The following is a 72,089-nucleotide window of genomic DNA, read 5'->3' as shown; positions in this document are numbered from 1 at the left end:
GCTTGTGTGTTATGGTCCTGCAAAAAGGGGTCTCCCTGTGACTAAGCAGACTCTTAGCTGGTGAATAGTTGAGGCTATTAACCTGGCCTTTGAGTCCTCTGACCTCCCATTGCCGATGGGAGTAAAGGCTCATTCCACACGGGGAACACCTGCCTTTTTAGCAGGTGTTTCGATGCAGGACATCTGCAATGCTGTGGGATGGTCCACGCCCTCCACTTTTGTGAGGTTCTATGGCCTTGATATGCAAGCTACTCAGGGCTCTTCTGTTCTCTCGCCTTAGCTGTGCTCTTTAAATACACACTAGGCAGGGACATGGAAGTCTGGCGGCGTGGGCACCTTGTTCCCCATATTGTTTGATGCAGCTCAAGTGCCTGAAGAGGAACATCTCAGGTTACATATGTAACCATGGTTTCTCGAGTGAACGAGACACTGAGTCTCGAAGCCATACTCCTGGCACCCCTGCCAGTGCTTGCTTCATTCCCAGAGGTGTCAGGAAAAGGAACAGGATCCAACTGCGGTTGAATGAATGACACGTTTATTGATAAAGCTCAGATAACTTAATCAGCTGGAGCACGAGACAGTCAGCACTCTGCAAGAAAGACCAGCTCGGTGATCTCTTCAGCGATGTGGTGTCGTCTGCCAGTTCTCTGAAGAATCACACTCAGTCAGGGATTTTTCTCTCAGAAGAAAATACTTTATTTCACAGAAAATAAAGCCGAGAGTCCTTGCAAGGAGATCTCCCGAATGTTATTTGGTATCACCCTTATATACACTAAATGGGGCGGCACTAAATGGGCACTATGTGGCGGTTCCACATAGTCAAACTTTTCCTTATGATTACAATTTTAATACCTCCCTAGAGAGGAGAGGCCCCCTGCTTGATTTATTCTAAACAAAGGCCCTGTATGTATGTCTGACCATATGTTTCTCCTCAGTTTTGTTCATTCCAGCACGTAGCTTTCTATTACCTATAAGATTATAATGGAGTAATAACTATCAACAAAAATGGCTAGATTCACATTGATTATATACTTGTTTACTTTAAAATTTTACTAATAAAAATCTTCCACATATTCTCCCCTTTGAGACTTAATAAGTCTCACATTTTTCTTATCCAGAGTGCTACTCCATAATCCAGTCATATTAGTTACACTACCTAGTGACTAAATAAGTCACATTGTATTATCACCAGTGACTAGATTATGAAATTCCACTCTGAGGGATTACTGGACCAAACCTCTCTCTTCTTTTTTGACGAGGAGGGAGTAAAAGATCCAGTCTCCCTATTTCCTTCTGTAATAGTACACAATGTTATAAGCGTGAGCGTGCAATTGGTTCAGCATTTGCCTGTGGTTATCACAGTTATGTATAAAAAGCATAAAATACATACATTACATCAATAATTGAATATCACAAGATTATAAAAGTTGATCTTCAGCTCAGATACCTTATGTATCGTAGAGAGCCTCCCTGGGCCGAAGTTAAACTGGCACTTATATCCAGGGTTTGGTTCACCTTTAGACATCTTCATCATTCTCGTTAGAGTCAATAGAACTATCGTCAAAGGTTTGCCCATTTAAGTTAAGTTTGTTTAGCCATCCTTCATAATATTCCTCCAGACTCCTTTCAGTGATCCTTTGTTGATTATTCGGGACTTTTATCACTTCCATTTGCTTAACAGTAGCATTGACGATTAATGATCTTAATAAAGGTAATACACAGCAAAATAATAATCCTCCTATTAATATCGCAACTCCTACAAACATCCCTAGTTTAATAAACCACGCTCCCCATGCTCCAAATTTCACATCAATCCAATCCCAAATGTGTTGGTCGCCTCCTGGCATTTGCTGTAACTTCATTTCTTAATTTTTTAATTTTTGTCATAACTTCACTGAAAGCTCCTCCAGGGGCAGTGTTATTTGGGATAAATGTACAACATTGATCTCCAAACATAACACAAACTCCTCCCTTGTCTGCCAAGAGCCAATTAAGAGCCTGTCTGTTTTGCCATGTCATTCTACTTGTTGCATGCACTTGGTCGCCTAATAAGGTTAACGCCTCATCAGTATAATTAATGAATCTTTGTTGATTATAATAAATATAATTAATCCACTCTGTATTTTTGTTTGGTGTGATCCACACCAGGATTGACTCAAAACCTCCTTTTATTTCATTTCTTGCCTTAAATTTATTAGGAATTCCTCTTGGCTGTCCAATTGAGTCTAAATATACATTGGGATCTGCCTCATATCCTCTTTTAGTTCTATTGTCTTCCTTGTTCGTGCTCTGTTCTGTTCCCCATTGTGCCATGCTAACTTCTTGAAGTAATCGTACTCTTACACATATACCTTTCCATCCAACTGGTAAAGAAGGCAATAATATTTCACTTCCGCAGATCCAAAAGAAATCTGCTATTACTAATGGTTGGTCTTCATAAATCTCTATTGGGGGTAAGGCTATAGTTTGATTTTTACATTTTTCAGGTGCTATCTTACTTCCTTTTGTTGTTCCGAATGCTAAAAGTTCTGGAGCTCTAGCAGGAACTAGAGCTCCTATTATCTATATACCAAATAATAGCACATCTTCCTTTGAATTTACCCACATCTTGGGTTCCTTTTGGTTTATGGAAACACTCATATTCTTGTTTATAATCTATGCTATACCATTTTGGAATCTCTACCTTTTGTTTTTCAATTTTTATATTTTGACCGATATCTGAATACTGACACCAGGATCCCCAGAGTGGTCTGAAGAAATAATCTGTTAATTTAGGATTTCCTAAAAATCCTAGGCATTCAGCAATACAATATGGCCTGGTAAAATCTGTTAAATGACAAAAGTTTCTCCCAAACTGGGCACAGTTTCGGTAGTCATATGGATTTGGTATGGCTATTACTTTGTTTAACGGAGATTTGGAGCACAGCAAGCAATTTTCTTTTCCTGTTTCTTTAGCTGTAAAGGCTGCCCATTTATACCATTCATTATTTTGGGCTGTATCCCATAATGCATCAATTTGACTAATGTCTTCATCACCTTGAACATCATATTCAATGTCTCCAAGAATTTTGACTATCATTGGTTCTGTTGAGTTGATTACATTGTCACTTTTGTTCAAAGGTTGAAAAGTCAATGGAAAGGAAGTCAGGTTGCTTTCTATCGGTAGAGTTTGGGTCTGCATTATGAGATGCATTAGGCATAGGATGGTCTTCAGACATGTTGTCAGACTTATTCTCTGTCCTCTCCAGTTTGTCTGACAGGAGGAAAGAAGCTCCTTGTGTATCTTTTGGTGAGCTCTCGTCAGTTTGCACTTCATCATGTGTCTCTGATTTTTCCTCATTGCTCTCTCCTGCATTGTCTGGTTGACTGTTTTCCTTTCTTTCTGCCTTTCCTGTGGGAACTCTAGTACAGTGGTTTAGATGATACCAGGTTGTGCTTCCTTCCACTTGGACTGCTGTTGGAGTAGCTTTCACCACTGTGTAGGGTCATTCTCTCCTGGGCTCATTCCATTTTCTCCGGAATACCCTCAGATAAACTTGGTCCCCTGGAACAACTGGACAGGCAGTTTCCGATTCCTCTCTGGGCTCTTTTCTTTTTTCCTGTAAATAGATAGCTTTATGTATGGCAGTTAATTTCTTCATTTAAGAACGAAGTTCCATTTGTAATTGTTCTAGAGGCGGTCCTTTATAGGGACCTCTACAATATGGCACAGGCATGGGTCGACCCGTAAGCATTTCATGCGGTGTTAAATGCGTGTTCCTGTTAGTTTGCATGCGATAACTCATTAGTGCGAGCGGTAATGCATCAATCCAATTAAGTTTAGTACTTTCACAGATTTTGTTTATTTTGGCCTTGATAACTCCATTAACCCTCTCCACTGACCCTTGTGATTGAGGTCTATAAACGCATCCTAGTCTCTGTTTTATTCTTAATTGTTGCAATACTTGTTTCACAGTTTTTTGTATGAATGCCGACCCATTATCTGAACTTATTTCTGATGGAATCCCAAATCTAGGAATTACCTCTCTTGTTAGAAATTTAATTACCGTTCCTGCTCCCAGATCTGCAGATGGTACCGCTTCCACCCATCTGCTAAACCTGTCTATGATAACCAGCATGTATCTTTTGCCTTGTACACGCTTTATCATATCCACATAATCGCATACAAGATGTTTAAAGGGGCCTTCAGGTGTTGGAATATGACCTATTGGTGTCACTATGCCTTTTCTTACATTGTATTTAGCACATACTTCACATGTGGACAAAAATTCATCCACCATTGCATATAAATAAGGAGACCAATATCCTTGCTGTTTAATTTTTCTTACTACTTCTCCCCTTGCACAATGGTCAAAACCATGTGCATCTGTAATAAGAATATTCAACAATGAAGTAGGTGCAACAATGCGTCCTTCATGTGTACGCCAGATGTCCTGTGAGTCTTTTTTAGCTCCCCTTTGATGCCACATTGATTGTTCATAGGGGCCTGCTTGTTGTTGAATTCGAATAATGTCATCCAGTTGAGGATGAGGTTCGATAAGTACAACAGGTGCTAATACTGCTACCTGACACCCTGAAGCTTTTTTAGCTTCTACATCTGCTGCATTGTTTCCTTTAATGACATAGTCATTTCCCTTTTTGTGTGCTTGACATTTGATTATTGCTAGTCGTTTTGATAGCATTATAGCAGAAATCAATTGCCCTATTTGTTCACTATGTTGGATGGGAGTCCCATCACTCTTTTTGAACCTCTTTGTTTCCACACTGCTCCGAATAGATGACATACACCATGAGCATATGCTGAATCTGTAAAAATGTTAGCAGTTTGTCCTTTTGCTAACTGACATGCAGTTGTGAGAGCTTTTAATTCTGCTAATTGAGCAGAGCAAGGCTGTACACAATGTTGTGATATTACAGATTAATATTCTTTTTTGTTTTTCTTCACTACTGAATATCCTGTATGATTTCCTTCGTGATCCCTAAAGCTAGAACCATCTACGAAGTAAGTAACTTCTGCTTCAGAAATAGGTGTTGATTCAAGATCTGGTCGTAATCTAGTAAATGCCAAGGACTCATTCACACACTCATGAGGTTCTCCTTCAAAAGCCAAAGGAATTAATTCAGCTGGATTAACTGTTTGGCATCTTTTAATGGTAACATCTGGATATGTGAGTAATGAGGAGTAGGCTAGAATTCGAGCTTGTGTCAGAACAAATTTCCCTTGTTCTATTAATTCCACAACTTTGTGATGGGTATATATAGTCACTGGGTACCCCATAGTTATTGTGGATGCTTTTTCATAAGCATAATACACTGCAGCTAAACCTTGTTGGTAACATGGTGGATATCCCTGGGCTACATTGTCTAACTTTGTGCTGTAGTATGCTATAGGCTGTTTTTTCTTGCATCAATACAGCTGATGCATAACCATCAACTCTATTTGCCACATATAGATGAAACATTTTATCATATTCTGCCATTCCCAGGGCAGGGGCCTGCTGGGGGTTCAATGCCTTGCTCAAGGGCACCTTCAATACCACGACTTAGGTGCCCTTGAGCAAGGCATTGAACCCCCAACTGCTCCCCGGGCGCCGCAGCATAAATGGCTGCCCACTGCTCCTGGTGTGTGCTCACAGTGTGTGTGTGTTCACTGCTCTGTGTGTGTGCATTTCGGATGGGTTAAATGCAGAGCACAAATTCTGAGTATGGGTCACCATACTTGGCTGAATGTCACGTCACTTTTTGTTGTAATTCTTTTTTTATTGCTTCAAATGCTAGCAAGGCATCTGTGTTCCATTTTAATGGATTGCTTAAATGTTGTAATCTGCTTGTTTCATCATTTCTCTCAAAGGCCCTGTCTTTACTGCATAGTCTTCTATCCAGTCTGCACTAAAGCCAGTCATTCCTAAAAAAAGTCATCATTTGTCCTACTGTCTAAGGTAACGGTGTTTTACTTATACCTTCTAACTGAGCTGGAGCTATACCTCGTGTGCCAAATGCAATTAATCTTCCCAAGTATTCCACTTGAGGCTGGCAATACTGCAATTTGTTTTTAGACACCTTGTGTCCTCCTTGTGCTAATTTTGTCAACACCTTAATTGAATCTTTGTGACATTGTTCTAGTGTGGTAGAACAGATAATTAAATCATCCATGTATTGTAATAGTGTACCGTCTATTACGAGGTCTTCTAAATCAGCCTTAAGAATCTTGTTGAATATATGTGGTGAGTGTTTATATCCCTGAGGAATTCTAGAATATGTATATTGTTTTTTTGCAAATGAAAATGCAGATAGATATCTACTCTCTTCTGCAAGTGGTACACTGAAGTAGGCAGAGCAAAGATCAATTACAGTAAAGTATTTGGCATCAGGAGGGACATTTGTCAGTAAAGTGTGCGGGTTTGGTACCTCAGCTGGCATATCTTCCGTTATTTCATTTATTGTTCGTAAATCATGAACAAGTCGCCATCTGTTTTTGTCTGATTTGATTACAGGCACAATTGGAGTGTTACAGTAACTAGTAGTTTCTATCAATACTTCTGCCTTCACTAAGCCTTCAATTGTGTCTTTTATTCCTGCTTCAGCATCTGCCCGTAAAGGATATTGTGCTTTTCTAGGTAGACGTGCATTTGGCTTAAGTTGAACTCTTACTGGATTTACTGATTTTATTAATCCAATATCTGTGTCATGCTGAGACCATAGTTCAGTTGGTACCTGACACTCCATTTCCTTAAATAATTCAGTCTCAGTTGTGTTTATTAACTCAGATGCTGTAGTCATCTGTGTCTCTTTCTTTTGGCTGATAACTACTTGCTGTGGAATTCCCAGCAAACTGGTTGCACACAAAATTTTGATGTAATTTTTGTCAGCTGAATGAAAAATTAATGGGTTTCTGTTGATTCCCATTTGCTTTGTTCTGCCCTTTTCATCATTGGTCCTAAATCTTTTGCTTCCCAACTTTTTCCTACATATACTGCAATATGCAGGACAGAGTTATTTACATTGAACCATTTTTTGACAAATTCACCTTCTGGTATGTTTAAAGCTGCTCCCTGTTTACCTATGATGATGTACTGGGAGACTATCTCAATCCGCTGTCCTTTTGTTTCTTTTTGCCATTTCTGTTCTATTTTTTCATCCCTTTCTTGATCATACATCATTGTGCAATGAAATTCAGACTTTGATAGCTGTGCTTCAGGTATCTGTGCTTCAATAAACTTTCCCCATTTATTGACTGTCTGTCTCACATCTTGTTCTATCTGTCCTATCCAATAAACATTTGCTTTTGGCTCTGCAACCATCATTTGTGTTTCTGTTCCTATTGCATCAATATATATTCCTTTTGGAGAACACCAAATTTGTAGTCCTAATCTACATAATGCATCTCTTCCTAACAAATTAATAGGAGTTTGATTTGATACCAGATTGGGCATTGTTATACTTTGATCTTTTGTTTGTAGACACACTGGAGCTGTTATGGGAATCAATTGCATTTTTCCCGAGAATCCTATCGCCTTTGCAAATTTTCCAGACAAGGGGAGATGTGAAGCATATTTCAAATTAATGCAAGTTAGATTTGCGCCCGTATCAATCATCATCGGAGTATCTTTTCCCTCTATTTTAATCTGCATAATAGGCTCTTGATCAGCTTTTGTTGATAAAATTGGAAGCTGACTCTCCCCTTTAGGATTCTCTGGGCACCCCTAATAGCCTGGATTGGGACCTCCCCAATGTTTTACTGGACCCTGCACTGGATCCCGACTAGGCTGTTGCCAGCTCACTTCCCTTCCACCTTGAGGTTGCTGTGACCATTGACGAGTTGGACAGTCAGCTTTATTGTGCCCGGGCTGTCCACAGCCCCAGCACAGACTTGGAGGCATGCTTCTGCCTCTGCCTCTTTGGCCTTGCTGTATGGGGTTTTTTCTCCATCCCATCTGTCCTGGCTGTTGAGTATAAACATTTATTATGGGCACAGAGTTCAAGTGTTCATTTGGAGGGACTGCTGTAAGTGGGCTTGACTGAAAAGTTGGTTGCGGAGCAATTACTGGAGGCATTATAGTCATTTGTTCGGCTGCTGCATTGGTTACTGAAGCTTGAATATTTTTCTTATTTTTCTTTGTGAATTCTTCAAGCTGTAATTGAGTTAGTTTACGTTGTAACTCTTTCTCTTGACTTTTGAGTTTTTGTTCATTTTTTCTGTGTTGTTCCACTGCATGAGACACATGGTCGCAAAACTCTTTGTGTGTTTTAGAAGTTAAACCGACCACATCCTCCAGCTTGCTTTTTACTGCTGGCGGCATAGCATCAATCACAGCTTGCCTAAACAATGTTGCCATTAATGGGTCTCCCTCGGGATCCCCCTCAGTTTCTCTTTACACAGTGGATATTTTAATCCAATTATTTCCACTGGTGTGGCTGCCATATATTTATTTATATTATTACCCTCAAAAATCAACTTTTTAGTTTTATATAGTAACTTGGTTACAATCTCTTCTTTTCCCTTTCACTTAATTGACCAATTTCACCCTACTTTTTATTCTTTATTGTGTGTCATACCTCTTTGAATTTAGTTTTTTTATTTTGTCTCATGCATTTACACTTTTTATATTATTTGACTGTCTATTTTATTTGCTCTATTTTATTATCACTTTTTAGATAACAATTTCTAACCATAATTCTTTATTTTTTACTTCTCTTTCCTTTTTTGTCCACCCCTGTAATACAACTTTAATGTAGACACTTCATCCCTTGCTCCCACTCCCACTGCACTGGGCTCAAAAAATTTTCTCCCCTTTCACACAAGCATCCAAATGCAAAAACCTATTATATATCTTGATTCAAACTTTATTGATACTATTTTCCTAAATTCATTCACACTTTCTACACTCTTTATTGAGCCAGAGTGCTCATTCTTGCATACTTTCTCCCTTTATCTAAGGGATAATCAGTCATTAATTGTCCTTTTATTATCAGGGCTCATCATACATTCATCCCTCTCAAGTGGATCTGGGTTGAATCCAATTCTGCCAGGTCACACCGAAGTGACGGTCCAGGAACGGTGCTCAACCCTTACCCACCCAATACGGAATTTATTTGTTCATACATTCATCATCGTTCACACATTCATTCGTCCGGACACAGATACATTCACACAACAAACACCGCTCTTCCTAGAGCATCCTTAAGGGCCCACCCGTTCAGACCTTTGAGACTTTTCACTTTATACTTTCTCAAAGCGGTATCCGTGGGGCTTTTCCTCGCGATTCCTTAACTAATCTGCTTCTCCGTTTATTACTGTTCTTCCTAGGCCCAGTTCTCCAATAAACACAGACCATTGCATACAATGTCTTTCTGCCTACACCATCTTTGTTTTAAATCAAGGTGACCTTCCAAGGCTTTCCTATTAATAAACCAAATATGTGCATGCAGTTATTTCTTCTGGAGTAAAACCCCTTTTTTCAATTTAGAAATCCTAATATTTTTCTAAATTTGGAAGAGCAGATTTTAAGTGTCCTTACCACTCAGAACTGACCTCAACCAACACAAACGAATTTTATAAGCAAAAATGCTTACCTTATTTTATGGTGGCCCTCCGGTTGTGTTGATCATCGGTCAGCTCAAAAGCGGTTGTCCACTCTGCTGCTCTTTTCCAGTCCCATCTGGGGTGCCAAATATGTGGTGTCGTCTGCCAGTTCTCTGAAGAATCACACTCAGTCAGGGATTTTTCTCTCAGAAGAAAAGACTTTATTTCACAGAAAATAAAGCCGAGAGTCCTTGCAAGGAGATCTCCCGAATGCTATTTGGTATCACCCTTATATACACTAAATGGGGCGGTTCCACATAGTCAAACTTTTCCTTATGATTACAATTTTAATACCTCCCTAGAGAGGAGAGGCCCCCTGCTTGATTTATTCTAAACAAAGTCCCTGTATGTATGTCTGACCATATGTTTCTCCTCAGTTTTGTACATTCCAGCACGTAGCTTTCTATTACCTATAAGATTATAATGGAGTAATAACTATCAACAAAAATGGCTAGATTCACATTGATTATATACTTGTTTACTTAAAATTTGACTAATAAAAATCTTCCACAGCGACAGCCGCACAGCAGTGGGGGACAGGTGCCGGATCAGCACTGGAAAGCCGTAGCCAGAGTCCGAAGGCAATGCAGAGGTAAGTAGAGTCAGCCGCCTGGTAGATGCGGGCTACTGAGTAATGAGAGGCAAGGCAGAAAAACAAAACAAAAAAAAAACAGGAACAGCAGATCGACTTGACAGAGGGAAAATACAAAAAGCGGAGTGAGCAAACTATGGCTAGCAAGGAGAAAGCTTTACTTTAACAATGCTTACGGACTGACACAAGACAGCAAACACAGGGGCATGATAAAGGGAAGATAATCAGCGTAAGACAGGGTGCAGGTGAGGGAGAATACGTTAACAGGGATAACAAGAGGGGCAGATAAAACATAGCGGGAATAGTGAAACACCTGGCGAGCCAGCGAAACCTAAATCATGTGCTCCAGGACAGTGAAAATGCCTCAGACCCCACTGAGATCATGACAGTACCCTCTCCCCCAAGGGCGCCACCAGGCGACTTAAGGGAGGGGCTTACCATGTTTACGGTGGAAGTCATCGATCAGCGACCGATCCAGAATATCCCGAGCCAGAACCCAACTCCTCTCCTCCGGACCGTAACCCTCCCAGTCCACCAGGTATTGAAAACCCCTGCCACGACGACAAACATCTAGTAATCTCCTCACAGAATAGACAGGAGAGCCATCCACTAGACGAGGGGGAGGGGAGGCAGGGGATGAAATGTTGGTATTAAGGGGGACCTTAAAACCGGTTTAACCCTGGATACATGGAAAACAGGCTGAACCCGACCAAGAGAGGAGGGCACCTTGAGCCGTATCGCAGCCGGATTAAGGACCTTGTTGATCTGGTATGGGCCAGTGTAGGGACGGTTAGAGACCTTATTCTGGGCACAAACAGAACAAGCCAATACAAACTTCCTGACATCCTGGCCCATTGAGGGCCACCAAAATCGCTGACGGATGGCAGCCAGAGATCTCCTGACTCCTGGATGGCAGGTGACCTTAGATTCATGAGCCCACTGAAGGACCTCAGGGCGTAACACTGCTGGCACGAACAACCGACCCGCCGGACACCCAACTGGTACTTCCACCCCTCGTCCGGCCTCCTCCACCCGCTGCTCGACGTCCCAGGAGAGAACCCCCACCACTACTCCCTCCGGGAGTATAGTCGTGGTAGGCACCTCCTCTATCAGGTTTGACGTTCTTTGCCCCAGGCCGGTACGAAAGGGTGAAGTTAAAACAGTCAAAGAAGAGTGCCCAGCGGGCCTGGCGCGGACTCAGCCTCTTGGCCGAACGGATATATTCCAAGTTCTTATGATCCGTCCAGATCAAGAAGGGCAGTGCCGACCCCTCCAACCAGTGGCGCCACTCACCCAAGGCCAACCTCACTGCCAGCAGCTCACGATTGCCTATGTCGTAATTTCGTTCTGCAGGGTTAAGGCGATGGGAAAAATATGCACAGGGGTGCATCTTCCCATCCTTACAGGAGTGCTGGGACAAGACTGCGCCTACCCCAACTTCCGATGCATCCACCTCAACAATGAATTGCCATTCAGGATCTGGTACAGAGAGAACAGGAGCAGAGATAAACCGGGACTTTAAAATATCAAAGGCCTCCTGAGCCTGAGTACTCCAGGTGAACGGTACCTTAATGGAGGTGAGCGCCATTAAGGGTGCAGCTACCTGGCCAAAACTCCTAATGAATTGCCGATAAAAATTGGCAAAGCCCAAGAAACGCTGCAGAGCCCTCCTGGAGTTGGGGACTGGCCACTTGGCGACAGCCTTGACCTTGGCCTGATCTGGCTTGATCTCCCCTGCTGAGACTATATATCCCAGGAACTCGCACTTCTCCGCTTTGACATAAAGCTGGTTCTCCAGAAGCCGTTGGAGGACCTGGCACACATGCTGAGTGTGTACCTGAGGGGATGGAGAAAAGATGAGAATGTCATCAAGGTACACCAAGACAAATCTGTTAATCATGTCTCCCAACACGCTATTGACCATGCCCTGGAAGACAGCCAGAGCATTAGTAAGCCCAAACGGAAGGACCAGGTATTCATAGTGTCCTGTGGGGGTATTGAAGGCTGTCTTCCCCTCATCGCCCTCACGAATACGGATGAGATGATAGGCATTGCGGAGGTCTAATTTAGTGAAGACCTTGGCTCCCTGCAAAGGTTCAAAGGCAGATGACATTAACCCTCTGGAGTCTAAGGGTATTTTTGGGGCCTGGAGAAGTTTTGTCATGCCCTGACATTTGTGCTTTTTTCAGTTTCTTATAAATATCTAAATGGGTAAAGTCTAATCTCACTGTAATCAGCACAAACTGGACTGTAATAATATGTGAAATGCATGTATGTACATGATTGTGTTTTTGAGAAAAAAAAATACTATGCGTGGTTAGTGAAAAACTAAAAATGTTAAAACACTTGAATAGGGCAAAAAAAACAAATAAAGAACAATGGTTCCCGGGATTTTTGAGAACTGGAGCTTGTAGCCTAGAATTTTTATTTCTAAATTATGTGAAAATCATCTTGTTTACTCACTCACAAAAAACAATATATTGATTGAAATTTTCTAAGACACTTTTGTTGGTAAAAGTCATATGCGAGTAGGCGTCAACTACCATGAATATCATTGTGATTTACACCTGAGATGACAAAGGCCCGCATAATGAGCCATTCAGTCATCTGTGCCACTGAGAGGAAGGAGTTACAAGAAAGAATGTGAGGACAAAATAAAAGGATATAATTATATGTTTGTAGTTTATTAAGAATATATTTAATTATCCCACAACATAATTTAATATCCACTTGGGGGAGCAGTTAAACAGTTTATTAGAAACAATCAAAGCTGACTTTCAAACAAATTGTTTGGCATCCTTACTCCAGTCACACAATCCTTCAGAAATCCTTTTAACAAACTTATTTTATACAAAAAAAACATTTATTGTTATTATTATTATCATTATTATTAATGTTGAAAAGAGCTGAGAATATTTTTCTGGGTTTTTAGGGGGAATAAATTGAAAGAAAAGCATTGTTTTTACATTTGTTACAGTTATCTATTTGTTACATTTATATTATTTACATCAAGCTTTAGAATGGTATAGTATTGTATATTGTTATTGAAACTTCATAATGTTTCACTTGATTACACATTTAGTCAGGAATTATAGTTTGGAAAAAGTATTAGGAAAAAGTCTAACTAGTAAAATGTTTACACTTTATATGAAAACTAGTACAAGTATATAAATAAATAAAAAGAGACTTACTCATGTTTATGATCTCTGCTGAATAAAGTGCTTAATTCTTTTTTTTCTGAGGAAATCCATTTCTCAAATCCTCAACCACATGACATCTTTTTGGGGTGAATTATGTCTTATTCCTCTCATCGCGAAGCAAACAGTAAAATAAAAACTTGAAGAACAGTCTCGCTGCTTTTTCTTCTGTGTGGGCATATTCAAGCCCCGCGCTTCAGTTTGAATCTGAATAGCCCGTTCAGCGCGGGGGCGTGGTCACATTAGATATAATGAAGGGAGACATGAAAAACAGACATCGCGTTGTTTTCATATGGATTACTTTATCACAGAATATCTGTTTTCGGCGGCACTTGTTTAGTTTAAAAATAGACATGTCAAGCTTTCTATAGATATCTCTCTCATGTATTTTCGTTGAGTATTCACGGAGTTACAGTTCATTTAAATGACGTGTTTGTAAAAGGAGATCAGCGCAGACAAAGGCTGCAGACAGCGCACCTTGTTTTTTTATCTTTATTTTATAAGTGCACAAAGTTTTGTTGTTATTATGTCTGTATCCAAAAAAAGTAGACCCTTTACAGATTCGATTGATGTATTGCTGTTATCTGTACGATTAAAACTGAAAGTGTAATTTAAGTTCTTTTCGGGGTTATCAGGAGAAAATGACTCAAAACTCGTATCCGCGTTAATCGACTCGAGAGGGTTAATGGCAAGGGGTACCTGTTCTTTATAGTTATGTCATTTAACCCTCGATAATCAATGCAAGGACGCAGAGACCCATCCTTCTTCTTAACGAAGAAGAACCCAGCGACAGCAGGGGAAGATGAGTTGTGGATGAGTCCGGCCTTTAAGGATTCCTGAATGTATGCGTCCATAGCCTTTCGTTCAGGACCTGGCAGGGAAAAAAGGCGACCCCGAGGCGGAGAAGTGCCTGGGAGGAGATCGATGGCACAATCAAACGGCCGGTGGGGAGACAGCGAGGTGGCCCGGGACTTGCTGAAAACAAGCCGGAGACAGGAGACACAGACACAGGAGGAGAGGCAGGACCAAGGCAACATGCATGACACAACTGACTCCATGACACAGTCTGACTGCGGGACCAATCCACATGAGGGCTGTGCTGAGCCAACCAAGGATGCCCCAGAACAAGTCTGGCGTGAGGGGACTCCAGAAGGTACAGCACAACTGACTCATGGTGATTGCCGGAAACAACAAGACTTACACGTGGAGTGGTGTGGGTGATGGTGGCTACCGGCTGACCAGAAAGACCCCAGACCGTGACAGGAGAAGGAAGAGAAATAGCTGCAATGCCCCAATTCTTAGCCGTGCAGTAGTCCAGGAAACTGGCTTCAGCGCCAGAATCAATAAGTGCCTTGCAGGAGTGAACTGAGCCCTGGTACTTGATGGTGGCAGAGAGCTGGGTACGTGACTGAGGGGAGATAAGATGAGAAACGCCCAACAGGACTCCACAGTTGACTAGTGGGCTCTGGCTTTTAATGGGCACGATTGAGCAAAATGACCTGATCCTACACAATACAGACAGAGGCCCTTAACCAGCCTATGTTGTCTCTCCTGGGCAGACAAACGAAGTCGTCCCAACTGCATGGGTTCAGAATCCATCTGGGATGATTAAGGCTGTTGTTGAGTCTTGAATGGTTGGGTATCTTGTAGCCCCTAAGATGGACGGGAAGTCAAGCGTCGGTGACGCAAATGAAGACGGCTCTCAACACGAATGGCCAGATCAATAAAGCCCTCCAGGGTTTTAGGTAGCTTGTGTGTCGCAATCTCATCCTGTATGTCAAAGTTCAGCCCCTCCCGAAACATAGCCCGCAGCGCCCCCTCATTCCAATCGCAAGAGGCTGCTAGAGTCTTAAACTGAATGGCATACTCAGTCACAGAGCGTCCACCTTGATGGAATTCCTCAAAGTCTGAGCAAAAATGGGCCCTCGCATGCCAAACGGCCATTCCCCACTCGCAAGCTTTACATGTCAGCAGTGTGATGACATAAGCAAGCTTCAAACTCTTCGCCCGCTGGATCCATTTCTGGTCAGTCCATACTGTCAGGAAAAGGAACAGGATCCAACTGCGGTTGAATGAATGACACGTTTCTTGATAAAACTCAGAGGAATCAGTTGGAGCACGAGACAGTCAGCTGTCCGCAAGAAAGACCAGCTTGGTGATCTCTTCGGCGACAGCCGCACAGCAGCGGGGAACAGGTGTCGGATCAGCACTGGAAAGCCGTAGCCGGAGTCTGAAGGCAATGCAGACGTGAGCTACTGAGTAACGAGAGGCAAGGCAGAAAAAAAAAAAAAACAGGAACAGAAGATCGACTAGACAGAGGGAAAAATACAAAAAGCAGAGTCAGCAAACTATGGCTAGCAAGGAGAAAGCTTAACTTTAAAAATGCTTACGGACTGACACAAGACAGCAAACACAAGGGCATGATAAAGGGAAGATAATCAGCATAAGACAGGGTGCAGGTGAGGGAGAATATGTTAACAGGGATAACAAGAGGGGCGGAGAAAACATAACGGGAATAGTGAAACACCTGGCGAGCCAGCAAAACCTAAATCATGTGCTCCATGACAGAAAAAGCCTCAGACCCCACTGAGATCATGACAAGATGCTAACGCCAGCTCCGCTGCACGTGCTTTTAAGCTTCCTGGTTGATGACGTCACCCGCCTATGACATCTTGCCTTTCCATTGGGCTAATTATAACATGTGATTCAGAGCGTGGTCACGCAAAGGGCGTTCCGCATAGCGTTTGAAGCAGCATCTTGTTCCCTCGAGGAACCATGGTTACATACGTAACCTAAGACATTTTTCTGTTATTGATATTCTTACACCAGTGATCACAAATGGTCCTTTGGTTCCACTTCAGTGTGTTGTGAATGGGGCAGAGGCTCCTCTGGTCCATATGTCCTGGATTGTGGTGGGGAGAAAAGAGAGTGTTATGCTGTAAAATACATATATCTGTCTGCTTAATTTTTGGTCTCCTGCTTCTGATAACAGTGATTTTTTTATAGGCTGGGACAGAAAACTGTTGTGATGACGTTTCTATGCAAAAACATATAATTTCAAAGAGTTTTAAGTTTTTATCTATTATTTTGGTTTGTGATTATTATTTCTCAAAATTATTTTGGCATTGCTGTCCATCAGGTGAAAGATGGCAACAGTTACAAATATTTTGATATCTCTTCCCAGGAAGCATGCGTAATTGTGATGTTTTTGTTCAGATTTTTGTTGATTGTTATGGATCTTTGATGCTTTGAATAGTCTTCTAGTGAAATGTTAAAGTGAATCAAAAGGGTGAATTTAGACTTTCACCCAATATGTTCTGAACTTTGTTTATTCCAAAAGAGTAAATGAAATACCTTAATAAAATAAATGCATTATTTGACCCACTTTTTCTTGAAATCATATGAATTTACATCAATAATCTAAAGCCAGATAAACAAAAATAACTATATAACAATTATATTTTCATATATTATGGTATTTGTTATTACTTATAGCCTGTAAAAGTGTCAGTGTACTAATTTTAAGGAGGAAGAAAAAAAAAAAAAAGAAAATACTGTTATGTGTGGTAGGGCCTGATAGTGTTTTTTTTTTTTTTTCAGTGTTGTGGTTGCATGCTTCACCCAAGCAAAAGGGTGATGTAGACCTAACCTCATATTGGTTAATGTCCACCCTTTGCTTTGTCACCAGAAAAAAAATAAAATAAAATCAGTCTAAAAAGTACCGCAGTGAAACCTCAAAGATGCATAATTCCAACCTCAAAGTCTTTGGGGGAACAACAGAATTGCTGAGTTCACTAAAATTAACTAGGATACAACCATGTGCCACATTGCTTTAGACTTAGATCATATTCATCTGTTTAGTAATTGTTTTGTTGTTGTTGTTGCTTTATGATGTTAAACGGATAACAGTTTTTGTGTTATAACTTCAAGAGTGTGACAGAGATGATACGATTTTGCTGCTATACTCATCTCTACTCTTGAGAGAGAACTGGCTTGGTTTTTGAGAGACTGACACGCAGCGCGGCTGTTTGGTGAGTGCGCTGTGCTTATTCCATTCTTTTGTATCATAAGTAGCCTAAGGTTTAAATCATTGCCTTTTAATTATATACAAATAATATAACATGTATGATGTATTATTATAGGTAAAATTACTCTTGCAAAGCTCTGATTTCTGAGGGATGCACGGAGAGACAACAGCAATGCAGTGTTTGATTTGCGCTCTTTTCATTCATAAAGTTTACATTCATTCACTTCACACTCATGACTTTAGGGGTCTGTGTATAATATTGCGCTGATCCCCGGACTCATCTGTTATCTAGCAAACTCCGGACTGTGTCAGCTTCAGCTGAGTATCCAGGCAGAATTATTCCTTGTCCGTTATTCATTTTTGAAGCCAGTCACAACCCTAATTATTACATTAAGTATTTTATTTTTACATGCAGCATAGATAAGGTCATAGAAAGTAACAGCTCCACGCAATATTGTAATCCTAAAATTCACATCGTACTTGCAAACACTATGTATGCATTATTTGTTAATGCATGCTGGAGTAGTCGATTGTTTCCGACAGCGCCGACTAGTCTATGCAAGCTCTAGTACAGTATGACACAAATTTTGCTGTATTTATGTGCGTATACCCAGTAGAGCCAAACGTTTCCCTTCTAGCCTTAACCGCGCATGCGTCATATCCCGAGCTTTGCGTGTGTGTGCGCTGCACCTAGGCATCAGTCATTTTAATTTTAGACCACAGGCATAATGTCAGCAACAGCAGCATTATAAAATAAATGAAATGAAAATAAAGTACATATTTATAGTACATATATAATTATAAGTACATATATAATTTGACCCTACAGCTCCAAGCTCTGCCCTAGAGGGCCAGTGTTCTTTAGAGTTTAGCTCCAACCCTAATTATACACACTTGAACCAGCTAATCAAGCTCTTTCTAGACACACTAGAAACTTCCAGATAGGTGTGTTAAGGCCAGCTGGATCTAAACTTTTCAGGGCATTGGCCCTCCAGGATGTAGTTTGGAGACCCTTGTCCTACAGAGTTGTTACTTGCACATGCTTTTTGTAATAATGCAAAATTATTTTCTTAGAATAGGAGATATGCTGTCTCTCGCATCACATACATTATCAGTAGTTAAGTATGTGGTCTTGAAGAGGATCCTTTTTTCTCTTATTTGGACTCTTGTCTTGACTTGGACTCGAAACTTTTGGACTTGGACTTAACTTGGACTCGAACCTCTTTGGACTCGGTCTTGACTCGGTCACGACTAGTCCTGGACTTGGACTTGACTTTGACTCGAAAAAGCTGAACTTGACTACAGATCTATTAAAAGCTAATGACCAGTAGTTGTGTAAGCAAGTTGCAGTAAAGTGTTTCATTCATAGATTAATCTGTTTTTGAACTAATGATCAGTGACTCACACATAAAGTCTTTCACTTGTTTATTTTATGAATGAATCAGTGTTTAAAGGAATGGAAATTAACTGGTTTGAATGAATAATTCAATAACTCACTTATAGGACAGTCACTAGTCGCCACCTACTAGCTAAACAATGTAACCTTCAGAAAGAGTCACAGAGACAATTCCACCGCTAATACACAAACTGTCTGCATGCACAAACACAGACAAGTGGAGTGATACAAACAGCAAAAAGTCCCAGTGCTGCTCGTCTGTATATCAGCACTCTTGTAAATAAGATTACATTTGTGAATTTGCGAATACACACGTATTACAGGATTTTTACAAAAATTAATACAAGACGTAGTCAGCCAGAGCTGAGGTGCAAGGCGAAGCTCTCGATTTAACGGTCAATCTACGTTCCTACTCTCACCTATGGTCATGAGCTGTGGGTCATGACCGAAAGGACAAGATCTTGGATACAAGCGGCCGAAATGAGCTTTCTCTGCAGGGGGGCTGGGCACTCCCTTAGAGATAGGGTGAGGAGCTCTGCCACTCGGGAGGAGCTCAGAGTAGAGCTCGCTTTTACTGAGGGTGTTGACAGAGCTCCGGCGGGCTGGCCTGACTGCCATCCCCAAGAAGTGTCACTTCGGCCTCACTGGAGCAAAGTACCTGGGCTACAAAATTGGAAGAGGGCTCATCATGCCCCAGGAGAAGAAGGTTGAGTCGGTAAAGCGGTTACCCACATACCGCTAACAATACACAGGTATGAGAATTCTTGGGATTGGTGGGCTACTATCGATGGTTTATTCCTTACTTCTCCTCTATAGACTGCCCCCTATCAGACCTGACCAGGAAAAAGCAGTCGAAGGCGATAGTCTGTACCCCGGAAGCAGAAAACGCCTTCCAGACCCTGAAGACGACCCTGACATCCTCCCCCGTCCTACACGCCTCAGACTGCCTCTTCTCCCTGTATACCGACGCCTCCGGCACCAGCTTAGGACCAGTTCTCTCCCAGCTCTGGGATGGAGAAGAGCACCCCGTGGTCTATATCAGCAGGAAACTCTACCCAGCGGAAACCAGGTAGGCGGCGCTGGAGAAAGAGGCCCTGGCTATAAAGTGGGCAGTCCTGGAGTTCAAGTACTACCTCTGGGGCTGCCGGTTCACCCTCATTACAGACCATACCCCACTCCAGTGGATATCCCAGGCGAAAGACATGAACGCCCGGGTGTCCTGGTGATTCTTTGCACTCCAGGACTTCTGTATCCAGGTGCAACATCCGGCCGGGGCAAACCACAGGAATGCGGATGGACTCTCCCGGGGCTGGTCTGAATGGGCAGGTCTGGCAGGTAACATCAATTTCCTCTCCCATAATGCCCACAGAACCAGGGCGACGCCTTGGGGGTGGTGGGGTGGTGGCAAGTACCCCGGTTCCAGATCAGCGCTACCCTGGAAACCCCCCCCCCCCAATCACACAATCAAACACCTGTGCGTGATGAGTGGCACACCTGAAGCTCGTTACCGCTGACTTCAAAAGCCAGAGAAAGAGGCTTCCTAGGGAAGTTGCACAGAAGCTCCAGGAGACACTAACAAATTTCTTTCTGCTCATTCACAGACTCTGACAGCACCCCAAGAGAGTGAACTTCACCACAGCACTGCACCCATGAGCACAGAGTGGATGCTTGCACCAGTCACCCGAGCACGTGTGATCAGTTGTGTGTAAATAAATCACCCTCCGGGGCACTTACCAACTGTTGTAATGCTTAGCTGACATTTTCATACATTACATTTGATGTTTTTCATTTAAATAACTGTTTTTTTTCTTATCAATTATTATATTAGTTCTTTATGTTAATTTTATTTTGTCAAATTAGTGTTTATTGCATTATTTTACATTATTTGCATTATTTTGTGTGTATGTGAATGGCACCATGCATCTTCTATATATTAGTGTTAAGCTTACCGTGTGGAAATGCTAAGTCATCACGTGAGTTTCTCTTTACCAGCAGTGTTTTTAAGGTAAGTATATTATAAAGGTAAAAACAGATTTTAGTTAATTGGTATATTAATATTATTTCAGTTAATAATGACTGTAAAGATAATTCTTTAAAACCTAAAATGTTGCCTGAAAGTTTTTTCTTTTTTTTTTCAAAGACTTTGGGTAGTGTTATATACGTCAGAAATAAAGCTAAACACAAGAAATTCTGAATCTAACTGAGACTAACAGTTTTAAACGACTGTGGACTGGCAGGAAAAGGTGTGTGATTTGTCCCACTCAACACATTTCTCACAGTTTCTTTCACCTGCAAAGTCTTTAGACAGCATGCATGACCTCCTTTTTCTTGTCTTGTTCTGTTTGATTCCACCAAAAGGTAGGCTACCAATATTTTTATTCATTTATGCATATCAGTAAGTAAGTATGTAGTGTAATTGGCTAGACTAACAATATAGCATTTAGGCGATTGTTTAATTATTGAAATTTTGAGGTCTGAAACCATTAAGCCATGGTCGGTACAGTTGATCAGTTTCCCCCGTCAGTGAAGGTGAGATCGGGTGAAAGAGTGAGCATGCACTGCTGAATGAGGTATAGAAATCATGACAGCAGAATGTCAGGGGGCCAGTTTAGTACCTCATCTATAGGATGCTCCTTTTCACAATCTAAAGTCTGTGTCATTACACTAGGACTTTTGCACCCATTCAAGCCAGGGAATGATCACCTCCTACTGGTTGGACTAAAACTAGCTGCAGCAGCCAGCTACGTTTTCACAAATGGTCTTCCACTGTTGTACTGACCAGGCTCTGGTCTGCTTAGCTTTAGTGAGGAACCAGACATGCCTAATGCATGCCACATCTGCATTCGTAGCCTGTGTCTTAATAAAGCTGCTCTAATAGAAGGGTAGTGCACCCCGACAAGCTTATTGCAGCCATCAGGATGCATTACCAGCTTAAACAATGAGGTCAAATTCATGATTAAGGTGGGGAATTAAAGGGTTAGTTCACCCAATAATCAAAATTATGTAATTAATAACTCTCATGTCGTTTCAAAACTGTAAGACCTCCGTTTATCTTCGGAACACAGTTTAAGATATTTTATATTTAGTCCGAGAGCTCTCAGTCCCTCCATTGAAACTGTATGTACGGTCTACTGTCCATGTCCAGAAAGGTAAGAAAAAATTCATCAAAATAGTCCATGTGACATCAGAGGGTCAGTTAGAATTTTTTGTGAATCGAAAATACATTTTGGTCCAAAAATAGCAAAAACTATGACTTTATTCAGCATTGTCTTCTCTTCTGTGTCTGATGTGAGAGAGTTCAAAACAAAGCAGTTTGTGATATCCGGTTCGCAAACAAATCATTCAATGTAACCGGAACTTTTTGAACCAGTTCACCAGATTGAACTGAATCGTTTTAAACGATTCGCGTCTCAAATAAACATTAATCCTCAAATAACTTAAGCAGTTAACTTTTTTAATGTGGCTGACACTGCCTCCGAGTTAAAACAAACCAAAATCCCGGAGTAATTCATTTACTCAAACAGTACACTGACTGAACTGCTGTGAAGAGAGAACTGAAGATGAACCAGATAATGAACAAAACATTGACTCATTCACGAGTCAAAAAATAATAATTGTTGCCTTCCAACCTGTTTCTTTTCAAATAAAGAAGTATCTAAAGAAGCAGGAAACATGAGCGCATACAGATTAGTTCCCTGACATCTCACCAAGGGTTTAAATATGACTGATTGAATATGTATTTACTCTGCCTATTCTGATGCTGATGTTGCAACACCCTATCCTGTTCAAACCTGTGGGAAACTAAATCTACGTCTACTCTGCCTTTATTTCTCATACTGACATCACAGAGTCATGACTCTCCTTGTATCCATTTCTATCCTTTTATCAGTACTTGAGCACAGGCTCCATATTTCTCCATATTTCAGTTCCCAATCAATGGCCTGGGGACCACTAGGGTCCTCAGCAAACTTCTAGCGGGACCTCAATAGGACTTAAAATTAGACAGAACAAGCATAAAAATGAGCCAAAACAACTAAAAAAAAAATTTTTTTACTACCTTATCAACAATTTTTTTTCTGTTGAAGAAACAAGATTCCTAGAAAAATCTAGGGCTTGTGGCCCAGTGAAATAACGATATACAGTTATTCTTTGATTTCAACATAATGAAATGGCATTTATATCATTGACTTGATTGCAAATAAATGCACAGACACTATTTAACTGAACAGAGATGACATAACTGAATCCAATGATGAACTGCCTTTAACTATCATTTTTGCATTATTGACACTGTTTTCCTAATGAATGTTGTTCAGTTGCTTTGACGCAATGTATTTTGTTTAAAGCGCTATATAAATAAAGGTGACATTAGAAATCAAAATGCACATAAATTATGTTTTATTCATATTATTAACTAATCCAATGTTCACTAAAGTAAAGTAAGGAAAGTAATTTGTTACACCGATTTTATCTGCTAAAGTAGCATAACTCAAGGAATGTTGATGTTTTAGTGTTGATTAAAGGCAGAGACAATTTATAAGAGACATGCCACTTCCACAATCCTCAATAAAACTATATAAGGAAAACCCGTAACGGCAAAGATGGCGGTTGTATGCACATGTCCCACCCCTCCCGCTGGAAAGCCAATCATCTGCTTTTAACAGTCAAGCCGGGAAACATTTAAGCCTATCGTCTGGCTCTACTGACGTATGCGCACAGTTGAGGAATCCTTGCGCATACGTAGTAAAAGTATAACCTGTGGGGAAAAAGGCGTTCTAAACCGATTTTTATCATATTTTACTGCTGTTTAAATACATGCAGTTTTTATGTCACGGTGACCAGTGAAAGTGCAGTTCTGACTCTCTGCCCATTCCTTTAGATAGGAGCCTGGTCTTGTTAGTCTGAAATAGCTGCCCGGAGGCATTGTCAAGATGGCGGCCGAGTGGCACGACTTGCCTAAAAGGACTTTGTTAAATGCTATATTCGAGCTTTGTATGAATTACTTATTTACTTTTTTTTAATCAAGATGTATAAATCTTATATATATATATATATATATATATATATATATATATATATATATATATATATATATATATATATATATATATATATATGTATGTATATTGAGCCTATTTGTGAGCTTTACCAGTAAAGTTGTTTGGATTATTTTAGTTAAGAGCCATAAAATATGAAAGTTTTCTCTTTCCTGTGAGTATCCTGTGTTGTCTGTAGTCACTGACTACTGCAGAAAGACAATATCAGACGACTAAAAGGAAGACTGGGTTTTTGCTGAACTAGTCAACTGAAGGTTAGATTCTGTTGTGATCATCAGACTTTAAAGATGAGTATCTGGCTGATGATGATCTGGGTGTCTCACACCATGGGGACAGGTAAACCATTTTTTATCATTTCCTAATAAAGCCATGTGCTAATTTAAAGTTTTAAAGTTTAATTATATTTAATTTAATATTCCACTAAATTGCTTGAAAAATCTAATGTATTTAAAGGTACTAATGTGTTTTAATCTGTGGGATATATTTATTTGTTTGTATATTTATGTTTTTTAAGATACTTATATTTTTCTTTTCACTTTAGCAAACATTTAATATGCAAATGACAATGGATGGCCTAAATTCAATGATGGTCTTGAATTTCGTAATTACAAAAATGAAATTCTTCTTTGTTGTTGTTGTATGAGAGCTACAATAGAAAAGAGCTAAAAAAATACAAACAAACATTACAATTATTTTCATCTAGCGACAAAGCCGTTTATTGTAACACAGTGACTGACAGTGGCTGAAGTGATGCCTGGAGAGGACGCCATTTTAAAGTGCAACATTGTAGAATTGTACTTCCCGTGTTCGACAGTGACTTGGCTGAATGTCAATCCTGAGAATGTGACAATCAGCCTCACCGATAGACCTCATCACTCGTGCAAACAGTGTACTGGTATTTGCACTGCTGTATCACCAATTTAACCGTGTATGACTCCAGTATGTACTACTGTACTGCGACGACGCTTTGTTCACATTGGTAATGGATCCAGAGTCATTGTGAAAGGTGAGCTCTGGTCTTATAAAAATTATAATTTCTTTATTGTGAATTGATGCATTATTTTGTTAATAGTAATATATGTACACAGAAGACAAAACAAGATAAAAGATGTAATTAGTGGCACTATGGCTGGTTAATCTTAAGACTTTTCAAAGTGTGAGACAAAGGGTTGCCAAAAAATGAAGTGCAAAACATCCAACAATAACATTTTGAAGTGTTTTGAGCAAGAACATTTGGAATTGTGTGTGTGTATTGCATATTTCTATTCATTTTTTCATAGACAGCATTTTCTTTTAGCTTCCAAAAGAGGGTTTTCATAGTGATGCCACTGAAGAACCATTTTTGGTTCCCCAAACAATCTTCCAGTGAACAGTTCTTGAAAGTACCAGTTTTTCCACTACAAATAATGTTTTGTTTCCATGGATGTTAAAGGTTCTTCATGAAACCAAAAATTCCAATAAAACAACTTTATGTTTAAGAGTGTATGTGCCTACACCTTTAACATGATAGGTTTTTGAGTAAACCCACTGAACAGCAACGTAATGACAGCCACAAACAGTTCAAAAGCATTATGATGTTTTGTATTTCCTATCAAAGTAACCAATTATTTTTCCCTAATCTCTTTCCAGAACACCCTGCTTTTCCTGTTGATAATCTTACACCGCTGATCACAAACGGTTCACAGTGTTGTGAATGGGACCGAGGCTCCTCTGGTTCATATGTCCTGGATTGTGGAGGGGATACAACAGAAAGGACAGCCAGTTTTGACACATGGAAACGATGGTGCCATCAAGATCACTAAGAACCAGATCCTGATTACTGCTGAGGAGTGGGAAAGGAAAGTGCAGTGTGTGTGTGTGTAGTGGAGTTTGGAGGACAGCTCTATACCAAGACCCTTTAGCCACATGGTATACAATATTACAGTATCTCTTAAATATGCATTACTGATCAAAAGTTTGTGGTCAGTGAGATTTTTTTCAAGTTTACATAAGTATATGAAGCAGTGAATATGAAACTGTTTTCAACACTGATAAATTCTATTTCACAATATTACTGTTTTCTTTATTTTTGAACATATAAAAGCATCTTGCATTGGTGAGCATAAGAGACTTGAAAATTCTAACTGACCCTAACTTTTAGTGAATATTTAATTTATTAAATTTAATTTAAGTTTCTTTAATCATTTATTTAATCATTTATTTTTTCTTATAAACATCTTTGTCTTGAATATTCTTTTTTATTTTCCTAAATGCACGTTTTCATATTTTCTCTTTCCACAGATGCACCAGATGTGTGTTAAATACATATATCTGTCTGTCTGCTTAATTTTTGGTCTCCTGCTTCTGATAACAGTGATTGTTTATAGGCTGGGACAGAAAACTGTCGTGATGACGTTTATATGCAAAAACATATAATTTCAAAGAGTTTTGATCTATTATTTTGCTTTGACATTATTATTTGTCAAACTTATTTTGGCATTTGGCATTGCTGCCCATCAGGTGAAAAATGGCAAGAATTACTAATATTTTGATATCTCTTCTCAGGAAGCATGAGTAATTGTGATGTTTTTGTTCAGATTTTTGTTGATTGTTTTGAATCTTTGATGTTTTGAATAGTCTTCTAGTGAAATGCAGTTCTAGTGAATCGAAAGGGTAAATTTAGACTTTCACCCAATATATTCTGAACTTTGTTTATTCCAGTAAAGTGAATAAAATACCTGAATAAAGTTTGAGCCACGTTTTTCTTGAAATCATATGAATTTACATCAATAATCTAAAACCAGATAAACTAAAATAACTATATAACAATTATATTTTCATGTATTACAGTATTTGTTATTACTTATAGCCTATAAAAGTGTCAGTGTACTAATTGTAAGGAGGAAGAAAATACTGTTATGTGTGGTAGGGCCTGAAAGTGTTTTTTTTTTTTTTCAGTGTTGTTTCTCTGTGTTCACTTTAAAATGTGGTTGCATGCTTCACCCAAGCAAAATGGTGATGTAGACCTCACCTCATATTGGTTAATGTCCACCCTTTTCTTTGGAAAAAGAAAAAAGAAAAGAAAAAGCACTGCAGTAAAACCTCAAAGATGCATAATTCCAACCTCAAAGTCTTTGGTGGAACAACAGAATTGCTGATTTTACTCAAATTAACTAGGACACAACCAGAGGTGTCAAGTAGCGAAGTACAAATACTTTGTTACCTTACTTAAGTAGAAATTTGGGGTATCTATACTTTACTTGAGTAATTATTTTTCAGCCGACTTTTTACTTCTACTCCTTACATTTTCACGCAAGTATCTGTACTTTCTACTCCTTACATTTTTAAAATAGCTTCGTTATTGCTATTTCATTTCGGCTTGTTTTTATTCAGGCTTGTCATTATAAAAAAGAAAAAAACTATCCAGATTATTCGCGCCATCCGGATGCAGTGAATTGGATTGTGGTTGGATGAGAAGTATAAACATATACCATTCCGACTCCCTATTGGTTTGTACGCGATCCATCGCACCTGCACATGAAACAAATCACAGCACATCACAGCAAGGACATAGCCAGCGTTGGGTTCGTTTAAAAAAAAAACATATTTCTTCCGCTTAAGTCAGTCCGCTTAAATTTCATATGAAACTGGCATCAGATCCGTCTTTCAGCACGTTCTTCAATCCGCAGACCGCGAGCGGAGCAGCGCAAGCGCACTTAAACACAAACGGAGGACACAACGTATGTGTTTATCGATAGATTGTTAGAATATCTGCATCTGTGCAATTCTTTGTCATAAATATAGTTTACAAAAGCCCTTGAGGGAGCAGTCAGTTTCTCATCTACTGTAAAGTTTGCGCTTGTCACCGCTCATGACACACAGTTGTTTCCTCCAGCGAAAATCTAGCCCAACACATATGAGTGAACACATACTTTAATTACACTTATTTAAATATACTTAATTTAATCATACGTACTTTATACATACACTACTGTGCAAAAGTCTTAGGCACGTTAGTATTTTCACTTAAAAGAATGGTGTTCGGCCAGTTATTTATGTATTTTGCTGTAGTGTGTCAGTAGAAAATATCAGTTTACATTTCCAAATATTCATTTTGCCGTTGTCAGACTGCTTGTGCATTCAAAATCGCACTAGATTATTATTAAAATGAATGGCAAACTGATATTTCCTACTGACACACTACAGCAAAAGATATGAATAACTGGTTTAAAACCCTTTTTTGGGGTGCAAATACTAATGTGTCAAAGACTTTTGCACAGTACTGCATTTTAAAAATGACACTGTTGCTAATGAGCATACAGTAATTCACAGAACTGATTAAAGACAGTGACAGACCGCATCATCTTAACTAAATATCAGAGTGATTGACAGAGATACAGTAGAAACATTATGTGTGGTTTTGTATTAAATAATGACCCAGATTGTGAAATACATAGCTTTCACCTATGGATTTATTTTAAATATTTGTAATGTTCTTTAATGTTATCCATAGTTTTTTTGTGGTTCTTTTTTTTTAAAGTATCGGTTCAGGCAACGATTAGGCGCCGGTACCGTTTTAAAAGTATCTAAATGGCACTGGACCCTACTTAAAAGTTATTATTTCTCACTGGCTCGTTTACCAAATGGGTGCTTTCTCTTCGTCCTCCACAAATTAAGCTACTGTAGGTAGTTCGGTAGCAAGACGTTTGAATAAATTATCGTTTGCGATTGACGACGCGATTGACAATGTTGTGATAAGTAGGCTATACCAACTTTGTAACTCGTTACCCCCCCAGCACTGGACATAGCAGACGTATGTAGCGAATACAGGAAGCTATCAATCAAGAAGGTATCAGGATTATGAGTTATTTTTCATTTTTAGTTTTTGATTAATCACTTGGATTAATAATTCATTTTGACAGCACTATAATGTTAATTGTAAATAGACAACCATACAAGTGCAATTGTTACTATGCCTGCCTTGGGTACACCAATGTTGTCCATTGCCCTCGCAGATTCCTGCAGCTAAGCTTGGATGTACATTTACATTCCATTAAAGGTTACTGATGACATACCTCTGAAGTTTGACTTTTTGCACCATAACAATACTTATAGGCAACTAGTCATCATATCTCTAGTCCTTTAATGTATTTGCATTGTACTAAAGTGCGTTAATTTTCAATGGGCATATATGTGGCTGAAACAGGTAGCCTAGTGCATCCCAAATTTTTCAACATCAACATTTTAATATAACATTATAGTCATTGTGGCCTATGGCATTTAGAAAAATGTTTTTTGAGGAGGTGGGGTAGTGCACAATAGGCTTTTGTTCTTAATGGCATTTTTTTTCCTTACATTACTTTTACTTTTATAATTTAAGTAGTTTTTTAAACAAGTACTTTTACACTTTTACTTGAGTAAAAAGCTTGAGTTGATACTTCAACTTCTACAAAAGTATTTTTAAACCCTGGTATCTATATGTAACAATGTACAAACTTCATAATCATCGGGAAGAAGGAGGCGGGAACCGGCGGACAATCAAATGATATTTTAATGACAAAATAAAGACAAAACAGCGCATCAGCCCCTCACGGACGACTGACACACACAAATAAAAACCAAACACAACTAAAACCCAGGCCTGTTCCTCTCTCGTCCGTCACTGTCGTCGCTCCTGTTTTATATCCTTTCATCTCCTCCGTGGGACTCGAGACCGATGGGTAGAGCAGGTGTCGCTCATTCCCAATCACTCCACCGGCCTCGCTCCTGTTCCCACGGCTCTCGGCCCCGCCCCACTCGTCACACTATACTTCTACTTGATGATGAATGCCAATACTTTTGACACCACTGGGCACAACCATGTGCCACATTGCTTTAGTCTTAGATCATATTAATTCGTTTAGTAATTGTTTATTTTGTTGTTGTTGTTTTATGATAAAATGGGCTACAGTTTTTGTGTTATACATCAAGATCGCAAAATAGATGACATGATTTTGCTGCTATACTCATCCCACACAGAATTCATGCATTTCTTGTTTTAATTATTATTATTTTTTTTTCAGATTTAAATCCACCTTGAAAAAGATAAGTAACTCGTGGCCTCAAGATACTAACTCGTGGCCTCAAGATACTGACTCGTGGCCTCAAGATAGTGAAGTGTCTGTTACATGGACCCTTTGTTATTAAACTGGACCCTGTACTGTAGTGCAATGTAATACTTCACATTCTGTGAAACATTCTCTGTTTTAATATTCAGTGTAATATAGTTTGCTGCAGTTCTGCTTCTATTTATTTACTAGTACTGTTCATCACAATCAATTCAATTCTTTTAATACAGTGATGTAAATCTTGTAGGCTGCATATCCATAGTCCTTTATAATTGTTCTTCATATTTTATAGCATATATTTATACTTTTTACATGTATATAGGCTAATTGTTTATTTACCAACTTCTATTATTATTTATATTCCTTTAAATATCTTGATGTGCACATCAACTGTGACACAAGAATTGTCCCCCGGGTTATCAATATCACTAAAGATAAATAAATAAAGTATTCAATAAAGTATTTCTGATTCTGATTTTAAGTTAGCCTATAGTAGTGTGCAGACTGGTTCATTAATATTGAAGTGTTCCACATTTTGGAAAAGCATGTCCGTGTAGCCTACGATAAAATGTCAGCAGAGGGTTCTAGGCTTAGGTCACGGTACCTCCGTCTGGCTGTATGTATTTATCTGTATTTCACGGTATTTCCCAGCCAGTACTTATGACGTCACGTTCAAAGTATGAATTAATAGGATCTTGCCAGGACGTTGCCAGTTTTAATATACAAAAGTGTTTTGAGGTGTAAACAATCGTCGCCTGCATGCCAGATAGTTGTTGTGCGATTAGACACTTGGATGCATTTTGTCAGCGTTTGTTGCCTGCCAGGCATCCATGGTAGTCACGTGACTGCAAAGTATGAATTGCGTGTTTACGTTAATCACAACAACAAAGTTGTCAGGCGTCTATGTCATCTGAGGAGATTTACATTACAAAGATTAACCGAGTGTTGTATTATGTATCATTGCAATGACTTGGTTTTGTTTAACTCAGAAACATATGCTATAACATATGAAGAAGAATTATAAAGGACTATGGATATGCAGCCTACAAGATTTATATTACTGTATTAACAGAAATTAATTGATTGTGATGTACTAGTAAATAAATAGAAGCAGAACTGCAGCAAACTATATTACACTGAATATTAATATTGCACAGAATGTGAAGTATTACATTGCACTACAGTACAGGTTCCACCTTGAGGCCACGAGTTAGTATATTGAGGCCACGAGTTACTTATCTTGAGGCCACAAATTAGTATCTTGAGACCACGAGTTAGTATCTTGAGGCCACGAGTTACTTATCTTGAGGCCACGAGTTAGTATCTTGAGGCCATGAGATTTTCCATATTTCATAGGGTTTCATATTTTATTGAAGCATCCCTGGGCGCCGCCATTGGCTAGCGGAACCCCATCTGCTGTTAGCATTCCATTGACTCCCATTCATTTTGGCATCACTTTGACAGCGAATAACTTTACATCTGAGGTGTTTAAAGACTCCATTTGTCCATTCATTATTTCTAAAGAAACACGAAAATGTATAGAACATACATGGACAATATACGGCCCAGGGGCCGGATCCGGCCCGCATATTGCTTCAATCCGGCCCCCGCGATGCGCTCGATGCACTCGCAATTTGGACATTCATTATTTATATGAAAACCCCAAATCGCACGAAAATCACACACAAAACACATAATCGTACAAATGCTTAAATCGTGCATTTATTAGCTTCTTGTTTCAGTGAAGAAATGTCACTTTAGCTTAGTTATCACGCATGATGACCCACGTGACGTGAGATGATTGACAGGTCTGACGCAAATCAGGAAGAGGAGACACATCTAGCTGCGTTCGCTGTTTGAGCTCTTCAGATCACATAATTCAGTGAAAAATGAATAAAAATGTTTTTCTGTATGACGAAATATTTTACTAACATGATAACTAATCATTATTTCTCCAAATATGCGCACCATTGGACTATAGGCCTGGCGGATGCTGTATTTTTTATGTATTTGAACACAAATAAACCGGGAGAATAAATGTTGTGTGAGTATAATGATTTCTATTCAAAATAACGATCATTACAGATTAATTATTTTGCACTCCTGGCATAAATTAAGAAATTAATGTCACTGCGAACCAGTTTAATCATAAACAGTGGTCAAATATCGAAGCTGGAGTCTTAAACCTTTCTGAAGTTTCTAAAATGATGCTCAGATTGTCCAGAAGTAATAGTGTGATATTTTGACGAGTAATGAATTTTGAACAACAATAATCTGTGATCTTTGACGTGAAAGGGGTTAAAAACAATCCAACAGATGTCGCTTTTTGAAATTACAATTTGCGCCTTTACTTCTCTTCTTCACTCCTCAAAGTAACAAATTCTAAACGGCAGGCGGCATAAAAAAATGTCAAAATGAGTGCAGTAAAAAAGAGAAAAGTTGACTCTAAATGTCGAGCATTCAATAAAGAATGGACGTCAAAATATTTCGTCACAAACGGTGGCTCAAAGGTGATTTGTCTGATATGTCAAAAGAGTATCGCTGTCTTTAAAGAATATAATATTAGCAGGCACTTCAATGCTAAACATGCTAATTATGCCGTGAATTTCTCCGCAAAGGAGAGGGAAGAAAAGGCCACGAGATTGTCCTCCAACTTAACTGCCAGGCAGAATATTTTTACCAAGCAGTCTAATGTCCAGGAGTCAGCAACAAAAGTGAGCTATATGGTGTCACACAAAATCGCCAAACACAGCAAACCATTTTCAGATGGTGAGTTTGTAAAAGACTGTATGGTAGAGGCAGCTAGCGTGCTGTGCTCTGACACCAAAAGTCAGTTCGAAAATGTGAGCCTGTCTCGCCATACAGTTACTCGTCGCATCGAGGTTATTGATGATGAGCTGACATCTGCATTGCTAAAAAGGGCCACCGATTTCACATACTTTTCAATAGCGCTGGATGAGAGCACTGATATTAAAGACACTGCCCAGCTGCTTATATTCATCAGAGGTATTACTGACACATTTGAAATAGTGGAAGAGTTTCTTACGATGGAATCAATGAAGGGGACGACAAGGGGTTCAGACCTCTATGATGCGGTGTCAGGATGCATGCAGAGAATGAACCTACCGTGGGCGAAGTTACTGAATGTGACCACTGATGGCTGTCCAAACCTCACCGGGAAGAACACTGGGCTATTGCGTAGGATACAGGACAGGGTGAGAGAGGATGACCCCAACTCAACTCTGATTTTCTTGCACTGCATCATTCATGAGGAGGCCTTGTCTAAGTCGGTGTTAAAGCTTGATCACGTCACCAAAAATGTGGTGAAACTTGTCAATTTCATCAGGGCCTGGGAGCTTAACCACCGCCAGTATATCCAGTTGTTGGAGGAGAGTGGGGCAGAACACACTGATGTCCCATACTACTCAAACGTCCACTGGCTGAGCCTGGACACAGTGCTACGCCATGTGGTGGACCTGAGAGCTCAGATAGGGGTGTTTCTGGAGAATGTCGGGAAGGCTGGTGACTTTCCAGAACTTGAAGATTCTGATTGGATGCTTGACTTTGCATTTGCTGTGGATTTAATGGGCCATTTGAATGACCTCAATCGGAAGCTGCAGGGGAAGGATGTGTTCGTGCACAAACTGTATTCCTACGTGCGAGCATTCAGAGCAAAGCTGACCCTGTTTTCCAGAAAAAGGACAAGAGCTTTACACATTTCCCAACTCTCGCCACAATGAAGCATGTGCCATCCCGACTCACTGTCAAATACACCACTACACTCGAGGATCTGCACACAGAATTTAACAGGCGTTTCTCTGATTTCGGAAAAATTGAAAAAGAGATGGAGCTGGTGTCCGTCCCCTTTTCCTTTGACAGCGACCAAGCGCCTCCGGAAGCTCAGCTTGAGTTGATTGACATGCAGTGCGATCCCACTCTCAAGGAGAAATTCGCCTCGTCATCATTGGACAGGTTTTACAGTGCATTGAACGAGGGCAAGTTTCCTAACATGCGGAGGCATGCGCAAAGGATGCTCGTTTTATTCGGGTCCACATATGTATGCGAGCAGACTTTCTCTGTAATGAACTTTAACAAGTCACGCTACAGATCACGACTAACCGACACACACCTGTCGTCCGTGTTGCGCATCTCAACGTCGAACACAACCCCAGATTTCAGTGACTTAGTAAAAAAAAGGCGACCATCTCAATTGTTCACATTGAGTTACAGAACACCGACAAAAAGCTCTTCATCTCAGTTGCATAGGCCGAAATACATTTTTCTAAAGTAGGCCTAGCCAAAGTTCCATTAAGTTACCCTTGATTGATGATGTTATTTTTACAACATTGTTCAGTTTTATGTTGCTATTTCTTATGCATGTCCCGTAGATAGTGATGATACAGCTAAATCAAATTTAAATTTTGTGAGATGCATAGGCCTATATAGGCCCTTTATATCTTACAAGCAAACATACGTGTGATGAAGTTGATCTGCACTTAAATTGTGTTCTATTTTATAAAAGATTTTAACAAAATATGTGAAAGAAATTACAAAAAAAATAATAATCACAACTGAAAACTGAATATGTTTTTCATTCAGTGATGAAGGTCTCCCTCTGATATATAGCCTCAATTAAATTTGATAATTCCAAGCCAGATTGCCTGAAGTCTGTATGTTAATGTAACTTGCACACATACATTTGCAGTTTTGTTAATAGTTTTCTATCTTGAAAAGCTACAGCTGGTATGAATGACAGTTGAACAATATGCAGGGTAGTGTAGGAAATGAATCCTTGAAAGTAAATCCAGTTATTGTAACCTTAGAGTAGCCTAGGTCAGACAGGCCTAGCAAAAATAAGTATCAGGCCTTGAAATAGGCTGTCAAAGTAACTGTAGAGTAGCCTTATACATATTTGCATTGCATTAATTTGTACCATTTAATCATGTAACTATGTTTAATTGCAATTGTCCAAAGTGTGGCAATCCGTTTACTTTGCCAAAGTAACTGTGGCCCTCAGACTAAAACTGTCATCAAGCTCAATTTGAGTCTGCGCAGTATGCTCGACCCCCAGGAATTGCATGCTTCTAATTGACTTCACTTGTCTCCGTTGAATCCAATGGGGTCACTGTGTCCATTTCTTTTATTGTCTATGAAAATTTCGGATCCGATTTGAGACTCGGATACTTTCAAATATTTGAACTTCTGCGACTAGACCTTATGCGAACGCCTGACCGGATGTGATGTATTCTAATCAAAACTATCGGTGCGAGGTCAGAATTAGCAATATTTTGTTCACTTTAACATTATTCTTTAAACACTATTTCTGTAAAATGGTGGTTTAGAATAATTATGGCAGAAATAAATATTTAATAATTATTAAACCATTATTTACATTGATTAGCCCCATAAAACGTACTGTTTTTATTTTGGGTGTCATCTGATTTGTGACGATGCATTCATACATTAATTATATTTATTAAAATGATAAATTTTACCATGGTGAATATACCAAGGTAACGGATGCTACTCGACCAGTTTGAAAGTTCTGCGCGACTGCCGCTAGAGGGAGAAATGCGACAATCGTGTCCGAATGTCGTGTGCAGTGGAAAAGTGGCTTCTCACCACTCTCTGAAGACTCGTTCACTTCGGAAGCATCTGGCAGCGATTATTTTCATACCACGGACGCTAAACATTCTGAATTATGCATGCAGACATTCATATGAGGAGTTTAGCAGCAAATTAGTCAATAAGAGAACTTTTTTGTTGTTGTTGTTGTTTTTTTGTTTTTTTATGAAAAATTTACCTAGGTCCGGACCTCGGTGACTCATAGCTGGCTACGGCCATGGTTGAATGGATGATTCGATAACTCACTTTTAGGACAGTCACTAGTCGCCACCTACAAGCTAAACAATATAACCTTCAGAAAGACTCACAGAGATAATTCCACCGCTAATACGTACACAAACTGTCTGCATGCACAAACACAGACAAGTGGAGTTTGATACAAACATCAAGTCCCAGTGCTGCTCATCTGTATATCTGTCGCGTTTGTTCCTTATTTGGTCCTTCCTGTTCCTGTCCTTGTTATGTGAATTTGGTTCCAGTTGTGTTTGATAATTAGTTAGTTTCCTCCTAGGTGTGTCTCGTCTTCCCACTGTCATGTTCTTTGTATAAATAGTTTTTTCCTGTTTTTATTTTGCGTTGTTTTCTTTTATTTATCTTTTCTTCTATAATAGTTGAATAATTCATAGCTGAACCATGTATGTTTCACAATCTAGACCAGTATGTGGTGGACGTGCACCTTTAACGTTGGTTTGTCAATCTGCCAAAAACCTTGAGAAGAAGAAGAAGAGTTCGGGGGGTGATTGAGAGCGGCTAACAAGGTCGGATTGGTAACGACTGATCTGTGACTGGAGAGTGCATGGTAGGAAGTGCCATAGAATCCGGATGTCGGGTCTCGGGGCTAATCACCTGCCTTTTGGGGTTGTGTGTGTGTGTTTGTGTGTGTGTGTGTGTGTGTGTGTGTGTTTGGATGGTTTGACAGCTCACCGCATCTGTCTATTTGATTTGAGTTTCCCCCCGCCCTCCTTGCTTCTCCATTGTTAACCTTGATTGTTTGCCACCTGATCTCCATGTTCTTCTAATTTCTTCTCTTTTATAATTCCCTGTGTTTATCTGTCCGTTGTCAGACTGTTGTTACTCGTACCAATAGCTCCAATCTACTAGTTGGTCTGTGTACTCACCTTGTTGTGTCTTGTCTTCAGGATCCAGTGTCTTTAGCTGTTTACCTCTGCCTCCTGTTCTCACGAACGCAGTGCTCCTACAAGCTTCCAGCTCTCATTCCTCCGGTCTCGGCTGTCGAACGAGCTAAACTGTGGAACGTTACTCATCTGCTCTGACTCCTCTGCTTCGACTTCTCATTCTCTCACTGGGGTGCTGGCATTCCTCGACCATACGAGCTAAACTGTGGAACGTTAATCATCTGCTCTGTCTCATCTGCTCTGTCTCATCTGCTTTAATAAAGCACAGTGTAAATCCGCAACTGAATCCAGCCTGTTTCTCCTGACGCCGGAAGCAATCCGGAAATGAAGGATTTTGCTGCTACACTCATGCTTTACTTTGCTGCTATACTTGCTGCTATACTCCATGGAGGATGAAATGTTTGAAGCAGATGAAGTCTGGAATGGAGTGTAGTGGAAAATCGGAAAAGAAAGAAAAGCTGGAGTAATGCATCAGAAACTGGTAGTGAAAATGGAAGTCATCTGACAAGAAAAAGGAAGAAAGAGTACAAGGTAGTAATGAAACTTGAAACTGGATCCTTCAGTGTCATTAATCCGCTGAAGTTATCTAAAACTATTAAGGAAGTGATAGGATTGATTGAAAGTGTTAAGAAGTTGTGAGATGGTAGATTACTGATATATTGCAAGGATAGTAGGCAACAAAAGAAGGCCCTAGGAGTTAAATCGATCATGGGACAAATTGTGATGTGTTCAGTACAAGAAGAAAAGAAATGGGTGAAAGGAGTTATAACAGGGATTCCAACAGAAGTAACAGTTGAAAAGATTAAGAGAGGTATTACGGGAGCCACCTTGATTGATGTGAAAAACTAAAATGCAATAGGAATAATGAAAGGGGAGACAGCCTATCTGTGATGATTCATTTTGATGAGGATAAGCTGCCTAGTAAAGTCTTTTTGGGATTTATAAGCTTCCCGGTTAGGCCCTATGTACCCCCTCCTCTAAGATGCCAAAAGTTTGGGCATGTAGCGGCTGTATGCAGAGGCAAACAGAGGTGTGCAAGGTGTGGCGGAGATCACGAGTATGGCAAGTGCGGGCAAGGAGTTAATCCCAAGTGCAAGATATGGAGGATGCATGGTGAGAAAACATGTGGCTCAAGTTCAGAATGTTAAAACACACGAAGGATTGTCATCCTCTGAAGCTCTGAAAAAGGTAGGAAAGAATTTGGAATCAGGAGACAACAGTAAAGAAATCCTTCCACAAAAGAAAGAAATGGCAAAAGAAAAAACTTGGAATTAAGAACAATGTTGCATTTGTTACTTTTATGGCTGAAGTAGTGAACTGTTCAGCGCAAACTGAAAGCAGGACAGAAAGAATCAGAATTATAAAAAGCAGCAGAAAAGTATCTAGAGATCGAAGGTATTTCGGTGGATTTGATAAACGAAAAATTAAACATGCAAACTACATACTCGCAACCAGGATGTGTTGGTACATAATGGTGTTTTTAATATTTCAGTGGAATGCGAGAAGCTTATTAGCTAATGGGCAAGAATTAAAAAAATGTGTTTCTGATTTGGAAAATAAACCTGATATAATATGTGTTCAAGAATCATGGCTCAAACCTCAGTTGAATTTTGTTTTACAAGAATATGTGGTTATTCGGGAAGACAGAAAACAAGGTAATGGAGGTGGGGTAGCTACATTTATAAAACAAGGTGTGGGATATAAGAATGTGGAAGTGAGTGGGGATCAAGAGGTGATTGTGACGGAAGTCTGGCAAGGGAGTAATAGTATTAAAGTAATTAATTTTTACAATCCATGTAAAAAGCTAAATAAGGAAGTATTGGAAAATATAAGAGGTAGTTCAAATCAGAAAGTAATATGGTGTGGTGATTTCAATGCCCATAATACACTATGGGGGAGTATTAAAACAGATTATAAAGGGCTGATTGTAGAAGAAATTTTAGATTGGGGTCGGTTAGTGTGTGTTAACAATGGATGTTTTACAAGAATAGATGTAACTTGTGTGTAAATCAGTTTTAGACATTACACTGGTGTCAGAAAAATTAGCTAGAAAATGTGAATGAAAAGTAAGTAAACAAAGTACAATGGGAAGCTATCACTATCCAATATGATGTAAAAGTGGTGTGGACATCATCCTAACTTTGTAAGAGGATTACTAGATGGAAATTTAATGCAGCTATCTGGGAGCTGTTTAAAGAATTGTGTCATAACAATTTGTGTGAAATGGTAGATGATATTGAAGACATGGAAGAGTTAAGTGTTAAGAAATAAGGCTGAGGAAGTAAGCCGTTAGCTAAAAGAAATCTATAAATAGTAAAAAAGCAGTCCCGTGGTGGAATAATGAGTGTAGTAAGGCAGTTCAGGAAAGAAATAAAATGATGAAGAAAGCCAAAAAATCGGTATTGTTTAGGGAGAGTCAGGAGAAAAGTAAGAAAAGCAAAAAATAAATTAATGGAGGGAATTCTGTAATAGAATTGTGGAAGAAATTGAAATAAATGAAATTTGGAATATGATAAGAAAGATGGCAGGGATTCAGATAAATAACAATATCCCAGTTCTAGTAAACAATGGAAAAATAGCAATAAAGGACAGTGATAAAGCAGAGATGTTAGTGGAAGCATTCGTAAAGGTGCACATTAACGATAATATTTCAGGAAATATGAGGAAATATAGAGAACAGAAAGTTAGGGAGAATGCTCACATATTTGTAAAAAAGAATCCATCGGGAAGTTTGTTAGACTCAGAATTTACTTTATATGAGTTAAAGAGAGCACTTGCGGGAGGAAAAATACTTCCCCAGGCAAGGATGACATATGCTATGAGATGATAAAGCACCTATCTGATTTATCGTCAAGTATGATTTTAAGACTTTTTAATAAAATATGGGAGACAGGGAATTTGCCAGCAGATTGGAAGCATGGGGTCATAGTGCCAATAGCTAAACCAGGAAAAGACCATTCTCAGCCAATTAATTATAAACCAATTGTGCTGACATCAAATTTATGCAAACTTATGGAACGGATGGTGATGAACAGGTTGACTTATGTGATTGAAAGTAGAGGCATTTTTTCAGCATATCAAAGTGGTTTTAGAAAGGTAGAAATACGATGGATTCAATCTTGTGTTTAGAAGCTGAAATTCGAAAAGCTCAAATTAATAAAGAGGTGCTTGTGGGAGTCTTTTTCGATGTAGAAAAAGCTTATGATATGTTGTGAAAAGAGGGACTTTTAATAAAATTGGAAAGCTTGAGGAATGATGGAAAAATGTATAACTGGATTTTGAGTTTCTTGTTTGGAAGAATAATTCAAGTAAGAGTAGGGACAGTTTTTACTAAGATTCTCCCAATTGAGAACGGAACTCCACAGGGAAGTGTGAGCAGTCCTATTCTTTTTAATTTAATGATAAATGACATATTTCATAATGTGGATACGGGAAAAGGAAGATCATTGTATGCGGATGATGGAGCACTATGGTAAAGGGGGCGTAATGTTTCATTTGTAGAAAATAAAATGCAAAGGTAAACAATGAGTCCGCACACCAGAAAATGGATGCAAAAAGCAAAAAGAAAATAAATTGCAAAAAGCAGTGAATGAGGTGGAGAAATGGACGAATAGTTGGGGTTTCCGATTTTCTGTGGTATGTGGATGGACTCTAAATTAAATTTTAGATTTCATATTCAGAAATTGATAGAAAATTGCAAAAAAGGAATCAATGTCTTAAGGTGCTCATCAGGAGCTGAATGGGGGGGGGGGGGCAAGCTGAAAAGAATATATTGTGCTGTTATTAGGTCGAACATAGATTATGGTTGTGTAGTTTACAGTTCTGCAAACAAAACTTTGCTTAATAACATAGAAGAAATTCAAGATCAAACTTTGCGGATTTGTTGTGGTGCATTTAGATCTTCTCCAAAGATGGTTGGGAATATGCATACAAAGAAATAACAAGCTTTGGCTGGGTAGTAAGGAAGGAGGTAAATAGTTTGAAGATGAAAGACCATGATATTGCTTCTTTTGTTGCTATTCCAGCAATTCCCCCTTGGTTGTTCCCTATGCCACTAATAAACTTACAAATTCACAAAGTATTAAAAAAACAGGAGATGAACTTGCCAACTGAAGTAATGGTACAACAATATATAATTCAAGAGTATTATTCTGTGTTCCAGGTATTTAGAGATGGGTCTAAGTACAGCACTTTCAGAGTTCATCCCACTGTCTGATGTGAGCATAAGTATTGGAACAGGTGAATTTAAGGCAGATGTAAAAGATTAAAAGCTAATATTTAGTTGCGTCGTTCGTTCCTGGATCGTCACTCAGCACTGGATTACAGCTTCTTCACGAGGATTACTCACTCACCGGGATTCAAGGGATCATCACTGGATGACCACCTGTTGTCCACCGAAGTCCCTGCGTCATCTGTCCATCAGCCTTGTGTCCGCCCGCCTGTGTCTCCTGTGTTCTTGCTCATTATCTGACTCTTGTGCTGTTTGTCAATAAATATGCCTCGCGTTTACATCCTGTGTCTGTCATACGTTACATGCTTGTTTTGGGGAGTTTCTGTCTTTAGTCTTATCTTCAACTGGTGAAATTTATGTTCAATTGGATTTAAATCTGGATATTGATTTGGACATTTCTTTGCCCTGATAAAGTCCTTGACTGAACTATCAGGGTGTTTTCCGTCATTGCCCTGATCTAATATGAAGAGTTTCCTAATGAGTTTGGTGGCATTTTCTTGAATATTTTTTAGTCAAGATGATTTTGTTTCCTTCCAAATTCATCCTGCTACTGCCTTCATACATTAAGTCATCATTTAAATGAAGCGGTCCTGTTCTAGAGACAGCCATGCATGCCCATGGCATGACACCACCTCCACCAACTTTATAGATGAGGATGTATGCTTAAGATAATTTGCATTCCCTTTTTTTCTCCACACTTTTGCTTTCCAATCACTTAGATAAAGGTTAATCTTTGTCTCATCGGTCCATCAACTCAGTTCCAAAACTCTACTGGCTCAAATTTGTTAAGAATCTTGTCTTTCTATTTCTGCTGCTGATCAGAGGTTTGCATCTTGCTGTGTAGCTTCTGTAATTCTGTGTCAAATTCTCCAAGTTCTCTTTGTGCTGAATCACCCAGTAATAAAATATGACATTATGTAGTTTTGTTTCATATTCATATTTTACTCATTTAAATTTTTCTTAACTTCACAGCAAACTGAACAATTTTGTCTTTACTTTCAAATATTTATGGAACATACAGTACATCCGATGTTTTTTTTCTTATAAATTATTATATCAGTGCTTTATGTTAATCTTATTTTGTTAAATTAGTGTTTATTGCATTATTTTAGTGCCATGCGTGTTACCTTAGTAGTGTTTTGTGTGTGTGTGAATGACACCATGCATCCGTACTTGTGATGATCTTTAATTCATCACGTCAAGTCAAGTCACCTTTATTTATATAGCGCTTTAAACAAAATATGTTGCGTCAAAGCAACTGAACAACATTCATTAGGAAAACAGTGTGTCAATAATGCAAAATGATAGTTAAAGGCAGTTCATCAATGAATTCAGTGATGTCATCTCTGTTCAGTTAAATAGTGTCTGTGCATTTATTTGCAATGAAGTCAATGATATAGCTGTAGATGAAGTGACCCCAACTAAGCAAGCCAGAGGCGACAGCGGCAAGGAACCGAAACTCCATCGGTGACAGAATGTAGAAAAAAACCTTGGGAGAAACCAGGCTCAGTTGGGGGGCCAGTTCTCCTCTGACCAGACGAAACCAGTAGTTCAATTCCAGGCTGCAGCAAAGTCAGATTGTGCAGAACAATCATCTGTTTCTGTGGTCTTGTCCTGGTGGTCTTCTGAGACAAGATCTTTACAGGGGATCTGTATCTGGGGCTCTAGTTGTCCTGGTCTCCTCTGTCTTTCAGGGATGTAGAGGTCCTTTCTAGGTGCTGATCCAGCATCTGGTCTGGATACGTACTGGATCCGGGTGACTGCAGTGACCCTCTGATCTGGATACAGACTGGATCTGGTAGCTACGGTGACCTCGGAATAAGAGAGAAACAGACAAATATTAGCGTAGATGCCATTCTTCTAATGATGTAGCAAGTACATAGGGTTCCTGGTTCCGGTTTACCTAATTAATGCAGCCTAAAAATCCTTTAACAGATTTGGATATTAAAAGCATATTAGTATGATATGTGTAAGCCAGGTTAAAGAGATGGGTCTTTAATCTAGATTTAAACTGCAAGAGTGTGTCTGCCTCCCGAACAATGTTAGGTAGGTTATTCCAGAGTTTAGGCGCCAAATAGGAAAAGGATCTGCCGCCCGCAGTTGATTTTGATATTCTAGATATTATCAAATTGCCTGAGTTTTGATAACGTAGCGCTCGTAGAGGATTATAATGTAAAAGGAGCTCATTCAAATACTGAGGTGCTAAACCATTCAGGGCTTTATAAGTAATAAGCAATATTTTAAAATCTATACGATGTTTGATAGGGACCCAGTGCAGTGTTGACAGGACCGGGCTAATATGGTCATACTTCCTGGTTCTAGTAAGAACTCTTGCTGCTGCATCTTGGATTAGCTGTAGTTTGTTTACTAAGCGTGCAGAACAACCACCCAATAAAGCATTACAATAATCTAACCTTGAGGTCATAAATGCATGGATTAACATTTCTGCATTTGACATTGAGAGCATAGGCCGTAATTTAGATATATTTTTGAGATGGAAAAACGCAGTTTTACAAATGCTAGAAACGTGGCTTTCTAAGGAAAGATTGCGATCAAATAGCACACCTAGGTTCCTAACTGATGACGAAGAATTGACAGAGCAGCCATCAAGTTTCAACGGGCCGCGAAGAAATATAGAGCTGAGTATCATCAGCATAACAGTGAAAGCTAACACCATGTTTCCTGATGATATCTCCCAAGGGTAACATAAAGCGTGAAGAGTAGCGGCCCTAGTACTGAGCCTTGAGGTACTCCATACTGCACTTGTGATCGATAAGATACATCTTCATTCACTGCTACGAACTGATAGCAGTCATATAAGTACGATTTAAACCATGCTAATGCACTTCCATTAATGCCAACAAAGTGTTCAAGTCTATGCAAAACAATGTTGTGGTCAATTGTGTCAAACGCAGCACTAAGATCCAATAGAACTAATAGAGAGATACAACCATGATCAGATGATAAGAGCAGATCATTTGTAACTCTAAGGAGAGCAGTCTCAGTACTATGATACGGTCTAAATCCTGACTGGAAATCCTTACATATACCATTTTTCTCTAAGAAGGAATATAATTGTGAGGATACCACCTTTTCTAGTATCTTGGACAGAAAAGGGAGATTCGAGATTGGTCTATAATTAACTAGTTCTTTGGGGTCAAGTTGTGGTTTTTTGATGAGAGGCTTAATTACAGCCAGTTTGAATGTTTTGGGGACATATCCTAATGACAATGAGGAATTAATAATAGTCAGAAGAGGATCTATGACTTCTGGAAGCACCTCTTTTAGGAGCTTAGATGGTATAGGGTCTAACATACATGTTGTTGGTTTAGATGATTTAACAAGTTTATACAATTCTTCCTCTCCTATAGTAGAGAATGAGTGGAACTGTTCCTCAGGGGGTCTATAGTGCACTGTCTGATGCGATACTGTAGCTGACGGCTGAATGGTTGCAATTTTATCTCTAATAGTATCGATTTTAGAAGAAAAGTAGTTCATAAAGTCATTACTGCTGTGGTGTTGGGAAATGTCAACACTTGTTGAGGCTTTATTTTTCGTTAATTTAGCCACTGTATTAAATAAATACCTGGGGTTATGTTTGTTTTCTTCTAAAAGAGAAGAAAAGTAATCGGATCTAGCAGTTTTTAATGCTTTTCTGTAGGATAGGTTACTTTCCCGCCAAGCAATACGAAATACCTCTAGTTTTGTTTTCCTCCAGCTACGCTCCATTTTTCGGGCTGCTCTCTTTAGGGTGTGAGTATGCTCATTATACCATGGTGTCAAACTTTTTTCCTTAACCTTCCTTAAGTTCCTTAACAAGAAGTAGAATTTACAATTTTGGTTATATGAAGTTTGCACAAAACTAAATAATGATCTGAGATATCATCACTTGGCTGCATAATTTCAACACTATCAACATCAACTCCATGTGACAGTATTAAATCCAGAGTATGATTTCGACAATGAGTAGGTCCTGAAACGTGTTGTCTAACCCCAATAGAGTTCAGAATGTCTATAAATGCTGATCCCAATGCATCTTTTTCATTATCAACATGGATATTAAAATCACCAACTATTAAAACTTTATCCGCAGCCAGAACTAACTCGGATGTAAAATCAGCAAACTCTTTAATAAAGTCTGTATGGTGCCCTGGTGGCCTGTATACAGTAGCCAGTACAAACATTACAGGGGATTTATCATTAACATTTGTTTCTCTGGATCATGTTATATGAAGCACCATTACTTCAAACGAGTTATACTTGAAGCCTGCACTCTGAGAAATCCTGAAAACGTTGTTATAAATTGAAGCAACACCTACCCCTTTGCCTTTTAGACGCGGCTCATGTTTATAATAGTAATCTTGGGGGGTGGACTCATTTAAAATAATGTCATCATCAGGTTATAGTCAGGTTTCTGTCAAACAGAGCACATCTATATTATGATCAGTGATAATATTATTTACAGAAAGTGTTTTTTCGTAGAAAGGGATCTGATATTCAATAAGCCAAGCTTTATCATTTGTTTATCCGTATTGCATCTGTTTTTTATTTGTTGAACCTCAATTAAATTGTTAATCTTAACTTAATTTGGACGTTTTTTGTATTTCCTAGCTCAGGGAACAGACACAGTCTCTATAGTGTGATATCTAGGTGAAAGAGTCTCTATGTGCTGAGAATTAACTGACCTCTGTGACGTGAGGCAGCTAGCAGACGGTCAGTTTAGCCAGTCTGTCTGCTTCCTGACCTGGGCCCCAGTTAGTCAAGTATAAACACTAAAACTATTTGCCATATTTCTAGAGAGAAGAGTGAGTTTCTCTTTACCAGCAGTGTTTTTAAGTTCAGTATATTATAAAGGTAAAAACAGATTTTAGTTCATTGGTATATTGATATCATTTCAGTTAATAATGACTGTAAAGCTAATTCTGTGAAACCTAAAATTTTGCTACCATAATTTTATGGTAAAGTAGTGAGAAACACTGCAGCAGTTTTTTTTTTTTTACTGTAAATTTCAAAGACTTTGGGTAGTGTTATATATGTCAGAAATAAAGCTAAACAAAAGAAATTAAAAGTTATTCAGTTCTGAATCTAACTATGACTAATAGTTTTATCAAGAAATGACTGTGGACTGGCAGGAAAAGGTGTCTCAACACATTTCTCTCAGTTTCTTTCGCCTGCAAAGTCTTCAGACAACATGCATGACCTCCTTTTTCTTGTCTTGTTCTGTTTGATTCCACCAAAAGGTAAGCTACCATCACTTTTATTAATTTATGCATATCAGTAAGTGTGTACCTAGTGTAATTGGCAAGACTAACAATGTAGCATTTAGGGGATTGTTTCATTATTTACATTTTGAGGTCTGAAACTGTTTTAGCGATAACTGGTACAGTTGATCAGTTTCCCCCGTCAGTGAAGGTGAGATCGGATGAAAGAGTTAGCATGCACTGCAATGACTGTTTATTTAATTTTATTTCACATCCAAATCAATTGGAAACAGGAAAAATATGCACACACAGTTTCTATATGTGACTGCTCACATATTCCAGAAAGATATGCATCAATTAATTTAAGATTTTAAGGTCAAGTTAGAATAGACAATGTCAGTAAAGTGAAAAATAATATGTAGGCATACTTGCTGAATGCTTGTCCAATATGAAAAATAACAAATGCAGAAACGAGTGACAATTACAAAAATGTTACATGTATCACACTGATAAGGACAAATATGTTTCTGGACATTGGCAGGGGCAATAATAAAATAAACATATATATTTTTTTTTAATCATCTGTTTGTTAATATGAAATCTAGGCAGACAAATTTGCTCACAGTTACAAATAATATTTCACTGTAACAAATGAACCTATGAAATTTTAACCAGATTGGTAATGATCAATGTAGAGTTACAGATAGCGTGTATACTGTGTTTCATTATTCTATTTCAAAGTAAATTCCTACTCCAGAGACAAGCTGTGTTTAAACAGTACAAAAGTTGTTCGCACAAATACAAAATGACAAAAGCAGGGAACACTGGAAAATCTAATAGGATAACTACTATGCTAGAACTGGGCTGTGACTCAAACCTCAAACCTGGATCTGAGAAACATGAGCGCAGAACTCGTGAGGCGCCCTCGTGTGGCTAAAACAGTGAGTTGAACAAAACTAAACACCGGGGCTCCCTCGTCCTTATTCTACTGTATATGCAAACTGACAAAAGGCGCTATATTGCAAGCGTATCAAAATTCAGTGTAATTAATAGCACGTTACAACTTACTTGGAACAGACAAAACAGTATACTTCTATAAAAACAACAACAACAAAAGTCATTTTATGGGATTGTATAGATGTTTTTTTCTTCATCTTCTTCTTTATTGTTATCATAATAATCATTATTATTATTGTTATTATTAATATTAGGCTACGTCGGGTGCCGCTCCAAAATTAACGATTAGGCTATACTTAATGATCATTTCCCATGTTAGTTAAATTAGATGCTAATTAAAATTAAGATTTCGGTTTTGCAAACGTTATTGGCATATATTGGTAATACATAAAAATGCTAATGAATTAGGGAACACATAGGTGCTCACTTTCCCTCAATAAAATAGTAAATTTCTTCTTTTTGAAGCAACTAGTTAATATTGAATAGTGCTTCCTAATTATGGAAGCATATGGGTAGCATTATTCAATTTGGGATGTAATATGCAAAATGACAATGCAATATGTAAAATGACAATGCTTTTCTGTATTTACATCTACATTTTCCAATAAATTTGTGCAACGTTTGGTGCAAAATGAAAATGAAAATTAAATTACATAATTTTAATTTGCCATTTCATACACTAGTCTTAATATGTAAAATGAATACTAATTTTAACGCTTTATAAGTTGCAAAATTAAAATGAAAATGTATTACAGAAATGATTAGATATGTCTTACATGTTCAAGCAAAAACTGTGGCAAAATGAGCATTTAAATGCTATTTTTCTTAAATGCATTAACACTCACAATCAAGACACTTACGATTGCATTTTCATTCAGTGTCCCGCAATGCATGTAGCAAAATTCAATGTGCACATTGTGCACATTGAAAATGCATTCTGAGCCGATCACGTCTCCGCCCCCTCGCGCCATGTCAATCACTGCGTGAACAAGGTGGGTCTTGAAGCACTGTAATGTCTGAAACTACACTCACTGTTAATTAGCATAATATTTGAATCAGATGTAGCTGGGCACATAATTCGTGCTGCTGCGACTTGCAAGAGACCCCGTTAAATTATTTCTAGGTTGTATACTGTATTGTATAAATATTGTCCCACTGATAAAAACAGTGCAAATAGTTCTGTCTTCTTGGATAACAGTGAAGTGGAAATAAATATAGTTAAATTTATTAAATAAAATTAAATAGGATTTTTTGGGAAGGTAAGTCTGGCCAGTTAAATTAAATTATTTCTAGGTTATAGTATTGTATAAATATTGTCCCACTGATAAAAAACAGTGCAAATAGTTCTGTCTTCTTGGATAACAGTGAAGTGGAAATAAATATAGTTAAATTTATGAAATAAAATTAAATAGGATTTTTTGGGAAGGTAAGTCTGGCCAGTTAAATTAAATTATTTCTAGGTTATAGTATTGTATAAATATTGTCCCACTGATAAAAACAGTGCAAATAGTTCTGTATCCTTGGATAACAGTGAAGTGGAAATAAATATAGTTCAATTTATGAAATAAAATTAAATAGGATTTTTTTGGGAAGGTAAGTCTATGCATATGCAAGTCGTATTTATTCAGAACCAAGAGAAAACATTACCGTCTAGAGCCGCGAGAGGGCGGTCTGGGGTAGGCTACAGGAGCACTGAGCAGCACAGAGCTAATTTTACTATTTTTATTTAGAAATGTAACTATATTATTTTTTACACTTATTTATTAATGTCACACACACATACCTAGTGCTTTATGACTTAAAATATGAGAGTGGTAAATGTTACAGACATGGAACTGTTCAGTCTATTTTTGATTTTTATTTCCACTTCACTTTTATCCAAAGAGAGAGAACTATTTGCACTGTATTTATCAGTGGGACAATATTCATACAATACCTAGAAATAATTTGCAGGTCTCAGCAGCACGAATTATGTGCACAGCTACATCTGATTAAAATATTCTGCTAATTAACATTTAGCGGTGATTTCAGACGTTACAGTGCTTCACTCGCACTGACTCTTATTCTGCCTGAAAGAATGAAAAGACCGAGCTGAAGGTAGAGCGATTCGACCAATCAGATGAAAGCAGCGTTTCAGCTCCGCCCACAAGTGCGAATAAAATATTGAAGCCATAAACCGAAATGATCAAAACGTACATGGACCAACTGTCTTGTCCATGTTCTCTCACTTGAATCCTCTTCTTGAGATTTGAGTCTCTGACCTTCTGCAAGCCCCGCCTTGTTCACGCAGTGATTGACATGGAGGGAGGGGGCGGACACGTGATCGGCTCAGAATGCATTTTCAATGTGCACATTGAATTTTGCTACATTCATTGTGTGACACTGAATGAAAATGCAATAGTAAGTGTCTTGACTGTGAGTGTTAATGCATTTAAGAAAAATAGCATTTAAATGATCATTTTGCCACAGTTTTTGCTTGAACATGTTATACATATCTTATCATTTCTGTAATACATTTTCATTTTAATTTTGCAACTTATAAAGCGTTACAATTAGTATTCATTTTACATATTAAAACTGGTGTATGAAATGGCAAATGAAAATTCTGTAATTTAATTTTAATTTTCATTTTGCACCAAACGTTGCACAAATGTATTGGAAAATGTAAATGTAAATACAGAAATGCATTGCCATTTTACATATTGCATTGTCATTTTGCATATTACATCCCAAATTGAATATCGCTACCCATATGCTTCCATACCTAATCCAAAGAGTTATTGCCGCTATAAGAAACTCTAGCTCCCAAATCTCATTTGTGCATATTCAAATGTAGAAAATCAAAGAAGGCAATTTTGATTCTAAATGTGTAAAAGCAGAAAACTGACTTTATTTGAGACCAAGAGGAGACATAATCAACAATATATAGTAGATTATTCATATAAATTTACTCAAGAACATAAATTAATAAGTTTGAAAGATGCATGTTCACCCACAGAACACAAAATACAGTCAAATCTGAGAATAAAGTATACCATTGTATTATAATAGAATTAGGAGAATTACATTTCAGTTAATTAACTTACATTTTTAGCTGTTTGTAATAATCTAGAATTTCTTTACATTCTGTTCAATAGCACTGGTCTCCAGTGATGCCCTGAAAAAGAGGAAAGATCATCTGAAGAAAACATGAGAGTGGTCTTCACAATGATTGACTATTTTGTACATAAATAATGTAATTAAAAATAATACACTCATTTTCTTTTTACCTTTATTTTTTTGTTGGACTTAAACTCAGCTCTAAATTGACGGGATCCACAGAGTAAAACTAGACAAAAATAAATGAATAAATAAAGTTTAAGTATATTTTAGTGTGGAAATTTTAATGTAGCATTCACACCAAAGCTATGGTTGGCAGCACTTGACAAATCATTTTTGACTTCTCTTGTGTATGTTAGAAGTCTAAAACTAACAGATTTTCCAAAACATTTAGTTTTCACAAATCCAGCTATTTAAAAGGAATATTTATCAAACAGTAATTCTGTCATTATTACAATAATTCAACAAATTCTGTCTGTATATTCACATATAATTTTTTAGAATATAGCATATTTACCATTACAGATGACATTTCTGCAGTCACTGCACTCTGTTCACCTGTTAAAGGGTAAAAACATAATATGACTTTATTAAGATTTGGTGCAGTTATGTGTTATCATGCACTGTAATAGACAAACTGTATTCAGTGCACTAGATGACTGCATTTATCTAATTCACATGGAATATTATACAACATTATGCAGTGTACAGAATACTCATAGTAGTCATAATTTAGAAAATATATATTTTTTATGCCTGAATTTTTTTGTTGTTGGTGTTGTTGAATTTTTTTTTTTTTATGTAAATTTTAACCCTGTAAATTGGAATGGAGAAATGAAATGTACAATTTAATCTGATCATATCTTGTTTTTTATCAATTTTGTAAATGACCGATGTGTTTTGGTTTTATTTCCCTAATCCAGAATATAAATTTTGGTATCAATGCTGTGATTCAAGTAGTATTTGAATATATTAGTTTGATAATTAGTTTAGTTAGTATTCCTTAGCAGAGCTGGGTAGTAACTGATTACATGTAATTGTAACGAAGAGGCTGAGGCAGAATGTGAATCCATAATCAGATTCCAAAAATTAAGTACCAGTAATTAGATTAAAATTATATTTAAAAAAACCTCTTGTAATCCATTTTATGGATTATGTGATTATATATTTACACAATAGCAATTAATTTTTCATAATTTATTGTTTCTCCCTAATTCCCTTTTCTTTCTTTTACATGTTACTTTCAAATGTTCTAGCCTTCTGCTTATACACTCATAAAGTCTTCCAGTTTTATGGACGTTCACACAGAGATCAGTCTCTGGTCAGGTGGCTACACAGAATTTGACCACTGGATTTACAGAAGTCATTTCATGTTTAAGAAATGTTTCAACAGTGCATACTGATGAACACATTAATGTTTATTTGAATGACCACTCAGTGGGTTATTTAGTCATCGATTACAATGTCTTTGGAATGCATTTGTCCTTTAAACACATTAAAATGGACAAATTCACTTTATTTCTTATTTACGTAATGCAGAGATTCCCAGACTTTTTTGTCATCTGATAATCTTTCACCTAATTTATTTACCTAAAGTGCCCTTGAGATTTTAAAATAAAAATGTAATAATTAAGTATCACATTTGCATATTCACGGTTTTCACAGATTTCCAGATGTATTAAATCTTTACCTTTGCATAAACAAACAGAGAAGACCACAGCTATAATCAGGAATAATGTCCCCAAGCCACCGTACAGAATCCGCAGCGTTTTTGGATTCAGTCCTGAAAGATTGAGTAAGATCAGAGTACAATTTATAACTAATACACATATGATTTATTTTGTACAGGGCAATATTTAACACAGTCTTCAGTCTTTTAGTTATCTTGCCTGAATGTATGAGAATGTTTTAGTTTGTTCACTTGTCTACACAACAGATATTATATTTAAATGTAATTATAATCTTTGGAACAGAATTAATCAAATTATTCTAAATATGCAAATCTATTTTAACGATTAAATCAGGGTTTTGACAGGTGTTTATAACAAACACACAAAAACACTGCCCGGAAAAAAAAGGAAAAAAAAAATCATGTTAATTGACATTTTAAATTAAAAAGTTTATTTTTATTTTGACAATTAGTCTGTTTTTAGAATTCTGAAAATAAAGAGATAAAAGAGGGCAATAACGTGTAACATTTTAATATTTCTCTGAGACTTCCATCATTTACGCACCAAATCGAAACATATTTGTGGAGATGTTTTTCCCATCATATTCAGCAAAGCACTGAATTTCATCGACATCGTCCCACTCCTCTGCAGAAATGGAGAGATGAGCTCGAGTGAATTCTGTGGCTGAATCAGTGTTGTCTGTCCAGGCAGACTCTGTCCATCCAGAATACACTTTCTCTTTAATCATCCAGAACACGCGCACCTGAGACGGGACAAGTCCAGTCACGAGACACTGCAGTGATACCGATGTTGAGTCAGATTCATGTGCTGAGAAGAAGATGGAGAGCTCTGCTTCAGACTGATCTATAGCACAGAACAGAACTTTAGTGATTGTGACCCTATAGTAAAAGTGTGATGAGATTTCACTGTAGATTTACCTGTTACGATCACCCTGGTCCCATTGCCGATCATAACCATTTTGCTATAATGGCTAATACAATAATACATGCCTGAATCTTTCTTGGTTAAATTATTAAGAATCAAAACGCAAGTTCTATCTATATTTTGTCGAATACTGTTCTGATGGATAGTATCCACTGGCGTAAGTTTTCCAGTCCGTAGATTCAACTTTTCCCAAACAGCAGCGCTATAGCAGTGATCAACAGTCCACTCAAATATACATCTCAATTCAACAGAACCACCGACTGAGACGTGTGTGAGTCCCGGTGATTGAGTCACGATGAACGAGTGAGTAGCTGCAAATGAGAAAATAAAAACAGGTTCACAGTGAATAATCTACATAATGAAATATTAAGTTAATGAGCATACGAGAAATGTGATAAGACTGATAACTGGCATAGGCTTACTCAGAACAGATGAAATGCATCCAGGTATGCATATTAACGGTTTCAAGGCTCTGATGCACCATTTAACATCACAAGTACCTGACACAGTCTTAATGGTGTCAGTACACAAGAGTTTGATTGAAACCACAAGGGGAAAAAAAACTTACCAGAGGGTGGCCCTTCTTAGAGCAAAACTGGGGCAAATGTCTATTTATGCTGCAAATCAAAGACTCTGTAAGAAGTTATAGGAATTTACTAAGATGATAATATTTGTTTTTGCAAACAGACTGCAAAGTAGCGCTCACAAAATATTTTGTGTTTCACATACTGTAGAAGTGGTTATGCTTTAATAGAGCTTTATCTCACTACTAATACTGTTTGATGTAGTTCTTAGGCCATATTTTGCTGATGTATTCTATACTTTTTTTGCTCATAACCTATTGCAATTCTGCAAATTCAAGAACTGAACTGGAATTTCTAAGGTATCCCAAATTCATTTTAGAATGGCACACAACTCTGATACACGTTCTCCAAAAATGATGGGCATTTAGCACAAACAGTATATTTCAGCAAATAATCTACTGAAAAATAAATAAATAAATACATCAGTCAATCAATTAAAATTGAACAATTAAATTAAAAAAAGGATTAATCCATAAAAATAAATGTATTAATATGAAATAATTTTCTGTACTGACATGAAGTATTTTGAATTTTGCACTGTATTGTGTTGTTTTTTTAGAGTCAAAAGAAATGTCCATAAAATCATTTGATAATGTCCTGGCAGAAGTAAATAAGTATTCATTCATTCATTCATTCATTCATTTATTATTATTTTACAGTGTGATAATTTTCTTTAAGGACATTACCCATTAATTTTACAGACAGTTTTGTTAATCCTAAAACACAACATAATTCCTCAACATTGATACAGTTCATTGTGCCCTATTTTCACTGATTTGTTTTTACTGTGTACAATTCTTTTAATTGTATTGTTTGTGTTTTCCGTTGCTAACTTGAGAAGATGTTCTTCTTGCTGGTTAACTCTCTGCTTTCTGATAATCTTCTTACAATCTGAATGCAGTCACTTGTCAGTTGTTTCGTGTGAGATGAAAAGAGCGGCATGGTGTAAGAACAGTCAATGCTCAAACACCCACTTTCAAACTGACAGTACTCTTTCTCCACCCTGCACTTCAGACAGCTACTTCTACATGCAATGTCAAGCTAGTAAATATAAGAATGATGTAACTTCATATTAAAACAGGTCATCCTGAATGAAAATGAAAAATGACTTGCTTTCTCCTGTGGAATGGATTTTGTTCATGCAGTGTTATTTATTGTCAATGTCGAACATAAATTCATACAGGGTTGTGTAAGTAAATGAATTTATTATTATTATTATTATTACTTTAGGTCAACTATTCACTTAAGCTTGACATTTTACCAATATAAATGGAAATAATACTAATAAAACAAAACTTTAATACATAATGCACAATTAGAAATAAAATGATATTGCTTTCTTAATTCAGAGTTCAAATTCACTAAGATTTGTAAATCTACATAATATAAAATAGGAAATCATAGGTAGTCATTGTAATAGCTATTCACAATTTTGCTTTAATTCAACTTTATATGTCAATATGTCAACATTGTGTACACAATGTCTTGAATGCTTTGTTACAGATGTGTTACAGACTTATTTTATTATTCATCTGAGTTTTTCATAACACTCAGTGATGTGGTTATTTACACACTGTAGGAATGGAAGGAAGAGAAGGAGAACATTAGGCTTTATGACAATACAGACATCATAAAAACAGTTTCATATCATAGCTTAAGTAATGCCAGTGGAGCTGCTGCAAAAATGGACAGTGAAAGCAGGTGTGCAGTTCTGTTTCATGAGATCTTTGTCTTGTCTAACATCCTGTTATGCAACTTCTGTTTAACCACAAGCTGCCAAATGGGAGAATGAAGGCTATAACATGAGGCCATACATTTTCCTGTTTTATGCACTGTGGTTTTTCAGACCATCACAAAAAAAATGGTATAAATAGTATATGAAAAATAGTATATGAACACAATCTCAAACACACGTTGCCTGCATTATTATCTATGATAAGAAGTGAAATTACAAAGAAAAGCTGATCTGCTGTTCTGTGCTGCACACATCAGGGATGTAGGACAGAATTCTCAGTAACTATTCTAATCTGCTGATTTGCTGCTCAAGTAATTATTACTGTTATGATCCGTCTTAAATATGTTCAGTACTGTAGTGTAGAAACACTTTGCTCAACAGAAAATGATATGTAGGGTGTATATGTCTGGAAAGTGTGAAGCCCGTACAGAGAGACAATATTAACCCCATTTTCAGGAGGACACATTTTTATTAAGAAGAAAATATGAAAATAATAAAAGCTAACTTTAGATAAGTACAGGAAACAGTTCCTAACTAATAAATATTCAAGACCATGGCCATTACAAAAACAAGAACAGGCAATCTTATTGTTTTAAGATAACAAAAGTAAACAAATATTTATTTAGTCATTTATTTTAGTAATTGTTTAGCGTACTCCAACATTTCCTTCTCCACACTGAAAAAAGAAGGAAAGAAAATCTCAAGTCCATGTGAGAATGCTCCTTACAAGTGTTCCCTTGTAAGTTGTAATTACTTTGGAAGTGTACTTTGCTGTTTCATATAATTAATATAATTACAAAATCTGCTTTTGCTTTACCTTTATTGTTTTGATGGACCAACCTCCTGTCTCTGACTGATAGGATCCCCAGAGAAACACTGGACAAAATATTAACATCATAAAATGCAAACTGGTATATAGAATTACCAACAGTGTTTTTTTATTATTTATTTTTTTACTTTTGTCAACAAAAACCTGCAACTTTCTCACACTCTTTATATTACTTAATCTGTTATGTGTTTGTTTGAAGGCATAGTTTGCTCTATTATTTCTATTATCTGCCAATGAATATATATAGTGTATAATGAAATATATTGAGTGCTCAATGCCACAATTGACCAGTTAGACAGCCATGTCATAAAAAATAACACTTTTATCAATCTCCACACAATTTTTTTTAATTCCATGACATTCAGGACCATTTCTGTCAATCTCCAAAGAGGACAATTAAGTTAAGTAATACAAAATGCTATAGTCCAAATAATTTGAACATTAAAACTATGAGGAACTGACCAAAATTTAAGACATCTTTTCTAAAAATCTTTAACTTTTTTGTTCTACACATTTGATCGGGAGTATGATATAATATAACATAATATATATAATAATATAGAGGAGAACAATGCCTAATATTTTCAGTCTAAGTTGTTCTAAGTTGACTTCAGAAGATTTAGAAAACACAGCAAGTCACATTTTTTAATTTATATACCACTTTTTTACAACTACTTACTTATTTGGTATTTATTTATTTAATTGCACTTTTTTAGGTACTTAACCAATATCACCAACAAAACTTCAACATCACATTCTCAAATAAGTTTTGATTAAACATTGCTTCATTAACCAACTTTTTTTGACAATAAATGAAATATAACTACATCAACCCATGTTCATAATGTATGATACATTTTAGATTGTTTATTATTTAACTAGTTGTTCTGAAACAGCTGAAACAAACATGCAGAAAAAAAATTTTAGTGATTCACTTCAATATTCACAATCTTCATTTCTGTCTCTTACCAGAACAGATGAACCCTCTTCTCTCGGTGTGTTCTGTTGACCTGTTAAATAATAAATAAATAAACACATTCATTTGTTGTTGTTGTTTTTTTACTGAAAATTTCTTTATGTAGTATCGCTATTATTGCAGATTGTGTGTATTAAATGCATGTCACATTAGGCTACAGTTTTAGTTTAGAAAGGTCATTTTACCATATGAAGGTTTGCGGTGGGCATCTTTTCTTGTGAGCCTAAAATGAAATACATATACAGTTTGGTTCATTTACTTTATATTACATTAGTTTTGACGTTTGTAAAGTATATGTTGTTATACTGACCGTCTGGACTTTTTTGTCATCAACATATCTGAAAATTGGAATGGAGAAAATAAACATTGATTATCCAACTATATATATATATATATATATATACAGTATATATGAACATATTACTGGACAGTTTTACCAAAGTATTCATCAAAGCACCTTTTTTTTTAATTCGTGCAAAGTTGATTGATGTTACTTTAGTTTTAAAATTCATATATGAATAATTTTTGGTTCTGTTTATGTTTATGAATTGTGCATATTTATAGCCTTTATATTATCTCCAATATATGAACGAGTACATTAATATTTTGAAAGATTGTGTACAAGTAAAAGACTTGGTAACTAATTATTTCAATATCAACTAACTAACTACTTGTCATATATGTATTCCAACATTTTGTCCTCTTTACTGTCACGCTAATCAACAATGTGAAAATAAAATATTATATGCTTAATTTTTTCTTTCAGTAAACTTAACTCATGCAATCAAACAAACCAGACAAAGATACATCCAGTAAGACAAAACTTATTTTAGAGGCGGTTGTGAACTGTTCAGAGTTTTAGAAAATATAATGTATTACTTTTTAGTATTTGCAACAATGTAGCTTAGGGTAGACCTACTAAATCCGAAGTGAAAAATAGTTACCTCGATATAATCCCACAGACATGATAACAGTTAGAAGTATGGTCAGGAGCGCTGCCACACAGCTGGCGTACACGAGCCAGGAGAAGATTTCAGGCTCGGGTCCTGAAATGCAGCAGTGAGCAGATGAGTTATAGATAGATATAGGTATAAATTCATTAATAACCATTAGTGTCGTGCTTTAACATCGGGCAGTGTCTTCATAGCTATAACATTTTTTCCATTTGTTTAACAGGTCACTAACTTGATTTCATATGTTTTTTATTCTTTCTTCTGTAGCCTTTAATTCAAATTCAAAATGAAATAAAGTTGTAGAGAAAAAAAAAAGTTTCAAGGTTAAGATTTTTATTTATTTATTTATTTTTTGGATTGATATTTTTACAGAGAGTAGGCTACGTGTTTTTCCTGATACGTTTCTCTGAATTTTGTATAATTTACTCACCGCTTCGCATCAGAGTTGTGGAGATGTTTTTTCCATCATATTCAGCAAAGCACTGAATTTCATCGACATCGTCCCACTCCTCTGCAGAAATGGAGAGATGAGCTCGAGTGAATTCTGTGGCTGAATCAGTGTTGTCTGTCCAGGCAGACTCTGTCCATCCAGAATACACTTTCTCTTTAATCATCCAGAACACGCGCACCTGAGACGGGACAAGTCCAGTCACGAGACACTGCAGTGATACCGATGTTGAGTCAGATTCATGTGCTGAGAAGAAGATGGAGAGCTCTGCTTCAGACTGATCTATAGCACAGAACAGAACTTTAGTGATTGTGACCCTATAGTAAAAGTGTGATGAGATTTCACTGTAGATTTACCTGTTACGATCACCCTGGTCCCATTGCCGATCATAACCATTTTGCTATAATGGCTAATACAATAATACATGCCTGAATCTTTCTTGGTTAAATTATTAAGAATCAAAACGCAAGTTCTATCTATATTTTGTCGAATACTGTTCTGATGGATAGTATCCACTGGCGTAAGTTTTCCAGTCCGTAGATTCAACTTTTCCCAAACAGCAGCGCTATAGCAGTGATCAACAGTCCACTCAAATATACATCTCAATTCAACAGAACCACCGACTGAGACGTGTGTGAGTCCCGGTGATTGAGTCACGATGAATGAGTGAGTAGCTGCAAACAAAATAAAAATAAAAACATGTTTAAAATGCTTTAGAATTTTATATATTGTGACCAGAATATTAGACCAAAAAGTGAAACTTTTTGAAACTGATAAAAAGATTGTTTTTTATAATGTTCTGAAAATGCAGACAAAATGGGAAAATACTTACTGTGTGAAGCCAAAAAGCAAGAACATAACAAAATCCAACAATGCATCCAAGTTCCCATGTCTGTATCTTCAATTGTCTAAAAAAAAAACGATATCTGAAATACCATTTTAACTCAATAAGACAGTCACACAATGAAACGCCTCCCAGTTTGACTGAAAACGGCCTGCAATGAGAAGCAAAGCAAGAAAGAAGAAAATTGCAAGTCTCCAGTGGGTGGACCCTCATTGTCTATAGAAATCACTTGCAAAAGCTAGGCCTAAACCTGTCTGTGGATCGAAAGACCTGTTTACATTGTTTATGAAAGTTTCCCAACGGTCTGGGGCTCTTGAGAATAAGTTATAATGGGCATGATAATGATAATGATAATGATAATTAGTTATAATGGTCATGATGCTTTCAGGAAACGTTGCCATGATAAAAAAAAAATAAATTGGTGTATGGGGAAATGGGGTCATGGGTATGGAAGCGTATGGGTAGCAATATTCAATTTGGGATGTAATATGCAAAATGACAATGCAATATGTGTCACAGTGTCTGGGTTGTGTCCCTGGGTTTCCACTAGATGTCCTCCTTTCTCACGGTGTCTGTCACCTTATCACTTCCTGTCTCCTTATTTGGTCACCTTCCTCCTTGTTTAGGTAATTGATTGTTCCCCACCTGTCTCCTGTTTCCCCATCATCCTTTTGTGTATTTATACCTGGTCTGTCTGAGTCTTAGTCACGGAGTCCTTGTTTAATGTTGATGTTTATTCATGTCCGTCATCTTGCCTTGCCTTGCCTTGCCTTGCCTTGCCTTGCCTTGTCTTGTCTTGTCTTGTCTTCGTGTTTTGTTTATGTTTGGATTTGTTGGATATCGACCCCTGCCTGGACTGTTTATTCTTTGGATTGCCCCTTTAATAAATACATACCCGCAATTGGTTCTCTCTCCTGTGTGTTCTCTGTAACACCGAACGTGACAGAAGGACTCCGTCGCACTGAGATCCAGCGGTATGTTTTTTTCCCGTTCCCCAGCCAAGATGGCGGAGCGGAGAGCTAAGTATCTCCGGCTGATCGCTCTCCGCCAAGAGGGCAATGAGGTGGGTGCCCTGGCACAGGTGTTCTGGTCCCTGGCCGAGGGTATGGGATACAACGATGCGGCCTTGAAGGACTACTTCAACGGCGGGCTGGATGATCCAGTGTCTCAGGAGGAGATGGTACATTTAGAGACACTGGACTACTGGGAGTTTGTGTACTATGTGCAGCATCGGCTTCTGTGGAATGCCCCAGCCACTCCGGTCTCTTCCGGTGGGGCGGTCCCCAGCCCAGCACCACTGCTCAAGATGGCCGCCAATCCAGGGCCACAGCACAAGATGGCTGCCAGCCCAGAGCCACAGCACAAGATGGCCGCCAGCCCAGCGCCACAGCACAAGGTGGCCGCCAGCTTGGGGCCACAGCACAAGATGGCCGACTCAACGCCTGAGTCTCCAGATAAGGTGTCACCGGCTCGCCAACATAGAGGACGGAGGAGGAGGAGACAGGCGTCTACCGTTCCTCAAGGCCCAGAGGACGTTCCCGAGGCGGTGCCCGATGCTGTTCCGGAGGCCGAGGCGGTGCCCGATGCTGTTCCGGAGGCCGAGGCGGTGCCCGATGCGGAGGCGGTGCCCGATGCCAGGGCGGTGCCCGATGCTGTTCCGGACGCCGAGGCGGTGCCCGATGCCGAGGCGGTGCCCGATGCTGTTCCGGAGGCCGAGGCGGTGCCCGATGCCGAGGCGGTGCCCGATGCTGTTCCGGAGGCCGAGGCGGTGCCCGATGCCGAGGCGGTGCCCGATGCTGTTCCGGAGGCCGAGGCGGTGCCCGATGCCGAGGCGGTGCCCGATGCCAGGGCGGTGCCCGATGCTGTTCCGGAGGCCGAGGCGGTGCCCGATGCCGAGGCGGTGCCCGATGCTGTTCCCGATGCCGAGGCTGTTCCGGAGGCCGATGCTGTTCCGGAGGCCGAGGCGGTGCCCGATGCCGTTCCGGAGGCCGAGGCGGTGCCCGAGGCCGATGCTGTTCCGGAGGGCGATGCGGTTCCGGAGGGCGAGGCGGTGCCCGATGCCGTTCCCGAGGCCGAGGCGGTGCCCGATGCCGGTCTAGAGTCAGGGCTAGTTCCTGTTGACCGTCCAGAGTCGAGTCAGGTCCCAGTGGACTCTCCAGAGTCAGGGCCAGTCACTGATGACCTTCCAGAGTCAGGGCGGGTCACCGTTGGACGTTCAGAGTCAAGTCAAGTCACTGGGTGGGCTGCTGCTCGGGCCTGTTGGACTCCGGCATCGACCACAGGGGGGTGGTGGTCATCCGCTCCGCCCTGGGGGACTCTGGCGTCGACCACGAGGACGTGGTGGTCCTCCGCTCCGCCCTGGGGGGCTTCCGCTCTGACCACGAGGACATGGTGGTCCTCTGCTCCGCCCTGGGGGGCTTCCGTTCTGACCACACGGACGTGGTGGTCTTCCATTCCGCCCTGGGGGGCGTCCGCTCTGACCACGAGGACGTGGTGGTCTTCTGCTCCTCCCTGGGGGGCTTCTGCTCTGACCACACGGACATGGTGGTCTTCTGCTCCGCCCTGGGGGGCGCTTGCCCTGACTACACGGTTGTGGTGGTCTTCTGCCCCGCCCTGGAGGACTCTGGCCTCGACCACAAGGACGTGGTGGTCTTCTGCCCCGCCCTGGGGGGCTTCATGTTGTTTTTTGTTTGTTGTTTTTGTATTTACTCCTGTCCCTGTTCCTCTCTGTAGTCTGGCCCTCCATCCCTCCCCCTGAACCTCCTCCAGTCCTCCTCCCTCCTGGTCTTCCTGTTTTGTGGTTACTTTCTGGTGCCTGTTTCCAATGTCTTTCTTTTCTGGCCCTCCATCCCTCCCCCTGAGCCTCCACCTGTCCGCCTCCCTCCTGGTCTGTTTTGTGTCTGTCGTGGAGCGTCTGGGAGCCGCTCCGTAGAGGGGGGGTTCTGTCACAGTGTCTGGGTTGTGTCCCTGGGTTTCCACTAGATGTCCTCCTTTCTCACGGTGTCTGTCACCTTATCACTTCCTGTCTCCTTATTTGGTCACCTTCCTCCTTGTTTAGGTAATTGATTGTTCCCCACCTGTCTCCTGTTTCCCCATCATCCTTTTGTGTATTTATACCTGGTCTGTCTGAGTCTTAGTCACGGAGTCCTTGTTTAATGTTGATGTTTATTCATGTCCGTCATCTTGCCTTGCCTTGCCTTGCCTTGCCTTGCCTTGTCTTGTCTTGTCTTCGTGTTTTGTTTATGTTTGGATTTGTTGGATATCGACCCCTGCCTGGACTGTTTATTCTTTGGATTGCCCCTTTAATAAATACATACCCGCAATTGGTTCTCTCTCCTGTGTGTTCTCTGTAACACCGAACGTGACAATATGTAAAATGACAATGCATTTCTGTATTTACATTTACATTTTCCAATACGTTTGTGCAACGTTTGGTGCAAAATGAAAATGAAAATTAAATTACATAAATTTTATTTGCCATTTCATACACCAGTTTTAATATGTAAAATGAAAACTAATTTTAACGCTTTATAAGTTGCAAAATTAAAATGAAAATGTATTACAGAAATGATTAGATATGTATAACATGTTCAAGCAAAAACTGTGGCAAAATTATCATTTAAATGCTATTTTTCTTAAATGCATTAACACTCACAGTCAAGACACTTACGATTGCATTTTCATTCAGTGTCCCTCAATGAATGTAGCAAAATTCAATGTGCACATTGAAAATGCATTCCGAGCCGATCACGTGTCCGCCCCCTCCCTCCATGTCAATCACTGCGTGAACAAGGCGGGGCTTGCAGAAGGTCAGAGACTCAAATCTCAAGAAGAGGATTCAAGTGAGAGAACATGGACAAGACAGTTGGTCCATGTACGTTTTGATCATTTCGGTTTATGGCTTCAATATTTTATTCGCACTTGTGGGCAGAGCTGAAACGCTGCTTTCATCTGATTGGTCGAATCACTCCACCTTCAGCTCGGTCTTTTCATTCTTTCAGACAGAATAAGAGTCAGTGTGAGTGAAGCACTGTAATGTCTGAAACCACCGCTAAATGTTAATTAGCATAACATTTTAATCAGATGTAGCTGTGCACATAATTCGTGCTGCTGAGACCTGCAAATTATTTCTAGGTTGTAGTATTGTATGAATATTGTCCCACTGATAAATACAGTGCAAATAGTTCTCTCTCTTTGGATAAAAGTGAAGTGGAAATAAAAATCAATAATAGACTGAACAGTTCCATGTCTGTAACATTTACCACTCTCATCTTTTAAGTCATGAGGCACTAGGTATGTATGTGTGACATTAATAAATAATTGTAAAAATTAATATAGTTACATTTCTGAAATAAAAATAGTAAAATTAGCTCTATGCTGCTCTGTGCTCCTGTAGCCTACCCCAGACCGCCCTCTCGTGGCTGTAGACGGTAATGTTTTCTCTTGGTTCTGAATAAATGCGACTTAATAGTCCAGTGGAACTTATATATGTTTTTTTCCTCGTCATGACGTATTTTTGGACTGATGCAACTTATACTGAAAAATACGGGTAACATTATTATTATTATTTATTATGAGAGTAATTGACACAGACTAGAACTTTAATGTTTCACCAAATTCAGCTCAGATCTTCAGACTCGTCTGACTCGTGTTGCTGTATAACTGGCCAGACTTACCTTCCCAAAAAAATCCTATTTAATTTTATTTCATAAATTTAACTATATTTATTTCCACTTCACTGTTATCCAAGGAGACAGAACTATTTGCACTGTTTTTATCAGTTGGACAATATTTATACAATACTATAACCTAGAAATAATTTAACGGGGTCTCTTGCAAGTCGCAGCAGCACGAATTATGTGCCCAGCTACATCTGATTCAAATATTATGCTAATTAACAGTGAGCGGTGGTTTCAGACATTACAGTGCTTCACTCGCACTGACTCTTATTCTGCCTGAAAGAATGAAAAGACCGAGCTGAAGGTAGAGCGATTCGACCAATAAGATGAAAGGAACGCTTCAGCGCCGCCCACAAGTGCGAATGAAATATTGAAGCTATAAACCGAAATGATGAAAACGTACATGGACCAACTGTCTTGTCCATGCTTTCTCACTTGAATCCTCTTCTTGAGATTTGAGTCTCTGACCTTCTGCAAGCCCCACCTTGTTCACGCAGTGATTGACATGGAGGGAGGGGGCGGAGACGTGATCGGCTCGGAATGCATTTTCAATGTGCACATTGAATTTTGCTACATTCATTGAGGGACACTGAATGAAAATGCAATCGTAAGTGTCTTGACTGTGAGTGTTAATGCATTTAAGAAAAATAGCATTTAAATGATAATTTTGCCACAGTATTTTCTTGAACGTTATACATATCTAATCATTTCTGTAATACACTTATAAAGCGTTAAAATTAGTATTCATTTTACATATTAAAACTGGTGTATGGATTATCAAATGAAAATTATGTAATTTAATTTTCATTTTTATTTTGCACCAAACGTTGCACAAATGTATTGGAAAATGTAAATACAGAAATGCATTGCCATTTTACATATTGCATTGTCATTTTGCATATTACATTCCAAATTGAATATTGCTACCCATATGCTTCCATACATGGGGCAATATTACATGTATCTCATGTATCCCAAAAAGGACTCCTTAATGCACGTCTCTCTTACTTTATTATAGTTTATTTAACTTGGAAATACAATGTGTCAGTCTAGGCTATTCAGGCTATTCTATACATGTTTTGGTTGCCAAGACATAACCTTGCTTAATGAACTCAGAGGCCGAAAAGGACATTGTGATGATGTGGTATTGCTAACATAGAAGAGTTCTTGAAAGATAGAGGTTTAATGTCTCAGGTTTTTATTTTTCAGATATCATTCAAAAAGACACTGTTGCTCTCCGTTGGTGTGGCTTTCTCTGTATTGCACAACATTTTTTTTTTAATCCATAAAGGCCGATGCAGACTGAGCAGGTTCTTGTTGCTGACTCTACTGCATGTGACAATCTGCTGTAATTCTGGATGCAGTCAGTTGTTTTGATCTAACCACACGGGTGTGAGAAGAAAAGAACAGCATGGTGAAAGCATGGAAGAAAGGCCAGTGTTCAATGCCCTCACCTTCGCTCGCTTACTGAGTCTGAGACATTTCTCCACCCTGCACTTCAAATACTTACATATGTGCAATGTCAGGTTGAAATGACATTCTAGAAGTAAATCAAATCTATTGCTTTAAATATTTTTTTTCTTTTCTGTGTCCTCCTGAGTATCAAGAGTTTCATGAGTCTTACAACTTAAAGCAATTCACCAAAATCAAATGATATTTACAAACCCGGGCCCAGTTCCCCAAAACGTTCTAATCGCTAAGTAGTTCTTAACCTATTCCTTAACCTCTCTCTTAACGTTATGGCATGATTTCCGACACGTTCGTACGCTAAGTATATCTTCTGTAAGTCACACTTTCGTAAGGTTGGTCTGGACCATTCGTAAGCTCTCTCTTAGTGTTGTCAAGACGCTAGTCGCCGCCACTGTGCAGCAGTCTTTAGAAATCAGTGCAGCACAGTACAAGTCAAACCATGTTATTTTGACAGTGTTGTGGCGTATAATAAAATATGTTCGCCATGGATACAGGCCTATTTATGAAGTTGACTTTATGTGGTATCAGAACTAATATGGTGGTAATTAGCCTAGGATATTTCATAATGTCATTAAATTGGCAATCACTTTTGATAATTAAAATCTGGCAAACAATTTGGGTCTAAATGGCTAAGATCTATAAATGGGTAAGCATGGTGGTGTCCAGTAAGCGACCAACTATGGCAGTGATCCAACTTGTCCTTGTATTGAATCAAAAATGGCGCTGGCCGCAGAGCCAATTATTTTATTTGGCAAAACTTAAGCCCTTTTAACATTTTGCCTGACGTGGCTATATTAAAAAAAATTTGCCTCCCAAGACAACTCATTATGGAGCTGCTGGACCTTCTCAGACCTGCGCTTGCCAGGCTAACGCGGTGGAATTTTGCTTTTTCTAGAAGTCCAGCTGCTTGCAGCGTTAAGGTTTTTTACTACAGAGAGCTTCATCGAGGTCGTGAGAGAGGGCTACGGCCTAAGCAAGACCTCGGTGTGGAGGTGCGTCTGAACTGTCACCAACGCCCTTCTGCGCCATGCCAGGGATTACATCCGGCTGCCGGCAACATGTCAGGAGGTCCAGGAGGTGCAGCAGGGCTGTCATGTCATTGCTGGCATCCCCAGAGTCTTGGGCCTGGTGGATGGCATACTCATCCCTATCGCCAATCCATCAGTGATTGATAAAGCATACATATCGCAAAAGGGATACACAGACATAAACATGCAGGTTATAGTGGACCATAGGGGTGTGATCTCCGACCTGGTGGCAAGGTCAAGCAAAACTTAAAGTTCCTCTGACGAGAAGCTTGGTGCCCTTTTTTTACGTTGCTTCCCCACCATAGTCTGTATCTAACTCTCTCTCTCTGTTCACTGTAGATAAGTTGCTTTTTATTGAAAACATTAACCAATGGCAATCAATACCGCACTAAACAGAAGTAACTGCAGCTGCTTCCCAATCAATTCTGATTGTACATTACCTTACCATTAATATAAAATGTATTACATAATTTTTAGAAGTCGTTAAACCCATGTCAAGAAGCGGCACAAGTGGCACAACGGGTTAAGGAGGGTGGATGATTTGCGAGGGATACCCGGTTCATCAACCCGTCACAACATATCGTGTGAAATATGTTACTGACCATTTGATAATTGAATGTAAAGTCTATATTTTACTGATAACTTAAACTATATTAAAATAAATGTTACTGGAATAATTTGAGGAATGTTTCATTTGCATAGAACGTGTTGTCTTTCTTAACGCTGTAATGCACCTTCGCATGAAATGGAAAATCGATTCCTGAGCAATCGATGCCAACTAATTCAGCACCTTCACTTGGGACAGCGCCTTTGTAACGCCTGTAAGAGGCAGCATGTTAAGTGTCAGGGTGCGTGAAGAGAGAGGACTCAAACAAAGAGGATAAGTGCAACAGTTTATTTGGTAACAGAAAATCCAAAAATAATCCAACGTGTGATGACACACACGAGCCAAAAACTGGTGTAACACTCCACAGCCATTCGTACAGTCACCTGCGGACACAGGCTGTGGAGACCAAGACAGAGGATTTCGGGCACATGGCCAACGAAAGACTCCTCGTCTAGACGTCCTGAGCACAACATCGGAAAAGGTGAGGACACAGACACACAGCACAGTCACAATGACAACACAAAATCTACTGACAACAAGGGACAGACACAGCAGGGAATATAAGGGACAATGGGAACAAGCGACAGGTGAGGGCAATCAGCTAGGTGAGGTCACGAGCTGCAGAAAATGAAAGGACACAGACAACAGGGAAGCCGATGAAGCACCCTGAACCATGACAGAACTGTGACGTTGCGCTGAGCTTAGTGGACTCTGGACTCCACCCCACAGATGCCATGGCTACTACCCGATCAGGGGGCAGAATGGTCACCGGAAGGATGGATCTTGGTTCAGACTCAAAGATCCGCGAAAGTGCTTACCATTCTTGGACCCCGGACGGTTGGAGATGTTAAAATTGAACCGACCGAAGAATAGTGCCCAGCGAGCCTGTCTATTCTAAGTTCTTATGATCAGTCCAAACTAAAAAAGGGACCTCCGTGACCTCTAACCAGTGACGCCACTCCTCCAGCGCCAACTTACCAGCCAGTAACTCCCTATTCCCGATGTCGTAATTCCGTTCCGAGGGGGTTAAATGATGAGAAAAGAATGCACAGGGATGTACTCTGTTGTCCAAAGGTGACCTCTGAGACAAAATTGCCCCTGCTCTCACCTCTGACGCATCCACCTCCACAACGAACTGATGAGACAGATCGGGAGTAACAAGAATGGGAGCCGAAACAAAGCGACTCTTTAAATTAGAAAATGCAGCATGAGCCTGCGGCGACCAACAGAAACGTCTTCGAGTGGAGGTGAGATCCGTCAGAGGAGAGGCAACCTGGCTTAAATTCCGAATGAACCACCTATAAAAAATTGGCAAACCCCAGAAATCGCTGGGCCGCTTTACGGCTATCTGGGGTGGGCCAATCAGCAACTGCTTTTCCCAGGAACAGAACCGACCGTACGTGAAACTCGCACTTCTCCACCTTGGCGAATAAATGATTGTCAAGCAGCCACTGGAGCACTCGCCTGATGTGTTGGACATGGTCGCGCTCGTTCTGGGAGAAGATCAGGATGTCGTCGAGATAAACAAATACAAACCTGTCGACCATGTCTCTAAGCACGTCATTGACGAGTGCCTGGAAGACCGCCGGGGAGTTAGAATGTCCAAAGGGCATGACCAAATACTCAAAGTGCCCCGTGGGGGTGTTAAAGCCAGTCATCCATTCATCCCCCTCCCTAGTCCGAACTAGATAAGCATATTGCAAAGGTTCAACTTCGTAAAGATGGTTGCCCCCTGCAAGAGCTCGAAGGCCGATGACATCAACAGCAAAGGATACCGATTCCTGACCGTAATATCATTCAACCCCCAATAATCTATACAGGGACAGAGTGATCCATCCTTCTTCCCCACGAAGAAGAACCCCGCCGCAGCCGGAGAGGAAGAGGGCCGGATGATGCCAGCTGCCTGAGAATCATTGATGTACTCCATGGCCTCCCTCTCAGGCCCGGAAAGAGAGTAAAGGCGCCCCCTAGGTGGAGAAGTGCCAGGCAACAGATCTATCGCACAGTCGTACGGGCGGTGCAAAGGAAGAGATGAAGCTCGGGACTTACTGAAAACCACTGTCAAGTCATGGTAAGCCTCCAGTACATTCTCCAGGCTCACCGGCTTCTCCTGTAACACAGAACAAGACATAACAGGGGAAAACGCAGGACCCAAACATTGAGATAAACAAGAGGAGCTCCATGCCAGAACAGAATTAAGAGTCCAGTCAATGTGCGGGTTATGTTTGACTAACCGTGTGTGTCCTAACACCAATGGAGCAGAGGGAGAATGAATGAGGAGAAAACGAATCTACTGAGAATGATTACCTGAGAGGGTGAGAGTAATAAACCTGGTGGAGTGGGTAAATCTGGTGAGATGGGTGCCTCACAGAGTCTTGGCTGAAATTGGCTCGGCCAGCGGAACTGATGGAACACCTAATCGGGCAGCCAGCTCAATGTCCATAAAATCACCCTCTGCTCCAGAATCGATCAAAGCTGACACCTGGTGAAGAGTTTTATTAAATTGTAAATGAAGCCTGGAGGACGGAACGACCACCAGAGGGCAGCAATGTATTAGTGACGCTTATCGTATGCCCCTCCTTGGGCGAAAAACGCCGCCTTCTCCCAGGACACGAGGCCGCCACATGCCCCGCTCCCCCACAGTGAAGACACAGACTGTGAGTGAGACGATGGCACCGGTGATCCTCCGCTGGGCTCTCTGCATTTGCTTCTCCTCAGGAATGACAAGATGCTGAAAAGTTGCGTCACCTGCCGCTCCAGCGACCAGGCCGGAGAAGAGCTCGTGAGAGGCCAGGCCCCTCCGATGCTGGGACCGGAGAGCAATCCGGTTGTCCACGCGGATGGCCAGGTCAACTAAACCATCGAGGCTGGGTGGCAGTTCGAGAGAATAAATCTCATCCTTGATGCAGTCTGCCAGCCCATGAAGAAAATGATCCCACTGCTTTGGCATTCCATCCACATGACGCAGTGAGAGTGCGGAACTCCATGGAGTAGTCCGACACAGACTGACCTCCCTGTTGCAGCAAAGTTAACGCCCACGCCGCCTCCGTCCCAAGCGCGGAGCGATCGAATACCTTGCGGAGCACTTCCAAAAACTTCTTAAATGAGCTGCAACACTTATGTTCATTGTCCCAAATGGCTGTTCCCCATTCTCTCACTCATCCGATTAAAAGCGTGATGGTGAATGCCACTCTAGATCACTCCATGGGAAAACAAGAGGGCTGGAGCGAAAAAGTCAGCGAACATAATGATAAAAATAAACGGCATGAGTTGGGCTCACCGGAGTAAGGAGCAGGTGGATTGAGACGAGGCTCGTCATGATGGAATGCAGCTGTTTCTGGTTCGGATGGGTGTTCACAACATGATGCGCGGGAGGAACAATCTGAGGCCGATCAATCCGCTCAGTGAGCTGGGCCAGCCCAAGCAACAGTTCCGAGAAGGCGTGATGCGAAGTTGTGATCTCCTTCTGCTGTCTCCCCAGCAGCGTGCCTTGATGTCTGAGGATTCGGAAGACATCAATCTCCTCTGCTGAGTCCATAATGGTCAGTAGATTCTGTCAGAGTGCGTGAAGAGAGAGGACTCAAACGCAGAGGATAAGTGCAACAGTTTATTTGGTAACAGAAAATCCAAAAAACTGGTGTAACACCCCAGAGCCGTCCATACAGTCACCTGCGGGCACAGGCTGTGGAGACTGCCTCTGGTGCAATGCCCAACGGGATGAGGAAAAACGAGACATGGATCTCGGGCACACGGCCAACGAAAGACTCCTCGTCTAGGTGTCCTGAGCACAACAGAGGAAAAGGTGAGGACACAGACACACAGCACAGTTACATTGACAACACAAAATCTACTGACAACAAGGGACAGACACAGCAGGGAATATAAGGGAGAATGGGAACAAGCGACAGGTGAGGGCAATCAGCATGTGATCTGCACACACCAGCGCCGATGTATCAGCGCTGATTACCCAGGTCACGAGCTGCAGAAAATGACAGGACACAGACAACAGGGAAGCCGATGAAGGACCATGAACCGTGACATTAAGAGGCTTCCTAAGTGACACTTCGGGGAACACACTTAGGAACATAAACAACTGGTGCTGAATAAGTTGGCATCGATTGCTGAGGAATTGATTTTCCACTTCACGCAAAGGTGCATTACATGCACAATATTTTGTGACGGTTAGACGAACCGGGTATCCTTCGCTAATCATCCACCTTCCTTAACCCGTTGTGCCACTTGTGCCGCTTCTTGACATGGGTTTAACGACTTCTAAAAATTATGTAATACACTTTTATATTAATGGTAAAGTACTTTACAATCAGAATTGATTGGCAAGCAGCTGCAGTTACTTCTGTTCAATGCGGAATTGATTGCCATTGGTTAATTTTCAATAAAAAGCAACATATCTACAATGAACAGAGAGAGAGAGTTAGATACAGACTATGGTGGGGAAGCGACGTAAAAAATGGGCACCAAGCTTCTTGTCAGAGGAACTTGAAGTTTTGCTGGACCTTGCCACCAGGTTGGAGATCACACCCCTATGGTCCACTATAACCTGCACGTTTATGGCCTCGTACCCCTTTTGCGATATGTATGCCTTATCAATCACTGATGGATTGGCAATAGGGATGAGTGTGCCATCCACCAAGACTCTGGGGATGCCAGCAATGACATGACAGCCCTGCTGCACCTCCTGGACCTCCTGACATGTTGCTGGCAGCCGGATGTAATCCCCGGCATGGCACAGAAGGGCGTTGGTGACAGTGTGGAAGCACCTCCACACCGAGGTCTTGCTTAGGCCATAGCCCTCTCCCACGACCTCGATGAAGCTCTTTGAATAAAAAAATTGGCTCCACGGAGGCGGCGACTAGCGTCTTGACAACGCTAAGAGAGAGCTTACGAATGGTGTAGACCAACCTTACGAAAGTGTTACTTACAGAAGATATACTTAGCTTACGAACGTGTTGGGAATCGTGCCATAACGTTAAGAGAGAGGTTAAGGAATAGGTTAAGAACTGCTTAGCGATAAGAACATTTTGGGGAACTGGGCACAGGTTGGCTATTTATAGGATCTGTAGGGGTGGGAACAGTAATATTGTGTGCACTCCCACAATATTCGAAAAAATATAAT

The 72,089-nt window shown here is 39.4% G+C and overlaps 1 protein-coding gene across 1 annotated transcript; it reads right to left on the bottom strand.

Moving 5' to 3' along the window:
* Nucleotides 1–52,413: 52,413 nt before the first annotated feature.
* Nucleotides 52,414–59,505, bottom strand: LOC132104891 (immunoglobulin kappa light chain-like). The gene is made up of 3 exons (XM_059510406.1): nucleotides 59,160–59,505; nucleotides 52,796–53,113; nucleotides 52,414–52,721 (listed from the first exon to the last, which is right to left on the bottom strand). Exons 1-3 carry the CDS (start codon nucleotides 59,215–59,217, stop codon nucleotides 52,414–52,416), a joined length of 684 nt encoding a protein of 227 aa, XP_059366389.1. The 5' UTR covers nucleotides 59,218–59,505.
* Between the last annotated feature and the right edge of the window lie 12,584 nt (nucleotides 59,506–72,089).

This window comes from Carassius carassius, chromosome 25, assembly GCF_963082965.1.
Source record: "Carassius carassius chromosome 25, fCarCar2.1, whole genome shotgun sequence".
NCBI classification, from domain to species: Eukaryota; Metazoa; Chordata; class Actinopteri; order Cypriniformes; family Cyprinidae; genus Carassius; species Carassius carassius.
Note: the sequence above shows the minus strand (reverse complement) of the source record. Positions and strands in the feature narration are given on the sequence as shown.

What these genes read in the sequence shown, in the direction of transcription:
- LOC132104891 (XM_059510406.1), bottom strand. Translation starts at nt 59,217, where the DNA reads ATGGGAACTTGGATGCATTGTTGGATTTTGTTATGTTCTTGCTTTTTG. An exon ending in TTGCTTTTTGGCTTCACACA is followed by an intron (nt 53,114 to 59,159) that starts GTAAGTATTTTC and finishes TCTCATTTGCAG; the next exon opens with CTACTCACTCGTTCATCGTG. An exon ending in GACCAGGGTGATCGTAACAG is followed by an intron (nt 52,722 to 52,795) that starts GTAAATCTACAG and finishes TCTGTGCTATAG; the next exon opens with ATCAGTCTGAAGCAGAGCTC.